Source organism: Leishmania martiniquensis, chromosome 33 (assembly GCF_017916325.1).
Source record: "Leishmania martiniquensis isolate LSCM1 chromosome 33, whole genome shotgun sequence".
Taxonomy (NCBI): domain Eukaryota; phylum Euglenozoa; class Kinetoplastea; order Trypanosomatida; family Trypanosomatidae; genus Leishmania; species Leishmania martiniquensis.
The window spans coordinates 616,143-674,826 of NC_090168.1; the positions used below are offsets into that span (position 1 = coordinate 616,143).

The 58,684-nt window shown below is 56.8% G+C and overlaps 11 protein-coding genes across 11 annotated transcripts in view; all 11 read left to right on the forward strand.

The window, feature by feature from the left end:
* LSCM1_02629 (uncharacterized protein) overlaps nucleotides 1–36 on the forward strand; it is a gene marked incomplete at both ends in the record, with an annotated part of 1,782 nt that extends 1,746 nt beyond the window's left edge. Inside the window, one exon of the mRNA XM_067320209.1 lies at nucleotides 1–36. This exon is cut by the window's left edge and continues 1,746 nt beyond it. Within this exon, the coding sequence (XP_067175584.1) occupies nucleotides 1–36 (36 nt within the window).
* A 1,172-nt stretch (nucleotides 37–1,208) lies between these two features.
* LSCM1_02630 (uncharacterized protein) lies at nucleotides 1,209–1,529 on the forward strand (the record flags this gene model as incomplete). Its single annotated transcript, XM_067320210.1, has 1 exon — nucleotides 1,209–1,529. One exon carries the CDS (start codon nucleotides 1,209–1,211, stop codon nucleotides 1,527–1,529), a length of 321 nt encoding a protein of 106 aa, XP_067175585.1.
* Nucleotides 1,530–9,027: 7,498 nt separating this feature from the next.
* On the forward strand, nucleotides 9,028–10,716 carry LSCM1_02632 (uncharacterized protein; the record flags this gene model as incomplete). The annotated part of the gene is made up of 1 exon (XM_067320211.1): nucleotides 9,028–10,716. One exon carries the CDS (start codon nucleotides 9,028–9,030, stop codon nucleotides 10,714–10,716), a length of 1,689 nt encoding a protein of 562 aa, XP_067175586.1.
* Nucleotides 10,717–11,379: 663 nt separating this feature from the next.
* LSCM1_02633 (uncharacterized protein) lies at nucleotides 11,380–12,627 on the forward strand (the record flags this gene model as incomplete). Its single annotated transcript, XM_067320212.1, has 1 exon — nucleotides 11,380–12,627. The coding sequence occupies one exon, from the start codon at nucleotides 11,380–11,382 to the stop codon at nucleotides 12,625–12,627; it is 1,248 nt and encodes a 415-aa protein (XP_067175587.1).
* A 1,887-nt stretch (nucleotides 12,628–14,514) lies between these two features.
* On the forward strand, nucleotides 14,515–15,741 carry LSCM1_02634 (uncharacterized protein; the record flags this gene model as incomplete). Its single annotated transcript, XM_067320213.1, has 1 exon — nucleotides 14,515–15,741. One exon carries the CDS (start codon nucleotides 14,515–14,517, stop codon nucleotides 15,739–15,741), a length of 1,227 nt encoding a protein of 408 aa, XP_067175588.1.
* Nucleotides 15,742–20,344: 4,603 nt separating this feature from the next.
* LSCM1_02635 (uncharacterized protein) lies at nucleotides 20,345–21,229 on the forward strand (the record flags this gene model as incomplete). Its single annotated transcript, XM_067320214.1, has 1 exon — nucleotides 20,345–21,229. One exon carries the CDS (start codon nucleotides 20,345–20,347, stop codon nucleotides 21,227–21,229), a length of 885 nt encoding a protein of 294 aa, XP_067175589.1.
* A 1,914-nt stretch (nucleotides 21,230–23,143) lies between these two features.
* LSCM1_02636 (uncharacterized protein) lies at nucleotides 23,144–29,107 on the forward strand (the record flags this gene model as incomplete). Its single annotated transcript, XM_067320215.1, has 1 exon — nucleotides 23,144–29,107. One exon carries the CDS (start codon nucleotides 23,144–23,146, stop codon nucleotides 29,105–29,107), a length of 5,964 nt encoding a protein of 1,987 aa, XP_067175590.1.
* A 1,153-nt stretch (nucleotides 29,108–30,260) lies between these two features.
* Nucleotides 30,261–32,030, forward strand: LSCM1_02637 (uncharacterized protein; the record flags this gene model as incomplete). The annotated part of the gene is made up of 1 exon (XM_067320216.1): nucleotides 30,261–32,030. The coding sequence occupies one exon, from the start codon at nucleotides 30,261–30,263 to the stop codon at nucleotides 32,028–32,030; it is 1,770 nt and encodes a 589-aa protein (XP_067175591.1).
* Nucleotides 32,031–33,283: 1,253 nt separating this feature from the next.
* Nucleotides 33,284–34,747, forward strand: LSCM1_02638 (uncharacterized protein; the record flags this gene model as incomplete). The annotated part of the gene is made up of 1 exon (XM_067320217.1): nucleotides 33,284–34,747. One exon carries the CDS (start codon nucleotides 33,284–33,286, stop codon nucleotides 34,745–34,747), a length of 1,464 nt encoding a protein of 487 aa, XP_067175592.1.
* Nucleotides 34,748–39,873: 5,126 nt separating this feature from the next.
* Nucleotides 39,874–41,613, forward strand: LSCM1_02639 (uncharacterized protein; the record flags this gene model as incomplete). Its single annotated transcript, XM_067320218.1, has 1 exon — nucleotides 39,874–41,613. The coding sequence occupies one exon, from the start codon at nucleotides 39,874–39,876 to the stop codon at nucleotides 41,611–41,613; it is 1,740 nt and encodes a 579-aa protein (XP_067175593.1).
* A 4,602-nt stretch (nucleotides 41,614–46,215) lies between these two features.
* On the forward strand, nucleotides 46,216–48,306 carry LSCM1_02640 (uncharacterized protein; the record flags this gene model as incomplete). The annotated part of the gene is made up of 1 exon (XM_067320219.1): nucleotides 46,216–48,306. One exon carries the CDS (start codon nucleotides 46,216–46,218, stop codon nucleotides 48,304–48,306), a length of 2,091 nt encoding a protein of 696 aa, XP_067175594.1.
* Between the last annotated feature and the right edge of the window lie 10,378 nt (nucleotides 48,307–58,684).

Here is a 58,684-nt window from a genome sequence, read left to right on the forward strand (position 1 = left end):
GAAAAAAATGCGGCCTCTCACCGACGAAGAGTCTAAAAAGCTCTTCGGCAAGCTTGCACGGTACATTGGCGCCAACACAACGCATTTACTGGAGAGAACAGGCGAGGAGGAACACGTTTTTCGCCTCCACAAGAGTCGCATCTGGTACATGCCGCGACGCCTCGCAAAGCTTGCGAGCTGTGTATCCAAAAAGAATCTGATGGGCATAGGCGTCTTGTTTGCCAAGGTTACCCACAATGGAAGCGTACGCATCCAAGTGACAGCGCTAGAATACATCGCTCAATACTCTCTCTTCAAAATCTGGGTGAAGCCGAGCCAAGAACAGAGGTTCCTGTACGGTGGAAACGTCAGTCGGGCAGGCCTTGGCCGTATCACCGAGTCGACACCCAAGTACCAGAAGGTGGCGGTGTTCTCAATGGGCGACATCCCCTTAGGCTTCGGAGTTGCTGCTCAAGGCACCCTGGAGTGTCGAAAGTGCGAAATGAATTCACAGGTTCTGTTCCATGAGGCTGATGTTGGTGAATATTTGAGGGATGAGGCGAGTTTGACATGAGAGTCTCTTGTTTATCCCTGCCGCGTCTGTGTTTCATAAAAGGGTGTTTCGTTTGAGTATTTCTAAAGGTGTGGACAGCGTTGTGATAAATTCACCGTTGAAAGTGTGTTTATGCTTGTATATGTGTGTAAGAGGACTTAAACACTCATAACTGGAGTGATAAGTTGTACTAATAGCCTGGTGCACAAAGGAAGGGTAATGATTGCATGTTATACTGCCGCAGATATGGATCTTTTTGTTGGTGGGGAGTCAGGTATCTGGGAGCCGATCGAAATTACGGCAGTGGCTCTGCTTTTTCTGAGAGAACCAGGGAAAGCTAGGGGTTCAGTAGAGGTGGTTGGACGACTCTGCGCCGAGACACTAAGGAGGAACGTTTTGTGATGAACCTTCGAGGCAAATCGAAGAGCTTGATGTTTGCTGTTATTAACTGGCCCTTTATTCTCATTATGAATCCTTACTATATTTCACTCGTTCACGTTTCTCCTGCTAGCGCATAGTTCTCCCGAGATCTTCACCGCATCGCCCCTGCCTCACACAACCGCTTAAAGTGAAAGTCTGTCGCGCACATCGACTTTACAGAGCGTATCTGACCTTCCTAAAAGCTCATCCGCATTAATCGTGTTCGCTACACTGACAGAGCGGCGCCAGAGGCAATATGCCAGCAGCTACAAAAACGATTCAAAGGTCGGTTGACCGTCTTCGCGGGCAGATGATCCGGATGGCCCACGGATTTCGTGACTACAACTTTCGTCAGTACTTTGTGCAGCACGTCAAGGACGACTTTGCTGCCATTAAAAGGCTCTCAGAGGAAGAACAAAAGAAGTTTTTAGCAGCAGAGGGGCGTAATAAGCTACGCCAGCTACAGCGGATGACTTTGGTGAATCGGATGTATGCAAAGCGACCTGTATACTTTGACACCGACGCACGGAAGGCTCATGGCAAACGTAGTGGTGACGCGGGTAAGCCAGTGGAGTGAATGATACGAACCTGCGATGTGAGCCTTGCGCCTTCGGCTTTATCTGAAGCTGCTGTCGCTGGTCTCCTCACATACAGTTGTATATGCATTTCTTTTCTGTTTCGCTTACATGCTTTAATAGCGGGCTCTCTTTTCTTTTTTTTTACCATGATGGGCGCAGTGCCTATTTAGAGCTTGTGATTGCCACCTCTACCTCGCATTCCCGACTCAGCGTCCGTCGTTTTTTCCAGTGAGTAGGAGCTTGAGGAGATAATGGCAAATCTGCTTGTTCGCATACGCGAGTCGTTTCGCACGTGCTTTCTTTGGATATGCGGAGATCTTGTAAGGGGGCAACAGGAATGCCGTATGCTCTATATTCCTATTAATTGCGTATCCGCAGGGTTGCTATATCATGTTAGCTTTTGCCTTCCGCTGGACAGCGGACCCACGTCGGCTAGTGTGTGCGTTTCAGACTGTAATACTGAAATTGAACTAAAGATGGCAAACGTGGCGGTGCCACTCAGCATCACCTGTATTGGTAGCCACTGACTGGAGCGATGGGTGAACACACTCATTGTCGCAAGCACATGGTACCCACGAACAAAAAAAGCTGTCTGCTCCTAAGTCCGTCCTCTCTCTTTGGCATCGAACTGTTCCTATTTCCTTTGGCATCTCCTACTATTCCCTTGCTGCTGTGTGTCTACACCGGAGCTTGCAACTGTACTATGTGCGTGCACCGCGGCTTGAGAGCCACTCCGGACTCATTTTCCTGCTTTTCTCCTCCTCAGTGCTACACCTTACTTGCATGTAAATCAGAACAGAGCTAGCATTCACTGTTGTGTGCGGTAAAGACGTGCAGCCGCGTGCTTCCGTGCGCATTAGCTTTCAACTGGAGAAACTATGGGGTAAAACGGAGGGACTTTTTCTCCCTTTTCACCCTCACAGGAGAGCCACTCAGCCTTCTCGCATTGATGCGTGACATCCATCTTCTTTGCTCCCATAACCGGCGCCTCTTTCGCTCTCTTTTTGATAGTGCCTCTCTTTCTCTCCTCTTTATTGCTCTTCCCCTGGCCCACGTCACATTCTCTCTCGGATTCTTGTCGCTTAAAGACTCTTTCCGATTGCCAGTTGACTATTTGTTTTTGATTATCGATTCTTTCTTTATACGCGCTAGTTGAGAGACAGATCCTTTTTCCAGTTGTTGTGCTCTTTTCCCAGCACCCTCACCGACTCCTGCGCTCCTAGCATACTCTACTGTTCGTGTGTGTGTGTGTGTGTGATGTGAGTGGCGCTACCGAGGTGGCTCCCGCTATTGGGCGGAAGAAAGTCGGCGAGGCGGCATCCGCATTGCACCTGTCACCTCTTTTTTTTTCCGGTGCTTTGCAGCTTTACTTCTCAGCTACTCCACAAGTGCATAGGCATGTTGAAGGACGCTAACACGACGCACCCACTTCGTGGGGCAGCGCCTCCGGATGCCAAACGACGCTGTACTCTTGTCTGAGTACTTCCCAGGTTTCAAGATGTACAAGGGCATAGCTACAGCCCGAGAGAGGCATCAGCGGTATGTCTCTGAAGTGAGTGGGAGGGCGCAGCGTTCTTTCAGGGCTCCAACACTGCGAGGAAGTGAGCTAGGTGTGTACGCCACAGGTGCATGAGGGGAAATGCAAGCGTGTAAGTCTGCACCGCAGTTCCCTAGCACCTCCACTGGGGATCTCAGCGGCTGCCGTTGTTACGGCGCCTTCGGAAAGGTCTCTCCTCCGCGACCGGTTTTGACCCGGTGTTCAAAGCGGCTTCTACCGCGTGCCAGTGCTTGAGGCCTACCGCATTCGAGATGGAGTGACCTTCACTCGAACCCACGACACCGGGTTGCCATGGTGCTGCAGACTTGCGGCAGGTGCTGTCGCTGCAATAGCAATCCTCTGGCATGGATGGCAGCGGTGCTAGCCAAAGCATGGATGCCTCGTACTATAACGCTGCCGATGCAAAGGCGCGCAGCGCTACCTCACACACCATGGCCCGTCGAGGGCGGTGCCGGGAGAATAACTGTGGTCGTGTTGAGTGGCAATGGAGCGCCGTCTTGCCTGAGCTCTCTGATGCTATGGCAGAGGTAGTGACAACGTAGGTGTCTGAGCTTGAGCAGACTTCTTTCTCACGGCTTGCACGCGCTGCACTGATGCACAATGCGAGAGGTTGAGGCCTACATCAGCACCCTGCATGCAGTAGCCAATGCGACCGATATCACAGTTTTATGTTTCGCTGATGCTCGAGATAGAGGTGCCTGGGGCGCCTGTGCTGTGTATAGCGCTGGCCCCAGTTAGCGCCCCGTGGCAGAGGTGAGGCGCAGTAAGGATTGCAGGGCATTTGCTTTTCACATTTTTGGCCCATGCTAGATGCTGAAGCTGATGCGGGAGTTGAACCTGATCGGAGTAGAAAAAGGAGATGCGGCGTCCGGGCTCCTCTCCCGCAGGTAATTCGGCTGAGGAGCGGCAGCGGTAGGCACGCTGGCGGCAGAAATGGGTGCTGCAGAGGCCGAAGGCGTGGGCACGATTCTGGAAGAAGGATCTGTTGGTTTGTCGCTGCCACGTTAGCTGAAGTCCTTACCAGGGGGGAGGGGCAATTAGTATTACGCCGGCGCGGCCTCCGGGCTTGGCTTTCATGCTAGCACTTCACAGAGGCATTCGGTAAGCCCCAGTGGAGTGTGGGGCAGCCGGTGGCCCCTCCCACCCACAGCCATCGACCCGGAAAAAGGATCAGGTGTGGGCGAGGTGCCTGTGGAGGATGGCGTTAGCCGCTGCTCCGCAGCCGTGGACGGGGGTCGCAGCGGAAGGATTGAAGCTTGCGCATCGATGGAGGCAGCAGCTGCGCTCTCCACACCAGGAGCAAGCTTCGTTGTTAACCACAGCTGGCTGCCACAGTGACAGACGCGCATCTGCCTCTGCCACAACAGCCCTAACTGCGGAACTGGGTCGCAGCCCTAACTGAGATTGCGGCGATGCCAAGGATTTAAGGTGTGGTAGTGGGCGAAGAGGGAAGCGAGCAGCTATTCACTGGTGATGGAGCGAGTGCGCAAGGCGATTGGTGCACAATGGTGGCTACATGTGTGATGCGGAGGCACAGTACGGGTGCCGCTTTCGGCCGCTGCTGGGGCGACATCAGCGCACGCTTTGCCACCAGTGAAGTGAGAAGGGAGTCCCTGAAAGCCTGTGCACGCAGCAGCCCCCTAGCCATTACTTTGTCGCGCGGTGGAAGTGACGCCGATGGCGTCGCATGTGGGCAACCGCCGAGGTGCTTTGGATTGGTGTCGGTACTGTTACAAGCGTCTACCTAGCTCTCCGCTACTGCTCTGACCGTTATCGCGAGAGCTGCGGCAGCGGCCACAGGTACTTGGTCTCCTCGACACCCTCCATCGCGTGCTGCACACCTCTTCTATGGTTCGGCAGACGCGAGTACAACACCATTTCATTCAGTTTCACCTGCGTTGCTGCCGCCCGGCTGTGGAGGGGGTGTGGCACGAGCTTGGTGTCCTCCTCGCATTCGCCATGATTCGCCGGCGTCTGCGCATAGAACTGCAGTCGATGGGACGGCTGAAGGGGCTGCACTGCTGATGGGGAGGATCTGGATTTCAAGTCTCGCGGAGAGCCCGGCCGTCCAGTCTCAGGTTAGGAGCGTTGGCGCTTCATTACATGAGCGGCGCACCCTCGACGGGCTTTTCGCAGCGGTCTTAGGCGACAGTGGCGAGCCTTCGCTTTGAGCATGTGCAGTGCGACCAGGTGAAAAAGTGTTGCGAGCTGGTAATCCACAGCCCTCGCCTGTCCCTCACCTTTGACGAGCACAAGCGCCAGCAGACTAGCCCACCCATGGCAGCGGCGGCAGCAGCTGTTATAGTGGCGGCGCGCACGTTCATCACGGTACTAGGTCTAGTGCAGGCTCTGCCACGGCAGAGCCTGCACGGCTCTCTCTAGAATGACGGCAGGCTTCTTTCCATTTGTCCACCCTACACCGGAAAGGCTGAGGCAATGATGCCGTTGACGCTGTCTAAGTGCCTAGTTAGTGTCGTGGCGCAGCTGACCTCACTTACTCGCACAGTGAAGGCAAGCCAGGCTCGGTGAGCGCGTTCTAGTAAAAGGCTTCCTGCAACGATCGATGCTGCTTTGTTAACACGCAAGGCTCCAACTCTAGAGCTCTCACCGCGAGTGCCAGTCACAGCCGTAGCCGCAGTCTCCGCTGTCACCCAGCCTCAGCAGGACACCGTCAGTGCTGCCCCATCCCCCTTAGCCGCAGCACGAGAGCTCACCAAGCCCGAATCGGAACCGCCAGGGGTAGCTGGAACAGCAGAACAGTAGAGTCACCAGTGACGAGGGCAGTGCACGAGGAGCTCCTCCGAGTAGTGCCGTGACGATGCACGGCTCAATATGGTGTGGCAGAGGCTAGTGCAGCGGTCGCTTAACATCAGAGAAGGGAAGGAGGACAGCATCGGGAAGGCGATTTTCTCAGCCGGCTTTGCCGGTAGCACGACGAGTGGCTCAAAGAAGCGCAACGAAAAAGAGTGCGATGAACCGCCTTCAGTCAGTTGCGCAAGCGGGGAAAGGGGCGACATGGCGAATTGCAAGAGGTGGCAGGCGCTGCAGTAGGCGAATGTACGGCGCTGGTGCACGATCCTGACACCGTTCCAGATGCACACTTTGCGTTGCTATTACCACAAGGTTGTGCGCAGCTGATGTGTGTGTGTGTGTGCCGGCAGGCCCAAAGCTGGAGGTGTGGTCTGAATCGCCCTCAGCACTTCACCCCCGATGCCGCGAAGCGAGAGGGGGGGCAGCAAGTCAGCTTCTCGAGTGTCAGACTTCCCAGGTACAGGCCGCTGCGATGAGCTCATTGTTGTTGTCGCATCGCGCGTCCTTGAGGGTCACCTCGATTGCGTTGCTCCGCATCGCAGCGGCCATGGCAGTGATACAGGCTCATCAGCCCCTGCTCCAGCTTTAGTGAAGGGGGATAGCCCTTCGAATCTACGCAGGCACGCCGGTGGAGCTGCATCGCGTTCGTGACGCACTCTGCTTTGAGTCTCACAGCTGCTTGCTAGTAAGCACCACTTCACTCACCGGCGCCCTTGAAGGGCAAAACCGACGGTCTCCGTACAGCTTTGGCAGCTGGAGGCGGCAGAGACTGCACGTTTGAAGGGGGCATCGAGGGCCATTCAGGGTGGCTCCGTTCCTCCGTCTCGGAATGGGAGTGGGCGAAAAGCACTGCTGTTACGGCTGCTGCAGCCAAATTCACGCGGAGCAAGCGACCTGCGTCTGAGGAGACGAGCAACGGCCACCGTCCTGGCAACAGCACCCCTGCAAAGGCGAGATCAGTCAGGTGGTACTCATGGGCTACAACCACGCCTGCAATATGGAATCGGCCTCCATCAGAGGAGCTTCTGTGACAACCCCAGCGATAGCTTCAAGAACCTGAAGGAGTCCAGACGATGCAGCGGCAAAGAGATCTTCGGAGGATGTCTCTTTCTGCGTGCATGCTCGCCCCTTGCCGCTGCAGGCCCCGCCAGACCCGTGGGGCCTGTAGTGCTTATTGGGCCTCGCTGCGACGCTCGTGACGATATCGTTTTCCTTGGGATCAGCTGTCAGGTTTGGAGTACGCATGCGCAGCACCTCTTTTTCTTGTGCGATCACCGTGTCGTTGTGGAGCTGCCGTCACGTGCTGTCCCTGCTAATGGCATCCACTCCCAAAATAGAGCTTCTCGCAGCTACAACCCCACCTTCCCATTCCTCTCCATGCATCCCTCAGCGATCAACTCCTGTTCTCTTTTATCTCGTACCTGCCCTGCCCACTTGTCCTGCCGCTCTCCAAAGCTCGCACGTCTCGCACAGACAGAGAGTGGCATGCGCACGCTAAACCATATCGTCACCTATCTGAGGTAAGCACAACCGCATCTGGCCCATCACGCTGATCCAGGAGCACCGCTATCTTATAATTACGTCTATGCGACTCCTATCTGCCTACCAGGACGCGCAGCACCAAGTGCCTGCAGCCAGACGCTCTCTCATGCACTTCTTGGAAGATGTAGCTGCCTGGTGTATCATCTTCTTTCTACTTGGTGCTCCTGTGCTGCCCATATCGAAAGCGAGCATGACCGTTGTCTCTGCACTTATTGTCGCCCTAACGTGGCCCCTCTCCATTTCAGCGTGGGCTGCGCTCCTCACTACCTCGCTGCAGTGGGATCGTCAGACGCAGCCGGTCATGAGCACAGTGGTGGACCTCTTCACCACTCCAGCCGCAGCGCCGCCACATGACCCATCCCTTGAGCCAGGTGTAAATGAGCGCTGCGGCGGTGTAAGCTTGTGTACTGAGGACCTGCTCACTCTAGAAAAAGTTGACGGTGGGCTTACTGTTCCTGGATTCACGCCTGCGGAAGCTGCGCAGCTGACCCGTTGCTTTGCCCTGGCTGCCGTCTTGCTCATTGGTGGTCTGTTTGGGCAGTTGGACTGGCAAGCCGCGTATCAAATGTGGCCCTACCCTTCCTTGAGCGCGTACGTGGTGGCACGCGCTGGATTAGAGGTGTACGACCGAGTCGGAGGTGGAGGTGGTGCTCTTCACACAAAAGTAGGGCAATGCAAACAAAAGAATCGATTGAAAAGCGGGAAGCAGAGATGTATGAGTGCCTGTTTGTGCATTCGATGAATTCGGCTACAAGTGTTCCTTTCATCATCAGCTTCCCTTCGTTGTCCACCTCCGCCGCACTTCCGCTGCAATGATGTTCGTCTCATGCAGCTTCTCTGCGCTGTGTGCAGGTATCATGTGCGGATGGCGCATGTGCTGCACCGACCACGTTGGTCATGTTTCCTTTTTTCGTCGTTCTTGTGGAATGGGCTATGACGTTTCTTTCTGTGTGTGCGTGTGCGTGTCACGGATCGCTTAATATGGATGCCCTGGAGCTCCTCAGAGGATCGGCGCATTTTCTCTTTTCGAGTGCGCAATACGGGCGAGCATGAGTGCTTCGCTGGAGGGAAGTCACATCCCACCCACCCACCCACACCACCAGAAGCGTAATCTGCTTCGCAGCTTTCTGTGCAGCTCCTTCAAGCTCCTTGCTAGCTCGTTCACAAAGGTGGCGCTTGTCCTGCTGCAGCGCGATGGTGCTGCAGCAGGACTGGCTGGAATACTGCGAGAGAACACCGAATGTGCCTCCTTCACGTGGGAGACGGAAGTGCAAAAGGGAACCTCTGCGCGGCGGTTTTCAGGCCTTCCTATTCTCTCTCTTCACCTCCTCTTCCTGTCTTCCCCCCTAGGCACAAGCGTATAAGCTGCTGCTGCTGCTCTTATCAACGTTTCTCGCTTTCTTCAGCTCTGCGCTTAGCACACCTTCACAAGCCACTCAAGTACCTCTCCTACACGGTGGCACGGCGTGCCGCATTCTCTACGCTTGATTTTGTGTGTAAGGCCTTTGTCTGTTTACCGACGTCACTCGGCCGGCGTACGCGTGGTCACGCGCTTCGTGTGTGTGCGGGCGCAGAGCACCACCGCCATGTGGGAAACTATGGCCGACACTGAGGCGCGGGCACGAGTACAACGCCTACGACAGTCTGCGGCGTCGCTGCAAGATGTCTACGGTGCTTTTGCCCCATGGCAACACCTTCCCACCTCTGTTCGCGAGCTCGACTCGCTCTTAGGCGCGGCTGATGTGTCTGGAGGGGTGTCTGACGACGGCGGCAGGAGAGGCGTCGAGCCGTGTATCGGGGGCCTCCCTGTGGGTGGTCTTCATGAGCTTTACGGGCCGCCTTTATCTGGCAAGTCGTGGATACTTCGGCGTATCGGTGCGGCCTACGTGCGACGCATGACCGCGTACCGGCAGTGGTACCATGACGAACTGGTACGGGTGTCTGCGTGGGGCATGGAGGCAATGCAGCCCACACATACAGATGACGCACATGCGACGAAAGGCAAGGAAGACGTGGCCAGTAAGGAGGATGTTGCCGGCATCAGTGCAGACTTAGCGAGCGCTTCGCCGATGACCGCGGTAGGGGAGTGGGATCTTTATGTGTGCATGGTGAGTGGTGCCGGTGCAGGCGGCACGACAGATCGCCTCACAGCATCGTCAGCGTCGCCCCCACCGTTCTCACCTGATGTGCGAAGCTGGCTGGAGGAGCTTGTCGCCCCTTTTGGCTCATCTTTGGCCCTCGCCGAGCAAGAAGAGGCCTCTTTTGCCGGGCCGGTGCACCAGTATTCATCACTACACCAGCGGCGGCAACAACAGCGGGCTTACGCTGAGCAGCACATTCACTTCTGCGTGGTGCACTCTCCCAATGAGCTTCTTGCCTTTCTCGAACGTCTCAGCGGCGATGCGGCATCAGCGCGATGCACAGGTACAGTCTCCGCAAACTCGGCCCCCTTTATCGGCGTTCCTGCACCTCTCGTAGCATCGCAGCAGCAGACACCGTCACCGCAGTTGCCCTGCGGCTCTTTGACCACTTCAGTGCGAGGCCAGAAGCGGCGCCGCACTCCGGCTACTGCGGTGACCTCTTCACCAGCCTTTCCATTGTCCCGTGGTAACTTTTCCCGGCGCACATGGCGGCTGCAGCGGCAGCGTCTGCTCCTCCTCGACGGCCTCGACGCGCTGTGGCTGCACCCCACACTGGGCAACCACAGCGCCACACACGCAGGTCAGTGGTTCGCCGAAGAACTGCATAGGCAGTTGCGGGCAGTGCTATCACCGAAACTTTGCTGCAGCGCTTCGACTCGCGCCTTTCCGACGACTTCACCTACTACCGCGGCTGCTCCCCCAGCGCCTCACCACTCTCAGCTTACGCTCTATTCTACCGTCATTTGCACAAATGGCTGCAACGGCGGTAATGGCGGTAGTTCGGCTGCGCTTCAACTGGAGACTCGCCTGGTCGGGCCACCCGGAGGCGTCGCAGGCTGGATGGTGACGGTGCCACGACCCTCGGGAAACGCAGTGTGGGTCAAGGCAGCAGACACGCGATGCCTGGTTGAGCCTGCACACGTAGGGCTGGTGTCGATGCCGACACCCGGCTCCTCCTATGGGTCGCCAGCGCATATGCCGCGCGGTGTAGGCGCCATGCGTCACAGTGGCGGTCGCATCGCTGGCTCCTTTGGTCAGCCTACCGGGAAATCTCTCGAGTCTCTCGTCACGGTGGTAAAGGGAGGCTCGCGCGTTGCGGCGACGTGGGTGCTGCGCGACGTTCCAGACGGCTAGCAAGATACTGGAGCTGCACATCCCCCCCCCTTGTGTGTACGCTGGCTACGCGCCTCTTACCGCACTCTCCCTTGAGCGTACATCAGGGGGCGCATCTCGCACTCTGGTAAGTAGCCTGCAAGCGGTGATGGGGTCGTTTTTTCTCCTTTCCCCCCGATCCCCGTTTTTTCCCAATGGCGAGAAAGACCGAGGGGGCTGGGGGGTTGCACGGCCCACGAGCCCCCGGCAAGGAGAGGGCAGCTTAGGAGGCATGTATCTCCTTGTCTGTCTTCCTACGCCTCTCTTTTGTAGTAGACGTGCGCAGCCGACAGAGAGAAAAGCAGATGCGTCCTTCCATCTACATAGTTTTGTGCAGCGTGGCCGTCCGACACGTTCACACGCCCCCGGCGGTGCTCTCTTTCTCTTCCTTTATCGGCACTGTGCTGGAGCTGAGGTTTTCTCCATGACTTTCACGGATGCTCTCTATCACCCCTTCTCCTTCTTTCCGTCCCACTCCTGGTCAATCCTTTACAACTGGTACGTCTGTTTCTTTGCTTTGGCCTGCATGGGCTTGCGCAGGACACAATCACCTGCAGGCCTGCACCTTACAGCGCTGATTCACTTCCCTTTTTTTGCGAAGTAACCTCTCTCTCTGTCTCCCTCTCTCGCTCCTTCTGGATACGCATGTCTATCATTTACGTGGACGAGCTGATAGTACGGCTTCCATCGGATGTGCGCAACACCTTTAACCCATCGTATGCCTTCAGCGGCGGCGGCGGCAGCAACAACCGCGCTTCCGCGCCTGTGATGGGGTTGCGGGAGGTGCAGACCGGCCACGTTCTTCTGCCCATAGACGCCGAGGGCTCGATTGTTGTCACCCCGGGACAGCGGTACAGTGTGGTTCTTATTCGCGAGACCCGCAGCGGCTCTGTTGCGTCAGCTGCTGCACCACCCGCCCGAACCGAATCCTCCTCGGCTGTGAACAACGGCCGCCAAAGCAGCACTGATGATGATGCCACCAAAAAAAAACATCACTTGGCGTTGGCCAAGCTTCAGCAGCAGCAGCAGCCCGTCAAGCAGCCCAGCTTATCACGTGAGGCCGCTGCACCGGCATCAGAAGCGGAGCCACCCATGCGGTTTCCCCAGAAGAGCATGTCCAAACAGGAGCGCAAAGCAACGCGCGAGTCAGCTATCGCAAAAGAGTTTCACGGGTGTGAGGCCTCGATCGCCTCTGCTGTGGCAGAAGCAGAGCAGCCCAGAAAGAAGCAAAAACGCCAGGACAATGACGCAGTGCAGGCGCTGCAGCAACATCCACCACGCCAGCAAAAGATGCCTCCCAATTCGAATTCGATGATCGAGATGAGCACCGACGATGCGCCGTTGGTGGAGGCATACAAGGCCTCCCAGTCGCACACACCCCCTCGCACATCTCCGGTGATGGCGCCATCGAAATCTGGCGAAAGCAGTCGCTACAGCAGCAAGCGTGGCTCACCCCGGAGCAAGGCAGAGACAGTGGTGGGGCCGCCTCCGCCAATGCGCCACAGCCTCAGCAGCAGCGATGGCTACAACGATGAGGAAGGCGCGCCATCGCTGGCGCAGCTATACGGAGTTCAGTCCGCCGCGTCGCATCCCTCTGCCTCTAAGATGGAGCATGCGTGGGAGAGGGAGACGCACCGAACCGTAACTTCCAAGAAGCGCCATTCCCCGTCGAAGAAGACCAAGTCAACACCTGCTGATACTGCTGCACCAACAACTGCGCTGCGAGCCCAGTCCCCGACACAGCCGGCGACATCCGCCACCTTGGCACCAGCAGCTCAGATGCAGCACCAGAAGAGCACCAGCCCAGACAGAGTCCTCGTAACGCTGCCGTCGTCGTCTCGGGCGAGTGCAGTCCGCCGGGTTCCGCTGGACACGTCAAGCGACTCGGATTAGAGTGTCTTTTTTTTCTCCGGATGGGAAAGGGAGAAAAAATCAGCGCGCGAGCGTCGCGCTCTCTCTTCCTCTTCAAGGAAGCTCAAGAGGTGCATTACTCATTGCCACACCGAGTACACGGGACAGGCACGCATGGAGAGCGTCGGTGAGTACTCTTTGATGTGATGGCGGGGCTGATGCTGGTCAGCGCCTGCACGTATGTGTGTCTTTCGCTTGCCGTCGTATGGGGCCGTGTAATCCACTAACGTAAGCAACTCGCCTGAAAATGTGCAGAGTGCACCGATACAGAAGAAAGAAAGAGCGAAAGGAAGATGTGCTTGGCGAGGAGGACATGAAAGACTTGCGGGCTCCGTGGTCCTTCAGGCACGGCTGCTGCGCAGCTACTGCCATTGGAAAATGCGGCGAAGAAGGAGGAGTAGGCGACGCTTTCGGTCTGGGCGCTCCTAGAGGGCGTTGCCATTACCATCGACAGCGGCACTCCGTTGCCGCAGCAAAGCAGGCCACATCTTTCGATATGCGCCATCTTGCTGCTGCATCTTTTGGCACTTACGCAGAGTAAAAGGCATCCTTTTTCTTTTGCCCTTTCCCTCTCTTTCTATCTCTGATATGCTGATTGCCTGGCACTCCCCCCACCCCCCGCACTTCCACTGGGGGGAGGAGGGTGGAGCACTATCGCGGACAACGGCAGCGAACACATATCCATCATAGAAATCATCCTCGTTTCGCCCTCATCTACCTACAGCATCGCCGCCATTACCGCCATTACCACCACCACCACCACCAGCAGCAGCAGCAGCCGCTCATCTACATCATCACAGCCCGTGAGCTGTGGCAATAGGAAGCAAAGAAACAGTTCCTGGAAGAGAAAGAAAGCAGGGAGCGTACAACGCGCAAGCACATCTGCCCTTCCCTGTGCGCCCTCGCTCCTCAGCGTATCGTCCCTACTGGAGGATTACAGGCTTCACCCCTCACCGCTGTCGAGCATCTCCCTCCTTCCCTCACCCGCCCAGCCTGCCCAACCAGCGCACACCCCATCGTCCATTGTTGTGGAGTTTTTTCGTCGTATACACTCTCGAGCTTTCTCTCACACTTTTACTTCGCGCATAAAAGCCTGCAGGCAGGGACGGTGTCATCGCCAAGGCATCAACCGCATCCTTGACAATTCTTCACCCCCCCTCCCATCTCACCCCTTCCCCTCCTCTGCCCCTCTCTTCTTCGTGCTCTCTCTTTGGACGCTGTTGCGCCCCCCTCTCGCAATCCCCACGCCGTTGCTCTGTTCATTTTTTCTGTTTTTGTTATTTCGCAGCTGGCGGTGGTGAGCTCTGCTTCTCCCTCTCTCTCTTTACGGTGCCACGCATTTACTTAGACGGACGCTGACAAGCACAAGTGAGTTCTTCTCCCGCCTCCCTCCCCTTCCCCTTTACCCGACGCAGAAGGAAGCTGCCACGTCGCTTTCCCCCCCCCTTCTTCCACCTTCATCAATTCACCTCTCGTTCTTTCGGTATACACACACACACGCACAGGCTCACCCTGACGCACTGCACTTCACACAAACTCGTCCATAAACCTGCACACCAACATCTGTAGACTTGTTTGCACCCGTACACCTCACCTCCGTCTCCCGCAAACGCCCCCGTTCCCCCATTCCCCTCCATCAGTTCTTCGGTGTCTGATTTCTTTGCCTTTCCACCTTTACTGCTTCGTCTTCTTTTTTTTCGCCCTCTTCTCCCTCACAATCGCGCCGCGAATAGGCCGACTGCCTCGTACTCAGTGCGCGCACACACGCGCACTGCTTACATCTCTCTACCCCCCCTCTCCCCTGTCCCCTTTGGGCTTAGCTGAGTTCTGAGGGAGACGGAGCCAAGCATTGCCTAGCAGACCGCAAAGATGCCGGCGACCAAGTCACTAGCGGAGCTGCAGGAAGAGGTCTGCCGCCTGGATGACCGCTACCGTCTGGAGCGCATCATTGGTGCTGGTTCCTATGGCATTGTAATCCGCGCGCGTGACACCAAGAGCGGGAACCGCCTTGTTGCCATGAAGCGCGTGAACAAGGAGATCTTTGATGAGGTTATTCTGGCAAAGCGCATTCTGCGCGAAATCAAGCTACTGGCTCACTTCAATGACGACAATATCATTGGCCTGCGCAACATCCTTACCCCCGAGGACCCAGAGAACTTCGAGCACTTCTATATCGTAATGGATATTATGGAGACGGACCTGAAGCAGGTGCTGCGCAGCGGACAGGAGCTGACGGAGGCGCACATCCAGTTCTTTATCTACCAAGCACTGCGTGCACTGCACATTATTCACAGCGCCGGGGTCATACATCGCGATATCACGCCCGCGAACATTTTGGTCAACACAAACTGCGACCTCAAGATTTGCGACTTCGGCCTGGCGAAGGAGGAAAACGATCAGGGCGAGTACATGACAGACTATGTGACTATGCGCTGGTACCGTGCGCCAGAGTTAGTGATGGAGGACAAGGACTACTCAACGCAGATTGATGTGTGGGGCATCGGCTGCATCCTCGGCGAGTTACTTGGCTCTCGGCCACTCTTCCAGGGAAAAGATCGCGTCAATCAGTTGGACAAGATCATCGAGGTGATCGGTACGCCGTCAGACGCGGACATCAGTTCTGTGGGCTCGTCCGCTGCACAGAAGTATCTAAAGAAGAAAGGGCACCGTCCCCAGCCTGACTGGCGTCAGCGCTACCCGAAGGCATCTAATGAGGCGCTCGACCTGCTGCGCCAGATGCTGGTCTTTAACCCAAAGCGACGGATCACAGTGCTGCAGGCGATGCGTCACCCGTTCTTGGAGCAGCTGCACGACGACGCGGACGACAACGTGAGCTACGCCACCTTCCGTTTTGACGAGAGTCAGCAAAAAACGGTGGTGGACGTCAAGCGCGCCATCTACAGTGAGAGCATCAAGTTCCACAATGAGCATCCGTCGTCGATGCGGGCAACAAGCATGTACGGTGCCTTTAACCCAGCCAGCGTGGTCGCACCGAGCGTGGCAACGGAAGGTGAGGGCCGATCGGCGCAGCAAACGATTGAGAAGAACGTCCCCGAGAGCGCGGCGGACGGCAACTTCGACCGTGAGCAGGTGTAAAGCGGCACAAGTGCATGCGTAAAGAGAGAGAAAGGAGAGACGTCACGAGTGCCAAAAAAAGTGAGGTGAAGCAGGGGAGGAGGGGAGGGCGGGAGGGAGGCGCGCTATTCTGTTTTGTATACTAATGTCGTAGCGAATCCGTGTCTTCTCCGGCTTCTTTCGTCTCAGTGGGCCTTTCTCTTTCTCTTCCCTTTCTCTTTCTCTTCCCTTTCTCTATCCTTGCGTCGACGGTGCTGTGCTGTGGGAACTCCTCACCTGTTTGCCCTTGTACCTCCTGTTCCTGTGGCCCGTTCATGCAATACATCCACGCCCACGATAAAAAGCGGGTGAGGAGAAGCGAGACATGAAGCGGAGGCGCTGAAGGTTCACTGAGTGGGGGAAGAATTGCTTAGCGCAGAGAGAGCGAAGAAACTGGAAGGCATCACTGGCCTCTGCCATCGGAGGCGTTTTCATTATAAATAAATAAATCTATGGCGTTCCCTCTGCGCTCTGGTGGCGTTGCTGTTTCTGTTTCTGAGCACCGTCGGCCCCCTCCGCTCTTCTCTCCTCTCCCCTGTCAGTGAGTCGCTCTGTCTTTTCTCTTTTTCTTCTCTGCCTTGAGTTTTCATTGCCTTTTCGCCTCCTCAGCCCCTCTGTCCCCCTGCATCACTGTTTTCTACTGGGCATGATGAAAGGTCGCGAGCCCCGCCTTACCGTGTCTTTATTTGCTTTTCTCTCTTGACGCTGGCGGAGGGGAGGAGGAGATGTATGCGTGTGTGTGTGTGTGTCCTCTGCCGAGGAAAAAAAGATGAAGAAAAGTAATGAGGGGACAGAGACAAACAACTTGAATCGCTGCTGCCTTCCCATTTTCCTCTCCGCCCCTTCTCCCCAACAACCCACGAAAACGCGGAGCGGAAGAAAAAGCTGTGCTACCTTTGTGCCCCCAACCAGATTTTGCTGCCGCTGCCCTTGTCCGCATCCTCCCCCTCTTTCTTTGCTTTTAAAATATTCCTCTCCATGTGGATGCCACATGCCCTACGACCACCCCCACCACCGCTCCCTGTATCGTAGGTAGTCATTGTGATGGGTGCTATCTTCGCATCGACTACAAGTCAGCTTTTTTTTCTCATCCCTTCCGTCCTTGTGGGTCTCGAAGGGGAAGGGGGGCGCGCGCGTATGTGTGTGTGTGTGTCTTGTAAGATTGCATTGATGGTGCCTGTGGGCTGGTCGTTTTACTTCTCTTCTGCGACATGTCGGCATCTTGTCAGACTCCCTTTCTCTTTGATCAGTTTGCGCTTTTTCTTTTTCCTTACGTGCCTTCGCCCTCTCCTCTCTCCGTGTTGGCATTACGGCTGTTGTTGTTGTTTTTTACATCTGTGTGTGCGTGTGCGTGTGTTTCATGTTTCCCTCTTTCTCTCTTCGGCTTCCCTCTCTTGTGTTGCTGCTCCTACCTTTTTCGTGCGTGCCGTTATCTCCTCTCGCCGGTGTTGTGTGGACGCGCCCTTCCGCTATCACACTGTAATCATCTTATTCTACTGTCTCTCTCTCTTTCTCTTTGCATCGGCATTACCGCACACTATCTCGACAGAATTTCTGCCCTGACTCGCGCTAATATAAGTGCATTATTACGTGAATCGAGGCGAAGGCTGACGCGGTGAGAAAGATATCATGACCCTCGACACTGCATGCTTTGATGGATCGTGCTTTCCTTATGCGGTGAATCGGCGAAGAGCGGTGTGACAAAATGTCAAGAATTAAGCGAGCAACCAACCAAGGAGCGCTACGCTGCTGCCGCTGCTGTTGTGTTTCCCCCCTCCCCCGACCTTATCTATTTCTTCGCTGCTGCATTGGGCTTGGAGACCTTCTTTTTTGTTATTGTTGCTTTCTGCATGGCTCATCTTCGCTCTTCCTATGCTGCGGCTCCTCCACATCTGTTGGCACCAGTTTCTAGGACTCTCTGTGTGCTTGTAAGTGTAAGTGCGTCGCCCGAAGAATCTCTATGTGGGCCTTTGACGATGCTCTATCGTGTGTGCTCGCATCGCCTATTTGCTGTTTCGCAAGAGCCTTTCGTTTTCCTTGTCTTCCCCTCGCTCCTTCCTTCGGCTGCGCCACTTTTTTCTTGCCCTTTTTGTGCTTCATGTGGCTGCTCCACTGCCCGTGGATTACTCATCGTAGACGCGGATGCTCCTTTTTCTTTTTCCCCCTTTTCACGTCGTGGCGGGGTGGGGGCGGATCGATCGATTGATGTTGCCGTACTCTTTTTTTTGTGTGTGTGTGTGGGTGTCTCTCGCTCTGTTTTTTTTTCGAGCCGAGGGGGGAGAAGGGGAATGGAGGGGAGGAGAAGAGGAATGCTGAACCCCTTACTTCCCCCCTCCCCTCCTCGACTTTCCTTCGTCAAGTGCCTCCTCTTGTATTTAAGTAGCGATTGTACTGATGTTTCCTCCTCTTCTTTTTCGTCGTAAGTGCACCCCTCCCCCTCTCTGTGCGTGTGCTTGTGTGCTGGGTGGAGTGGTGGGGGGGAGGGGGAGGGGGAGGTGGACTGTACACCCGTGTGCTCCTGATGTGATTCTTACACCTCTCACTGTTCAAGTTGCCGCTCCTCTGTCCTTTTCTTTTCCCTGTTTTCTGGTCGCTGCAGCGTAAACCGATAATTGACAGTAGCGCCCTTATGTGGGAGGTATCTTCCTCCAGGACATCTTCCTCGCACGCCTGCTGCCTTCTCTCGCTCCTGCAGTGCATGCCCACCCGACAATAGACGCTTAAAAAATGGTTTATGGGCCTCCGTAGAAAAGAGATGGAGACGGTGGCAGGGGAAGGAGGGTCATTGGTGAAGGGTGGTGGTGGTGATGGTATGTGAGAGAGAGAAGGGAAGCAGCGAATCGTCGCCGCAGATCGTGAACTCCGTGTGCTCTTCTTTCTTCCCTTTATTGCTGTCTGCCTCTGCCTTTCTCTCTTGCAGGTGACAGGCGACGCATCTGTATCGTCGAATCTTCCACCCGCAGAACTATGCTGTTCGAACGTTGCGTCGGTTGAGGCATCTATCGTTGCCGTACTTGCCGTGATGACGAGGGACGCCTCACCGTGACAAAGGGGTGCCGAACCCAACCTCTAGGAAGCCAAGCAGCCCTCTTACCCCTGCCAACGCCGGCCTGCATGTGTTACTGGAGGGCTCAAGTACCCACGGCGCGGTGGGGCCAGGGCGATGCATCGCTGCTGATGTCAGCAGTCGGGTCCCTGGACTGCGCTGCGCAGGAGCGACGTGTGACAGGGATCACGTCTATGCCACCCATATGCTAGGCAGAGTGTTGCAGCGGCACGAGCATAACACATGTAGCCCTCATGGTCTACTGGCCTGGAATGCCTGAGCCACCCCGGGTGGGGGATGCACCAGGTAGTGATTGGCATGATGTGAGCGGCTGCGAGGCGACCTGCGATCCGTGTAGGTGCGCGGGGTCAGGAGAAGGGGTCGTGCTCAGGTGGCCGAGTTGGCGCTGTTTTGCGGCGCGTGTCGACCGCTGCGTCGCGCGAGTCGGAGGGGGGCCTGTGGCTGGGCCGGGAGGAGGGTGACGTTGAACTCACACTCTGTGGCAGAATGGATGCGCTGAATAAAAAAAGTTTGTGTGTCTTTGTCTGTGCCGGTTTGTATGCGTCTCTCCCTTTTCTTCGCTGTACTCAGGATTTTGCGGAAGAAACCAAACACGAAAAAGAAAAAACTCGTGAAAAAAGTGAAGAAGAGGGGGGAGAGGCAATCACAGTGACCTCAGCGTCCTCTTCAGCACTTAGCAGCGCAAGCATGGCTTGTCCAAGACACTCGTGGGCGTTTCTAGCTGCGCTGCTTATCCTTCGTTCTAGCGGTCTCCTCCTGGAGGTCTCCGTATGCTTTGGCGCTCAGTTTCGAGCAAGGCCTGCCCAGTGCAGCACTGCTGGCCCACATGTTGGTGCGATAAGGCTTGAGGGCATGCCCGCTGGTGTGCGTGTGTGTGTGTGAGAGAGCGTCTGCCTCAACCCTTTTGCTCCAGCGAGCTAAACAAGCCTGCATGCCCTCACATCATTCTTCTCACGTGCGCGCAGCCCCACCACGGTTGCACAGGCCTCTTTCTACTCTCCCTCCTCCCTTTGCGTTCTCTCTCGTTTACCCCTTTCATTGCACATTCGCTTACGTATGCGTCTGCACTGACTCTCCTCATCGCTGTCGCCTCCTGTGACCCACTCACTGTCGTAGCAGCTCATGCTGACTTGCGTGAAGGTTCGGCCCTATCATCTTCGTGCCGTGCGTTTCGTGTTGCCTCTCCCTCACCGCCTCCTTTCAGGCAGTGGTTGACTGCGGGTGGTGATCGCCCTGTGCGCAGATTAAGGCACCTTTTCCTCGCATTGCCACGTACATCCCTCGTTGGTATGAGCTGGCGCCTTGCGGCGACGGTGTCATTCACATCGTTTACGCCCTTGAGGCACTTCCTCGCATCGTTTTTTTTCGGTACTGGGCGTGAGTGATACCTCCCGCTCCTCCCCCTCCTTATCTGCTCTCATTTCGCACAGCACCGGAGTTTACGTCCGTCTACCCCCTTTCCCCCCTCCCTCCCTCCCTCCTCCGGCACCCTACGCAGCAGCAGCAGCGGCAGCTGAAATGTGGGCCTGCTCCCGGTCCTGCTTGACGGCGGCGGTGGCGCGCTCAAGGATGCTTGGCCAAAAGAAGCAGACCGCCGCGGGGTACATGGCGAGTGCCGGCAAGGTGGGTAGCGAGGAAAAGTGGGCGCAAGCCGCTATGGAGTACATCCACGAAAAGAATCACGTAAATGACGCGCGGAAGCGACAGCAGGACGTCGACCAAGAGCGCAGCATCGCCAATGCCTACGACCGCTACTCCGCTGTATCAGAGGCAAAGTTCGATGAGCGCCTCTCGCGTCTCATTGCGCGCATGTCTGAAGCACTCGAAGAGATGCGAAAATTAGGCCTGAATGGAGCGCTGGAGGAGGCGGTGTTGCTCAATTCGGAACAGCCGCCAGGCCACTACCGCCGCCCGTCGCTCACTCCTCCCTTGATGGGGTATGAGCCAGGCTTTGGACTGGACGTCCCACAGCTGCGCAGTCAGCAGGCCGAGTACCCGCCACTGCGCCGCCCCACAGACTGGCTGGAATTCGGTGCGGGCGGATCAGAAGACTTCCCGTACGTTGATGCCCACAAGATCGAGGACTTGACAGCAAAGCACGAGGCGCAGCTGGAGGAGCAACACGGTGCGTTGCGGGAGGCTGCGCCACTCACCGGTGTGGAAGGTGAGGGGTGGGAGGCCTACGTAGCGCTGCACCGCAAGGCTCTTGCCCGTCAGCACCTCATCATGGACCTGCATAACGACCCTGAGCTGCGCGAAAGGTACGATGCCGACGAGGCCTTCCGTGCGACGGAGTGGGAACGGCGAGGCATGGGCACCCTGGACATTGAGGCGCCACTGGAGCGCGATATCAAGTTGCACTATGCGCAGGTGCCTGCCTACGAGGCGTTTCGCTCACAGTAAAGATGAAAGAGAGGGGGGAGGGAACAGCGCGAAGGGCACAGTGGGTGTGAGCAGATGGACTTGCCAATCCATTTCTGTGGCCTCTTCAGCACCGTTGGTGGGAAGAAGCAGCCGCGAGTGAAGTGAGTCGCGCAATGCTGCTGCTCCCTCCCTCCCTCCCCTTCCTTTATGGTGCAGGGATGGAAAGGTGTGAGAAAGGGAGTAGAAGGCCACGGCTTCTCCTCCCTCCTTCCCCTTTGATGCGTGGCATACACTGTGTGTATGTGTACCCGGTGCTCCTTTTTCTTTCTCAAAGCAAACCAGCACAGCTGAGTGATAAGCAGCTCTCGTGGAACTGGGAAGCCCGCTGCCGCTGGGCTTCGTCTTTTCTTACTACCAGTGACTGGTGCCACGTGCACTCGCTGAGCGCCAAATCAATGCTGTGCGCGCATCTGCCACGGTATATGCGTGGCTGGATCGCATTAAACTGAGGAGACGTGCTTCATGGCGCTATGGTGAATCTGTTGCGATGCGCGCTCCTCCCTTCGTGCGGTCTCGCTATCTGCGCTCTTTGTTTTTTCTGCCGCTTTCACCGCTCCCTTGCTCCTCCTCCTGTGTTTTTCTTCTGCATCATCTCTGTTGAACCTGCGCATGAATGCATATGCACCGCCTTCACTTTGTACATGGTGGTGGGGCCATCTTGACCTATCGCTCCTTCTTGGTTGTGTCGGTGCACACTTATCGGTGGGCTGAATGCCCGACGTCCGCATCATGAATTCCCTGCTCTCGCTGCGCTACGCAAACGCAGGAGTGACACTGAACAAGCCAGCCCCTCCTACCTCCTCCCACACACTCACACAGAAGAGCTGCGCGCATAGGTACAAGGGTGGGTGGGGCCCTGTACCACCTATCTGCACTCCAGCCGCTGCTGTAAGGCAAACAGAGAAAAGGCTAAGGCTGCGTGTGTGCGCGTGCGCGCGCGGCACGAAGTGGCCACAGCGCTTTCTTAAGGAGAGTGCTCCACTAAGACGCGCCGCTCGGTGGCGGTTTCAAGGCGCACGTGAACGCCCCGACGATTCCCTCTCGACTCTCCTTGACATTTTCCTTCCCTCCCTCATATATATATATACACACACACGCCTGCTTCAACACAGGCCCTTCTGTTGCGTTCCTTCTTTACAAGTTGTGGGGGCTTTGGAACTCTTCGCCTCTGACCCACCGCTTTCACCCCATTGAACAGGCCTCTCCGGCATACCTGCGCAACCAAGGGTAGAACTTCAGAGACGCTTGACAGCAACGCACACCGGTAAAACAGAGAAGGAAATCGATGTGCGGCGGCTTCCTTGCGTGCAACTGAGGCTGCTCTTTCTTCACTCCCCCCACCCCCACCCCTTCTTTCCCCCATTCTTCTGAATTGTGCCCTATCCTCCCCCCTCCCCCTCCCCTTCTATGTGACCCTCCGGCAGTTTGCCATCTCGCCTTGGTCGCTCATCCGAAGAGTAGCAAACGAAAAGAGTGACGGTGCTTCATGCGTCAACTGCGCGGGCGTTATTTTTTTTTTTCGTTTGTGCTTGTTTGCGTATCGCTGGAGGGAGGAGCACCCGGGCCCTTATAGTGGCTACTCCACCCTTCTCACACGATTAGTCTGCCAAGTGCCACCCGCTCCTCTTCCTTTCTCTTTCGCACCACCCAAAATCCTCGATTGTGAAGAACCTTTGCTTTAGTGCAGCAACGCGTCTCTGTCTGCTCTCCAGCGTATCGCTCCACCATCTCCTGCTATAGCTCTCTTTTTTGTTTCCTGCCCCCAATTCGCAAGTGATGTTTTCGCGTGCAGGAGCCTTGCCGATGGATACCGCAGTGGCGAGTGAGCCGCCTCCCTCACCACGACCTCGCACTCCCGGCCCCCCTATTGTCACCTCCGCGTCTCACTCTTCCATGCCCTCGACGGCAGCGACGCAGATCATCAGTCGTGGCGGCTCCTCTCCGCCGCCGCTCGCCACTGACATCCACATCAGCGGTCCGTTCCTGCTCTACGGCCCATCGGGCCGCCTGCTGAGCCGCTATGAGCCCTCCGACCTCTGGGGGCTGCTGATTTCAGAGCACACGACGCTAAACTGCACGTATGCTCAACCAACAGTGCGAGTAGGCCGGGCTTGTGGCTGTGATACAGTCTTGAGTGACCCGCGGGTGAGCAGCACACACTTCACTATCTCGCTGGAGCTAGAACCTTATGGGGGCAGCAGTGTAGACCGCACCGATGCCAGTCATGTCCAAGGAAAGCTCAACAGCCGCAACGCAGACCACAGGGAACGCGACAGTGACGGCAACGGCCAGGCGATACCTTTGCTACCGCGCCCATTACGACAAAGTAACACAGTCTATACTCGAGGCAGTCCCACACTCGCGCGCAGCGCTGTAAGCGCTCCTGAGAACGGTCCGGAGAGTGCTGCCTCCGATGGTTCAACATCCTCGTCGCCCCTGTCCAGCCCCGCCACTGCCAGGCCAGAGCAGCAGCGCATTGCACACGGGGCTATCGCCGCCGCCGAGACGGGCCTGAGCAAGGAAGGCTATTCCGGCGCAAGCGCACTTTCAGGAACGCCGCTTCCTAGTTGGCGAGTGCGTCGCGTCCTCCTCACCGACTGCAGCGCTAACGGTACCTATGTGAACGACGTACTCGTCGGCCGCGGGGAGTACCGTGAGCTGCACTACGGCGATGACATAAGTATTGTGCGGGTGCCGGCAAAGAAGCGGCCGTGTCACGGCTCTGCCACACCGACGAGCCTTAGCAGCGAGGAGAACGATGCAAAACAGGAGGCAGAGGAGGAAGTTGCGTACTTAGTGACGAAAGAGCGCGGTGCCAAGCCGCAGAGCGGGACCGTCGCGTCGTCGTCTTCAACCGCGCAGCACTTCGCCACTTCGCCGTGCGACGCTCTCGCCGGCTGTGGTGGTGGCGCTGGGCGTGTAGGAGGTGAGGCGAGCGAGGAGCACACGTCGCCCAAGAGAGACAACCCCCATGTGACGCAGATGTTCACGGAGCTTCTCTCAACGCTCTCAACGGAGCACATGTATGTAGAGCGCTTTTGCTTCCACCTTTACCATGCCGAGGAGGCGGGGCGAAGCGGCTTGCCTATAATCGAGCCCGAGATGGTTGGTGCCCCGGAAAGGGCGGCGACGGTGGAGTGGGACACAGGTGAGAACGGAGAGAGAGGGGGAGACAAGTCGCAGAACAGGGACGCCCGCGTGCTGCACTGCAAGTCAGTGCGCTTCCCTGATGATCCCGTCACCTCTTTCGACTCTCCAAAGAAAAAGGCCGAAGGTGACTCTTCGGTCTCACCAACAGTCTCGCCCTCGATCGCGCGACGTGGCAATGGACCCCCTTCTCCGTCCAGCTCGCCGCTACCTCCTCTTGCGCCAGTGCAGGGTGAAACTGCCGTCAGCGCTCCCTCGGCCCCGCATGTCAGCGCACTCTCGCGCGCCTCAAGCACCAATTCGTCCAGGGAGCTCTCTAGGGTAGTCACTCCTCACTCCCTTCTCCGGCCGCGCCCGTCCATTCGAGAAAGCTTCATCGCCCCAATCGTTTTTCCCGATCTTGAGGGGTCGATGATGCCGTCGAACGGATCATTTGAGGGAGCCGGCGCCGCCTCCACTGCGGCGATTCGCTTTCATGACAGCATCGGCATCAGCCCTGCGCTGCAGCGTAAGGTGGCTGCGCAGCGTGCGCTTGCCACACGTCACAGAAGCAGCACCGCGCGCAAGCGTGCTAGCGGCAGCCTCGATACCTTTGGGGCAATCATGAAGGACGTGCCTGCGGATATTCCCATTCGCTACGCAGTGCTGCCGCTGCGCCACCTGCAGTGGGGTGGCCGCATCGGCTTTGGCGCAAGCGGGGATGTGTTCATGGGTATCGACGTTTCCACTGCGACCGTGGTCGCCATCAAAGTACTGAAGGGCAGCTCGCTCTTTCAGGCTGCTCCACCGGCCGGTGCAGCGGTGGCTGCCGCACGCAGCGAGGCCTCCTCGGGAAGGCCAACAGCGCTGCCGGTGCCGGACGACGCGACAATTCTCCACTTGTCGAACATCAGCCTCGGTAACGGCACCGTGCCGGCCGGCCGTGTGGCGTCGGAAAGTTTGACCTCCGTTTCTCTCTCCTCCGCCTCTCCCACCACGGCGCTGCCGCAGGCGGCCGGGCGAGCCAATGAAAAAGAAGACGCTGTGGATTGCAAAAACTCGTTGCCGTCGCATTGCACCGCCACACGCGAGGACGACGACGCAAACGAAGAGTCGATCAAGGCGAGCGAGACGCATACCTCGCTGGCCTCGCCGTCTGCCGCCACACCGTGTGCCACCGCGCACAGGGGGTCCTCTACGGCGCTGGTGAGCACCTCGTCCACCTGTCACCACCCCGCGAAGGTCCAGCAGCAGCCACCTCGGCCTCAGCCGCACGATGAGCAATCTGCCTCGCCACTTCTCCGCAAGCACCTGCGGGAGATCATCTTTCTGACAACGCTGCAGCACCACCGCATCGTCCGCTTCCTTGGCTTTCAGTTTAGCGGTGAGGGCCGTCTGTGTCTCCTCATGGAATACGTGGCGGGGGGCACCCTGCAGACTCTGGTCAAGAACTTCGGAGTGTTCGAAGAGAACGTGATTCGTTTGTACACGTTGCAGATCCTAGAGGGCTTGGAGTACCTGCAAAGCAAGGGTGTGGTGCATGGCGACTTGAAGAGTGCGAATATCCTTGCTTCTGAGCAGGGTAGCGTAAAGCTGACCGACTTTGGCACAAGCCGATTCCTACGCGCGTGCACAGCAGAGGATAAGGGAGCCGGGGCAGAGGCCAGAGCAGACACTGAGCAAAGGAAGGCTGAAGTGCGTCGCGCACGTCCCTGGGAAGAGTCTCAAGAAGTCCACCATGCACCCGTGCAGCGAACGCACAAGCGCAATTACCACGGTAACTCTGCCGGCACCGATGCCGCTGCGGAAGAAGAATGTGGAAGAAAGGACGCCAGTAGCGGTAACTTAGAACGATGCACGGACTGGAGCAGCTTCGGAAGCGACAAAGAGCTCTACTCAGACTGCTGCGACAGCGTTGAGGACGAGGAAGAGGTAGAAATTGCCGGCAAGGACGACGGTACGGAGCATCGTGTGCTCTGCGGCACGCCGCTCTACATGAGCCCCGAGCTCATCCGCACACAGGAGCCGTCGTTCGCCTCTGACATGTGGGCTTTGGGATGTGTGGTGTACGAGATGGCCACCGGTGGCGTTTTACCGTGGCGGTCGGTGCACAACCTGAGTGCCCCAGCTGCCATTTGGTATATTGGCCAGAGGAACGAAGAGGACGACAGGCCCTCCATGGACGATGTCTTCACCGAGCGCAGCCGATTGAACCCCGCCAGTAACGACCAGTCGATTCTCGAGGCAGCGGATGACGCGCATGGGGGAGAGGACGGAGGGCGTCGTGGCCACAGCAGCAGAGGCGGCAGTAGCAGCGGAGGTCACTGGGGTCGCACTCCATCTCCTATGCTGTTGGACTTGCTTCAGTCTACGTTAAGTATTAACCCAGCACTGCGGCCCACCCCATCGGAGCTACTTCAGCACCCCTTTATCCGAAACGAAGCCTCGAAGGCGGCGCTTGATCGTTGGCACGCCGTGCTGGCGGCCAACCGCCACACTCCTAGTCAAACTAGGAAGCCGCACGACGAGGCGAAGGAGGATGGGGTGGCCCACCGCAAGATGAAGGCCGAGCTCGGTGCGACCACCAAGAGCACGCCGAGATCGGTGTGTGGAAGCCCAGGCAGCGCCTTTGAGACATCTGTTGTGGTGGCGAACAACAATCGTAGCAGCTCTTCAAGAGATGGCTCGCTGCACGCTCGCGCCTCTCGCTCCCCCCAACGCACGTCACCTTCGCTGCAAAGGACGCACATGGAGGAGCTGAGCGACAGCGCCCCTGCCAAGTTGGGCGGTGAGAATCCGCCAAGCGCGTCGCTGAAGCAGAAGGGTCATCGGCTACACACCCCGCCCCTGCTAGGAGAGCCGGCAACATCGCCATCGACAGGCACACCGCTCTCCGGCTCTGGGGGGCCCTCGGTCAACCTATTGGGCGACTCCTGGGAAGACGTGAAGCCGTCCTCCCTGCTGCCGCTTCCCACGCCAGCCAGCCAGCCCAAGCCGCATTCTTCACAGGCCCCCTCTGTCCTTGGTGTCGGCCACCCCGACTCACAGCCGCTCATCTACGAGCCCCCGCAGTTGCTTCACATGCGAGGGCATCCCATGGGTGCGCCAGGACTCATGTGTGGCGCGCCTTGTAGTGCAGCGGTGGCGCAGTGGTTGGCCCCGCAGAGCTTCTCGGCGCCGACCAACCTGTCGGACCCTCGATCCTGCGCCCCTGCCGCTAATCCTGTGCGTATGCAGCAAGTGCCGTACTCGATGCCAGCGATGCGGCAAGGCTCAAGCAACTCGTACCTGCGCCAGCATCAGCTGTTCCTCAAGCAGAATGAGCTCGAGCGTCGTCGGCTTTTGCTTTTAGTGCCACACGGAAGGCGCCCAATGCGCGGCCGCTTCCGCGCTGAAGGCGCTTCGCCACCGCAGCAGCACGGGCTGCCCGCTTCCTCGGCTCCTGTTCAGGCGGCGGCTGGAATCGTGCCCTTGTGCCCACCCAGCTATCCGTACGCAATGCAGCAACCGGTGCTAGAATACTCGCCTGGCTACAGCGATTACAACCCGCAGGTGAACACGCAAACGGTTGAGATGCGCCTCCCACCTGACTTCACAAGTCAATCGCTCTCAGTCTCACAGCAGCAGGGCGGGCAGCAGAAAGGGAGAAGCGACACCAACCGGTGGGTGGCAGGGGTGCGATTACCGCGTCTCCCCTCGAGCCAGCGGCCGCTCTCGCAGCAGCTGCGAGGCAGCAAGGCAAGGCACAGCAGCCGAAGAGAACGCGCGCGAAGTGCGCTGTCTACGACGGCAGCGGTCAGCCTCTCGCCTTCGCTGCGCCCTGAGGGCCGCAGTCTCGTCACAGAAATGCATCCAAGCCACGTGAGGGGCTGTGTAGCGGCTGCTTCTGTACCCGTGAGCAGTGGTCCTGTACTCTCACACGCATCACAGCAACTTGTGCCGCAGCTACATCTGTCCATTCAGGCACCGCGCCCTGCTGCAGGGGGCTTGACGATTGAGATGGACAATCTTTCGATATCATCACCACTAGTGCCAAGCTTGGCTGCAACAGCCCCACCTCTACCGCTAAAGGACCACGACTACCAACTCGGCTGCAAGCGTGTGCGCGTGCCAGTAGATCAGCCGGCCTCGAAACCTCCGCAGCCGCATTGTGAAGGGCCCGTTCTCCCCTCTCCTCCACATCCATGTCACGACAGCACCATTCAGCCGCAGTCGACCGCGACATGCCGCCTCGGCCCCGGCGGTGGCGACGGCTGTGGCGCCGCTAAGCAGGCTTCGCCAGCCAATGCTGCTGCTGTGGGGGAAGAGGAGGGAGTCGGCGCCGCCCAGCAGAGCGTTCGACGTGGGAGACAAGGCCGTCGGAAGGCCTCGGCCTCCTCCCGTCTACTGCTCCATCAGAGCCGCCTCCGCAATGCGCAGCGCGCGTCTCCGCTACTGAAGCAGCAGCTAAGCTTAAGACGCATCCAAACGCGTGTGGTGGAACATATCAGCAAGCAGCAGCCGCAGGAAGCACCGCGCTTGAGCGAGGAAGCGGCATCTTCCCAGCAGCAGGAGAATCCGTGCAGCACGAAGCAGCTGCTTGCGGCAAGACCGACAAGACAGAGCTCGTCTGCCCACACAAGCAGCAAGAAGCGGCGTATGCGTCCATCCCCGCGTACTTCTATGAGAGCGGTGAGTCGGCGGCGGCAGCAGCGAACGCAGTCTTCCGAAGAGGCAACACGCAAAAAGTGAAGGGGGACGAAGAAGCGAAATTTGAAAAAACAGCAACCACAACGTTGAACTCAGCAAGAAGAGCGGGGTCGGCAACGCGCGCACCCCTTTCTATCTATCTGCTGGAGGGCAGAGCGTCCTTTTTCTTTTTTTGTTGCTCTCCTTTCTGCGGCGGCGTGAAGAAAGACCTGGTGCGAATGCCTCTCTGTGTGGGTGTGTGCGCGCATGTGAGCGTGCTCTGAAATGGGCCAGAGTCCTTCACGCGGTTTGGGGCCTCAAAAGTGAAAAAAGAGGTTGAGGGGAAGGGCAGCAGCGGCGTGCTACTGCGACGCGCGGCACACCCTCTTCGTTGTGTTTCCACTCTCGCGTGCGCTTGTTCCTGCATGGGTGTGAGCGCGGCGTCCGCCTCTTCCCTGTTTCTGTCTTCTCACCAAGCCAAGACGCACGAGTAAGACATGGGCACGCATCCGCTTTTCACCAGCGAGCCTCAGGCGTCTTCTGTGCGTCTCCGCTTCCCCTTTTTCTTCCTCCCTTCCTTCGCGTCTCTCCCTCTGTGACTCTGTCGCTGGTGCTCCTTTAATAGAAGAAGATGTACAGAGCGCGTAGAGGCTCAGATGGCGCATCTCTTGCTGACCGCCCCCCTCCTCCCTCCGTCTTGCAGAATCAGTGAGACGGAGCCCTCCTGTGCTGATGTACGAAGGCGGGAGGGGAGAGGCAGTGCTGCCTCATCGTCTCTCGCGGGCGAGCTCTTGGCGAACCCAGGGATAACGTTGCAGGGCATCCTTGTATGGCCAACTCTGCAGTGCCGCGCTCGGTGGCGTCGGAACAGAACATGGATGCTGCGTTCTCGGGCGCACAGAGTGACCTCTTGCTTCATGCATGCGACTACTGCATGCAAGCACGTAAGCGGCCCTTCCTCACCGACCAACGTCCTCCCCTTTGCTTTCTACCGCCCCCAGAGCGCGTTACTCCTTTGGCGCCGGGCCTCAGCACGTAAACCGCATGCCTATGCACGCTCACACGCCTGCCTGCACATATGCGTACTCGCTGATTGGCAAGTTAGCACGCAGCTGTTTTCTTTTGCCGGAGGGACGAGATCAGCGGCAACAAGCATTGGTGGCGTGCGTGTATATATATATATATACATTTCTCCCATCGCAGCTTTATGTCTGCGATGCAGATTGGCCTCTCTGGCACTGTGCTCTCGCCTGCGGCGACCCCTCAGTGGCTGCGAGATATTGAAAGTCAGCTTCTCATCCGCAATGCAGTGGAGCTGAAGCCCTCACAGTCGCTCTTCCACAGCTACACCACTCTCCACACTTCGGTGCTACGCCTGCAGGCAGTAGAGGATGAGCGGCAGCAACTGCGGATGGAGCATAGCCGGCTCACGGAGCGGATCCGCGAGCTCGAGCGGGCAGCTGCCGACTCGTCTGTGCAAACATCACGCGAGCGTGAGTTGGAGGCGAAGAAAGATGCCCTGCAGGATCAGCTGCAACAGTACACACAGCGAGAAAGCGACTACTACAAGGGGCTGGCGGAGATGAAGGCAGTGAAGGAGGAGAGGGACAAGCTGCAGCTTAGGTCGAACAAGCTGGTCGCCGAGCTGGAGCAGCGCACATCAGAGCTACAGCTGCTGCACAAGGAGTACACGTCCCTTCGAGATGAGTACGACCGTGTGCGGCTGACGGTTAGCGAGGCTGATCGCTACCTACGCGAATCGAAGACCGCGAATGAGAAGATCGTTCAGCTTCAATACCGTATCGCAGCGCTGGAGGCGGAGGTCAACATGCTGCGACGCCGGCTGCAGGCTGCCCTGCAAGGTGAGACGGCCGCCTCTGTGGGCGAAGAAACGCGCGTGAACGCCGACGAAGATGGCGAGGGTGCTGAAGTGACTTCGACCTCCATCTACCAAACCGCCAGCCCGCATGCGGATCCGTGTACAGCACTCTCATCGAATCGACTCGGCGCAGAGCCCAGTCGCGCCTCCATGATCATCCCAGACGCGCACAATGGCAGCACGCTGCACGGGTTGTGTGTGCTGGATGATGGCAAGCACTTTCTGACTTCGGGCACAGACAAGTACATCCGCCTATGGAATCGCCGAAGCGCGCAGGCGGAGAAGTACTTTTCCTCGAACAGCATTGCCCTCGCCTTGGACACCACGTCCCACTACCTGCTCGCGGGATGTGCCGATCATGTCGTGCGCTTTTGGGACGTGAACAGCCTGCGGGTGCTGGAAATGACAGGTCACACAGAAAAGGTTGTCGCGGCATGTCTCTCCTCCAGCGTCCAACACGCCCTCACCGCAAGCTCGGATAGCACCATCAAGCTCTGGGATGTTCGTCGGCGCGAGTCGCTGCGCACGCTACTGTGCGAGAGCACCTGCAACGACGTTACTGTGGCTGGCGACACGGTCTTCTCAGCGCACTACAATGGCAAGATAACCGCGTGGGACCGTCGGACAGCAGTGCGCATCGGTGAGGTAGCCGCCCATCAGCGCGTGGCGACATGCGTGCGGGTGAGCGCGAATGGGCAGCTCTGCGTATCTATGGGCAAAGACAACATCATATCGGTACGCGACGCTCGTGTGTTCACTAAGGCGCTGTTCAGCATTGCTCCGGATCAGCTAACTGTGATGATGAACTGGGCTCGTCTGGCCATCGCCCCCAGTAAGCAGCTGTGTGCCGTGGGCAGCGGGCGTACCTCGGACCTCCTCCTGATACCACTTGACGGAGCAGGGGAGGGTAACGCTGAGGCGACTGGCAGCGCCTCCTCCTCAGCGTCGGTAAAGGTCTTGAAAGCATCTGTGCCAAACTCACCTTCTCGCGGCGATCAGAGTAGCAGCAGCAGCAAGGGACCTATCTTTAGCACTGCATGGGGTACAAGTGAGGGCGGTCCATTAGTGTCCATCAGCAATGATCGCTGTGTGCAGGTGTGGGAGTGAAAGACGTGCTGTTGGATGGGCAGAGAGGATTGAAAAGGGGGAAGAGAAGTGTGTAGCGGAGAGGAAGTGGTGTGCATGCCCTCTCCCAGGCACATTGAATCTTTCCATTTCCTTTCGTCATATTGTTTTCTTTGGATGTTTGCTGTCTTCATGAGAGAGAGGGAGAGGAATTGCGGAGCTTTGAGCTCGCTCTCGCCCTTCTCCGCCACACTCCCTTGCGTATGCGCGCGCGCACACACACGTGCACACAGGAGAAGTGATCATTCGTCGTTCCGTGGCCAGGTATCTCATTCAAGCCTGGGAGAGCAGCAACAAAAGCATGAAGGGGCACGTAGGATGTGCCTTTCACGCTGCCAGCGGCTGTCTTGTCACTTAGCAGCTCTGCGGATGCCCGCTATCGCTTGTGGAACTAGTGGTCAGCCGGCCCGCGAGCCATAGGGCGGGTAGAAATTCAGAACTCGGCGCGCCCCCTCTCGTTTGGCCAAGAGCGAAAACATTCGCATCGAATCTCTTCTCCCTCCCTCGCCCACGCCCACGCACCGCGCCCCCCTCACACGCACAATCACCATCACTCGTCACAGAGCTTTCCTCATTGTTGGGATAAGAGCTTTACAGCTGTTGTATTCGTCCATCGCAGCGTTACTGCCACCACGACGCAGGATCGGCGCTTTTTCTTTTTATACACCATAAATACATAAATATCAGCATTTATCACACTTTCCTCCTTTGGTGTTGCCGGTAGTGTGTATATGTGTGTGTGTCTCAACTTTTAGTGTTGCTCTGAGCATTTTGGACGATTTCGTGATTGCTTCGCATAGATCTGCGCTGGCTCGCCTGCTGGGTGAACTCGGTCTCTGCTTCGAGCGCTCTCTCCCTTTCTCCTGCACCTGTACGCACCCAAGTGCACTTCAGCACGGCTCAAGTCGACGCAGCAAGTCAAGAAGCGAGTGGGGTGGAGCAAGGGACGCTCAGCAGGCAGCTTGAGCGCCCCCTCCTTTTGTTTCGCTCAAGAAAGGCCCTATGATAGGCGAAGGCGAAGATTGGCGCTCCTCGACTCGATTCTTTCACAGCCCCTCCTCTCTCCCCTGCCTGGGTCAAAGTTTGGCTAGCGGCGTGCACGCTCAGGTGCGAGCGCACTTGTCTGTCCCTGTCTGTTTGGGCGAAAGAGCTCCAGTGTCTGACCACGTTCGCATCCGGCTATCGCTTCGCCTCTGCAGTATTCCCTACCAGAGAGCTCGGTCCACGTGAATGCGATGACCGGCTGTACGATGATGAGCTTGAGCAGCGGCAGCGTTCTCGGAGCTGCCCTGAGCATGGCTGTCACCACCATGGGAGCGGGCATCCTTACGCTTCCCTCCGCATACGCCGATGCCGGCATCATTCCCGCGACATTTCTCCTCGCCGGTGTCGGCATTCTCACGGTGTTCTCGATAGACTACATCATCCTGTGTGTGGACAAATTAGGCCGCAACTCGTACGAGGAGCTCACACGCGAGCTGCTGGGTAAGAAGGCGGAAGAAATGGTACGCTGGATGCTAATCATTTACAACACGGGATCTGCTGTTGGCTACCTTGTTGTCTTAGGCGACCTCGTAGCGCCGCTGCAGCCGCTCGTCACCAGCTACGTGCCTGCGCTCACCACACCGAAACGCTCGCTGCTCTCCTTCTGGGCTGTCTTCATACTGCCGCTCTCTTGCGTTCCCACGCTGGGATCTCTGCACATCTCCTCCTTCCTCGCCATCTCGGCGACCAGCTTCATCTGCATCCTGATCATTTTTCGATACTTCGTGCCGGGCCCAACGGAGCCATCCGCTATGACCACAGATGCCATCGCGAACGGCACAGCGGCCGTCTGCTTGTGGTGGGGTAGGTCTCCCCTACTCGCGCTACCAATCATCATGTTCTCCTTCGACTGTCAGTCTCTCGTGTTTCAGATATACGCCGGCCTCGACGACATGCGGCGCAGCGTCATGGTGAAGGTGGCCATCATGAGCCTCATTGTCACGAGCTTAATCCACGCTGCCGTTGGTCTCTTCGGCTACCTCTCGAACCCGGTAGACGTGCGTGACAATATCATCAACAACTACGACCCCAACGTGGACCGCCTGTTTAAGATTGGCTACATGCTGTACGCCGCACCGATAATTCTGGCATTCGTTCTGATGCTGTTCCCTATTCGAGATTCGATCTTTATTTTGTGGTATGGCTTCAGCTCCGCGTCGGTGGCGACGCACGTGCCGCGTAGCAGAGACTTCACGCGACTCGCACACCAAGAAGAAGAGCTGGAGCTGATCGTGAGTGTGGGAAAGGAGCATCAGCACAAGAACTGCAACGGTTTCGCTGGCAAGCACAAGAGCTACGGCAGCGCCAAGGAGGAGCTGGAGCACGTTATCGAGGCGAAAAAGCACCATAATGAAGTCGAACGGATTCCGCTACGTGACCACCTCATCATTAGCGTCACACTCAGTACTCTGTGTGTGGCGGTGGCACTGCTGGCGCCTGGGATCGTGTCAGTAGTCTCGTTACTTGGTGGTCTGTGTTGCTCCACGTTGTGCTTCATCGTGCCTGGTCTGTACCGCTGGCAGCTGCACTCAAAAAATGTTGCCCGCTGTCAGGCCTTTTGGGAGTTGGCGCTGATGGTGTTTATGATAGGTTTTGGCGTCCTTGCCGCAATATTTGGCACCGCCGTATGGATCAAGAGCTTCTTCTTCCTGTAGTGATCACGATGTGGCGATCAGAGGACGTTTGCCCACCACGAAAGCTGCTGGCATATATATATATATATATATGAGTGTATGTGTGAGTGCGTGCTCACTTAGTTGCTCTACTGCTCCGTTCGAAGCCAACTCCGCACCCTTATCGCTTTTCTTTTGTATGTATGTGTGCGTGTGTGTGTGTCTGCATATGCTCGCGCGTGTGTGTATGTGTGTGTTTGTTGTCTGCTTTCCCTTCACCTCCACCCCATTTTTGGCATGCCTTGTCATATATCAACGTTCCCCCACCCCCACCCCCACACCTCCATTTCTACCACGTCCTTTGAGTGTAGGTGTGTGTACCGTTCCCGCATTCGCTAACGACCCACACCATTCCACTGTGAAAGCTGCACACCCATCCATTCATCCATCCACCCACTCATCCATCCATTCAAGCGCCCCACCCCAACAGCAGAAGTCAGCTCATTTTTTTTCTTTCGTTTTTCTCTGTGTGCGCTCTCACTTTGAATGATCGTTTCTTGACGCTCTTCGTTTCGTGTTTAGACGTTTTTTCCCGTTTCGCTTCGCACCTTTTCCCTGCGTGTGCCTCTTCTCCTCATCCCCTATTTCTGCTGTCTTAGTCCACCGCCTCTGATGCTGTCGCTGCCGTCCCTCCTCTCTCTCCCATTAAGCAAGGTACACGTACGTATTTCAGTTGCATATATGCCCCCTCTCTTCTCTTGCCGTGCGCTCGATCGATTCGACTGCTCGACCCTCCTCGTGCCTTTCTCACGCCCCTTTATCTGTCTTCGGCGTGTCCTCCTCCTTTTTCCTTTATTCCGTTCAGCAGGCTCGCATGTCGCACCAGCGTCACTGTCCGGTGCATGAGCAGAGGGGAGGAAATTTTTATTGTTCTCTGTTCTTTTCCCTCCTCACACCACCTCTCTTTTGCGATCGCGGCTTCGCCGGGCGGCGCCGTGTGTGTGTGTCTCCTCTGACCCCCCTTCCTCACAGCTGACGCTGGGTTCCGCGCCCTTTGTGCTCTCGCATTGTTTTATTAGCCTGTGTCTGCCTTTCTATTCCGTGTTGCGCAGAGAGAGCACCGCGCTTCACGGCGGGCCCTCTGGGTGAGAAAGAAAGGGGCGAACGCAAGTCGAAAGGGGAACCGTCGCGCAATGCAACATGTGGTAGCATCGGTGGATGTCACCGCCTTTCTCGCTACTCGCCCACCCCCTCATCCTTCTTTTCTCCTCACGAAACAAGGGTGCGCGTCCTTCTGCGCTTGTCGCTCTAGGCGTGCCCTTCCACCGCGATGCGTTAGTAAGGGGCACTGCAGCAAGCCCAGCCTTGTCTCCTGTCATCTCAAAGCCACAGCGGGAACGGCATTGACCGAACAGGTGCACACCTACATATACGTATCCGTGATTCTCTGCGCGAGGGGGGTGGATGAGAGAGAGGGAGAGAGAGGTCAGTGATAGATACGTCCCGCCGGCGCACTGATGAACGCGTGTGTGCGTGCGCGTGCGTGACAGGTGCAATGATGACATGAGGCGTCTCGGGACACAGAGCGAAGTCAGGTTACGTTCTCCTGTCGCTGCTTCCTCTCTCTCTGTGTGGGACTTTTTTCTTCACATGTTCGCGGATCCCGCTCCCTTTGAGCGCACGCGCCCACGCACCTGAGGCCCTCTAAGTGAGTAGCGAAAGGCGATATAGCCCATTGGAGGAATCGAACGCTGTTGGCACTACAATTTGTTTTTCTCTTCCATTCGTGTGCGCTTGCTAGGGGGGGAGGGCTGCGTGTCTGTGTGTGTGCGGGTGGGGAGGATCCTCTCTGTGTTTGCGTCCAGTGCTGAGAGCTAATTCCTGCTCCCCGCCGCTGTGATGTGGTTGGTTACTTTCGTCCATCACGTCCTTTTCCTGTTCTTCCTCTCGGCGTGTTTGTGTGTGTGCGTGTGTATGCGCAGTGCGTACAGACTCCCTCTCCCCGGATCTTCTCTGACGACCTTTTGTATGCGTGTGCTTTTCGAGTGTTTGTTTTCACCGCGTGCAGGGCACCTGTGACGGCGCTGCTGGCGCGCCACGTGAGCGCCTCTCACACCCGCTTGCCTTCAGCCACTGTGAATTCCTGCGCGAGGGGAAAGCGGGCAGGCCTGCCATTGCGCCGGCATGGCGGCGCCACCGCCTGGTCTTTGTCGCTGGAGCATCCGGCACGGCGCACCGCGCCCGCGCAAGGCGTGCGGTGCTCAGAAGAGAGCCGGAACGGTAGCCGAGAGAAGGCGGGAGGAGGCGCGCAGCACGTGCCCGAGGAAGGGGGCAGGGAGGCTGAGCTGCGCCTGTCGGCGCACAGCTGTGCAGGTGGGGACGGTGGCCGAAGGAGACACTGAATGGGACGACCGAAAAAGAGAAACGGTCAGTGTTGTCGCTTTGGTGTCAGCGTCTGTTCTGCTGCCAAAGGCTTCACGCCTCTTTGTCTCTCTGCGTATCACCGCGTCCTACCCTCCTCCATTTTGGTGCGCACACACCACTACCCAGCTGCGTCTGCTTCCCTCTCCTTTTCTCTTTGCCAAGTGCACAAGTGCCTCTCCCTTCTGTGTCGACGCTCTCCCTTAGGCCGATTACTTCCGCCCTCGCCTCCATCCATGGCGGTCCTCCGGCGGAAAACTGGTCCGTCCGCGGCGGTGTCTCCCTCATGACAGAATCGGCGTCGATGCGGGGTGGACCCGTCCCAAGTCGAGGACCGCTTAAGTCTTCGCTTTCCGTGCAGCCACGAGCGCCCGTGAAACAATAGTATGGTGAGAAATGGATGGAGGGCCTGGGCATCTTCAGCTGTCGCAAAGTTTTGCTAAATGGGCGAGCGTGGAGGAGGTAGAGGTCAGTCGTCGGAGAGCAAGGCGGGCGCGCTTGGAAAGAGAGAAAGGGGTGGGCTGGACAGAGAGAGTGAGAGGGGGAAGCTGCAGCGGCGCACATATATGAGTGGAAGGGGGGAGAAAGGGAAGCGTGCTGGAAAGTCCAGTAGGAGTGAAGCGGGACGTGTGCATATTGTCAGCGGGGGAGCGCTACAGCAGCAACAAGCACGCACCTCTCTCTGCTCTTTGCTTTCTTTATTTCTCTGTGTAGTTGCTCCCTGAACTTTCTCTCTCCCCTATCAAACACTCTCACTTCGCGATGTGCCTGTGAACTTATCCGCCGTAGCTTTTCTTCGCTAGCGCTTTTCGTTGCTGTTTCGCTCTCACGGACGTTTGTCCCGCTCGCTTCTCTGTACGCTGGAAATTCCCTGTCGCGCCCGTGTCTTCTTGTGTAAATGGGGTCCTCCCCCCTTTCCCTCTTTCAGTGGAAATTCGTTGCTTTCGCCACGGTCCCCTCACAGTTTTCTTTTCTTTGAGTTTCAGAGCTGCAGTGTCTGTGCATGCACGCGCACGTGTTCACGTGTGAGTGAGTGTCTCTATGCGTGTCTGCTTGTGTTCCCTTTCGTTTTTGTTGCAGCACAAGCTGGATGCCGGCAGTGGACTTGAGTACGGAGCAGCAGCTGCTTTGGGCCTGTCGTTGTCTTCGTTTCCTTTTTTTCGCGCGCTTCTTCCACACGCACGCGTCCCCCCCCTCCTCTTACGTCTTACGTCCGTTGCTTTGAACGCTGGTGACGTCTCTCCGACATGTACTCGTTGCTCTTTCGTTTTCTTTTGTCTAAAATGCCGTGATTTTTTTTGGTGTGTGCCACGCTTCAGTCTCTATGCACGGGTTAGTTTTTCTGCGCGCTAACCCTGTCTTTGGTGGGAACCGGCACTGAATTGCCATGGTGGTTGAGGCTCTCTCGTGATTATTACGGCCTTTTCCTCTTCTCTCCCTCTCTCCTCATAAATCTCTGTCAGTGGCTGCAGAAGAAGGAATGGAAGGGAAGTTGTGAGACGGCATTTTACACAGCTGACACAGAAGCTTTCTGCTCACCTTTGCGGTCTCGGTCGCACACACACTCTCTCTGCCCCCCTCCGGGCGGCGCTCATCACGCGTTCATCGAAGTTGCTGCTTGTTGGCACGTGTATCCCCTTTCTCTCTCCTTTTTCCTATTCTTCCTCTCCTCTTGCGCGCGTCAATGGCTTAGCGCCTGTCCATCGCTTCCCCTTCTCTGGGGCCTTTTGTCAAACCTGCGGTAGTGCTCGCGTGTGCGCCACCACCGCCAAGCGCCATTCCCTCCCTCCCACTTCCACTCCTTCCATCGCTGGTCGGTGATTGCTGTACGCTCTCGCCTTTGTGTGTGTGTGTGTCTAATGGAGGAGAGCCAACATGTGCGAAGGTGTCTGCCTCAGGTCCGCCTGAATTTCTTCGCTACCTCCCTTGACCTCCTCCCTCCCTCATCACTCTCTTACCACCGCCCGTAATTTTCTCCTTGCCAGTACACCTCAGGTGTATGCGTCTCTTCTGAATTTCGATTCGCCTTATAAGTCTCTGTGTCGACCTCTCACGCTCTCCTTTCGCCATGTCACAAAGTGGCGCGAAGTTTTCTTTGAAGCACTACTTGCTCATCTTCAACAGACGTTGAACACACATACACATATATTTATGTATTGGTATATATATATATACCAAAGCGAACAGGCACTCGCTCTCCCCGCACGTGGCAGGCGAACGATATCCGCTGAGCAGACGGGGGGGGTGTAAACGCACACACCGTACGTGAGGGTCCGTAATAATTTACAAATAAGGGAAAGGGCTAAAAAGATAAATGGAAAAAACACCACAGAGGTGAACAAGGTGCGGTTGGTGCGACCCGCGTCGATGACAGCGGCGAAGGCGCGTCCGACACAAGTACGCGCGCAGCCTTGTCGTATAGGTGCGAGGTCCGTCGCCCGTATTCACCCCATCCATCGACCTCTCTCTCTCTGTTTCCGTTTCCGCCTTCAGACCTTACATCCCACGTCAGCTTCCCTTACATCGCTGACCACTTCTCTCGCTTGTCCGCCCGCTCCCTCATTGCCTCGCCCGTGGCTGCTGCCCTTCGCCTTTTTGCATGCACTTTGGGATCCGCGGTCGGAGTGTGGGTGGCGGCTCTCTCGGCACCAACGCAAGAGAGCCGAACCGAGTGCGGTCAAGGCCTCCGTAACACAACACGCGCACGCACACACGCCTACGAAACTAGACGAAGGGAGGGGGAACCAATGTGGCAGTCACGACGAGTGCAAGTGACTGGCAGCGGCGAGAGTATCCAGCACCTGATCCGCGATGTGCGCCGCCCGTGTGTGCTGTCTATGCTTTCATGCTTCACGGTGGCAGCCCGCACTGCCTGCCGCTGCTGCTGCTGCTCGGGTGACTTCTCTAAATTCTGCGGCACCAAACTGGATCGCATGGCTCAGGTGGAAGATCTCACCTTCAGCGGGAGACCCCGGCGCTCACATGTGTTCAGCCTGCGCTCGCCGGCTTCAGTGAAAGAGGAAGAAGCGGGCATCATTGCGGAATGGGTGCCAGACGTCCTGGGCTACCATCTGCCGCTGGATCAGCGAGAGCAGCCTGAACCTGCGCCAAAGGCCCGTGTGACTGAAGCGGCTGGCTCGGAGGTCTCTGTTACTGCTGAGACGCACGGTACAGTGCAACAAGGGCGTCAGGAGGTATCGAGCGTCGCCAGCGACACGTGCACGGGCAGCCAAGTCGGCGGGGGCGACCATCAGGGCGGCCATTCCGATGGCCCCCCGTTCTACGGTCCTTGGCCAAACTTTGCAACCTCACCGGTGCTGGAATGGAGGGGATGTCTGTGGCAATGGCGTCCTGTACGGCTGTCGTCTGCAGCAGGCGCGTCACACCAGGGGACCCGCACCACTGTCGCATCGACGCGGCTCAATAGGGAGGATCGCCCTTCACAGAGCATGGCACAGTGGCCCCCAGGTGCCGAAAAGGGTCCCACTGGTGATGTGTTGGAGAAAAGCTCACGAGGCTATTACCTCGTACCGTTTTTGCTCTGCCCGACGCTAGAAGTGCTCGCCATGGAGCCCTTCATGCATGATAGTCTGCGCGGTGAACTTGCAGCGGCACAAAGCGCTTGCCTTAAACAGCACCCGCACTGGTCAGAGTACACGAAGTATGGCAGGTCTGGCAGTCGCCACCGCTCAGTATGCCCTGAACTCGAGGCGTCACTGTGGTCTATATTCATGCCTACTCCTGTTGGTAATCTCGGCATTCCCTCCCCCGAGTACTCGAATGGCGATGCTGCGATGAAGCAAAGCACCGTGTTCGAGCTGCCGACCTTCGCAATGATTCAAGGCGAGCCACCGATGAGGGTAGGCGGACGCGTTGGTGCTGGGCTCAACCCTGGAGCAACCCGCCCAACGCCGCCGGAAGAGGAAACATGGGATGCCGTCACGGCGGAGAGGCGGGTAGAGCCAAGCGCCGCAGAAGGCAGCCTGGCCGACCCATACACGCATATATTCTGCTCGAACACGAGCAGCGCATGCGGTCATACTCATTTGCTGCGGACAGGCAACAGGGCGCCAGCAGCCCCCAAACCTTCCGCCTGCGACTCGTCGAGTCCAACGTTCCCCCTCAGGTGCCGCAACGCTGTAGGTGGAGGACTTGCAGAGCTCTTTCTCGCCGTCGACCGCTACGCTGCCTTGATCGCGCGGGGTGAGTTGACGCTGTCCGCCGCCTGCTGGGCCACGCTCTGTGATACGAAGAGTTGGTGGGTCGTGCAGCGTCTACGCGTGTGCTCGCTAGAGGTGGAACGTGAGTTGCTCGCCGCGGCTGAGGCGCACAAGCGCTGGCAGCAATCCGCGCTCTCACGCAACCGCACCCTGGTGGGGAAGAGCAGCCACGGCATATGCTTTCACGACTACCCGTTCTTGGCGCAGTGGCCCAGTGGGGGAGGGCGAGGGAAGCGCGTGCAAGCGTCCGAGCCTGACACATATTGACGGGTTGGGGGGAAGGAGGAGGTGAGGAGGGGGAGACCGGAGGAGATGTTTTGGCAGGGAAGGGGGGAGATGTGAGCACCTTTTCGGAATCGGTCGTGTGCGCGTGCGCATGCGCGATGGTAGTAGGAGGGCATCGAAGGAAAAGAGAAGACATACCTCTAAAGCTGAGACGCCTTGCAGCACGCTTCCCTCTCCATCAAGCGCCCTTTCCCCCTCCCCTCCCCTCCTCCCCCCCCAACCAATGCGGCCGCTTCAGAGAAATTGACCGCCTCTTGTTGCGGCCCCTTCCGATCAAATCTCTTCTTCGGTGGTCCGCCGTGATTGCGTCTATTCTTTATGTTTCTTTTTCGCCTTGCTTTCTTTGGTTTCTCTGCTATTTATTTTTTCGCCCCATCCCCCCCACTCCCGCGAAGCGAGGCAGAGACGAATCTCATCGTCACCACAACCACAACCACCACCGCGGCCCTCCCAGTCGCTTTTATGTGCCCCTTCTCGCCGCTGCGGACCTCCTTTTTTTTCGCGAGGCTCATTCACAGGCGGAATAGGGGATGCTGATCACATCGGCTCTTGTGCCCCTCCCGCACCGCATGTGTATACGTCTAGCGTGGGCGTGCCCATGCGTTCGAGGTGAATGTGCCTCCCATTCCAGTCACCCCTCTTGGCAGGGCGCCGCCCGGCGAGATGAGGGAAGGACGTGATGGCTATCCTTCATCATCCCCTACCCGACCTCTGGTGGGAAACACAGAGCCAAGTGAGCTACACGCAATGCATAGTTGTGTAGGAGGGGGTGATGGGGACCCCTCTGCCTGCCTTGGTAAACGGTACGCACGTGCTTCAGCCGTATCCCCCCTCCCCCTCCACCCTTGAAAGTGTGTTTGGGGTGGAAGGGGGCCTGGTGACGGCGGGCGGCCGCCCTATTTACCCATCAGCCTCTCTCTCCCTTGGACAAGAAGCTTACTCGCCTGTGCTCTCTTCCGCATGCTGTACGCTTCTTTTCCGTGTGTGACGGTGGCGTTGCTGGTGCCTTGCGCCAACTGCTCCGTGGTATGGTCGCATCACCTGTCACGGCCACCAATCCCCCTCCCCTCTGGACTGAGCAAGTCATGTACCTCATGCGTAGAGTGGGTCGTCTGCCCGCATAGAATTCCCATTCCCACCCCATCTACCAGGACTGCTATCCTTTTTGGCTCTCTCTCTCTCGCCCTCCCCCCTCCTCAACAAAACAGTCCGACGACACCACGACCGCTTCGTCACCTCATTTTTCGACGAAAGATCAGCAGCAGACAGCAAAGCAAAAGAGCGTAACGCGGCTAGGCGGCATCACGAAAAGAGGGAGAGACGACGGGCAGAAGATACGAACCGCGATAACGGCGATCGGAAGAGAAACAGGTCGATCGCGCGATTGGAGCACGCACACCTACAAGCCGTCTCTACGGAAAAAAATCGATACAATAGCAGACGTAGTTGTCTCTTCGCTTGCATGAATACTCACACACGCACACACACGCAAACACGCAAACGCACAGCTGAGAGATCGGAAAGACTCTGGCAGCTCTTAAGGAAAAGACACCCGTGGAGGTAAGGCTGATTCTTCAGCTGCCCACCTGTGGCTACCCGTCATCTCTCTCCTCTCTCTTTACCCATCGGTGTCGCATCTAGCTTCTTCGTGTTTCTTGAGCCCGCGGACAGTGGGGTAGCGGAGACTCTAAAAGCCTCTACGCCTCTTCTATCAGCCTCCGACCTTTTGTCCCTTCTGAAACTTCACCACGTGTCCGTGCCTCCTCACTATTCATTAGCGAACGCTCAGCCTCTCTTTCCCGCTGGTGTGCTCCTCTCTCGTTTCTCTGCTCGGGTAGCCCCCCTTACCTTCGTTGTCGTTGTTTGTCCAATCTCCTCCTCTTGTCTCCCCTCTCTCCCCTCCTGTCGATTCCGGTGGAGTGTTTGAATCCTTCCTTTTACCTTTTTTTTCGTTGCGTTGGCTCTTCTCCACTGCGGGGCGTGTATGTGTGGTCCTTTACCTTTTCTCGGCTCTTCTCCGCCTCTATTTCGCAGTTTTAGCGCTGTGGCCTCGCTCCCCCTTCCTCTATTCAACTGCCCTCCTCACTCACAAGCTTCGTTTCCTCTCGTCTCTGCCTCTTTCTCTCCCACTCCCTTCCTCTCTTCCTCTGCTTTACTCCTCCGACAGCGGCCAAACCACCATTGATACTATCAGGAGAGGTTTTGTTGCTATTCAAGGCAGGGGGAAGACTGAAAGAGCGGTAGGGTGGGTCTCTGTTCGAAGCCTCTCTACCCCAGCCTGCCACAGCTGTTGCGCCTTCGATTTTTTGCCTATTCTTTCGTTTGAGTGTATGTGTATGCGTGTGTGTGTTATTTTTTGTGTGTGTGCGTGTGCTCGATCTCGTGTGATTCACTCGTTTTTTTTCATCTCACCCTTTCACTTTCGCTTTCTTCGCACGTGAACAATCTTTACGCTTCGCCCTCCCCCCCAGACCTTTTTTTGCTTGTGCGTTTGTGTGTGTGTGTGTGTCTTTCTTTCCCCCTCCCCCTCTGCGCTCTAATTTCATCACACGATCGGCACACTGTGCTGAGTTCAAATTTATTTTTCAACGCATACGTTTGTAGATCGAACCCATCCCTCAATTTTTCGAATACCCAAACCGGGCACACGCGCGAAACCCACAACCACACACTAACTTCGCTCCGCCTCAAGCCATTCCACTTTCCCTTGCATCTGTTTTTCTTCTCCGTTACCTTCCTTCCCTCCTCGAACCTTCGAATACGAATTAGCCAAACCGCAAGCGCACACGAAGGGTGTGTGCGCGCATTCAAGCATATAGCGGCCTGTGCAGAGCACTCCTGCTCCTTCATTAGGGCCTAATTTCCTCTCTCATCGAACGACCGTCTATTTTTTCTTCTTCAAGTGTGTGTGCGCATACTCTCTCTTTGCGTGTGCCTGTGACTGTGTACGTGCGTGCGTGTGAGTGTGTCTTATTCAGTGTGGCGATCGTCTTTGTTCATTCATCCTCCTCCTGCCACGTCTCCGTGGTTTCTGCAGTCCATTTCCTCAGAGAGAGAGACTCGCTCCTCCCCCCTTCTCCCCTCATCATCATCATTCGTCCTGCATTTATCTTCCGTTTATGCTCTTTTCTCTTTCGCTCGCTCCACCTCTCCGCCTTCTTCGTCCCTTCTCCTTCCCGTTCGCATCTGCTTTTTTTTTTGCTGTTCGTGTTTAAGCACCATTTCCTCTCATTTCGTGCGCGTGCGTGTGGTTTTCGATCCCTCTTCTCAGATTCCTTTGTTGTTGTAATCCTCTTTGCTTCACCCTCGCACCTGACGTTGAGTGACACTCCTCCGCGTCGTCCAGTGCGTGTGTGTACGTCTTCTTTTTTTTGCGCTTCGCACTAATTCCATCCTCCATAGCCCCTCCCCTCCCCCTCCCCCCTCTCTCTCATCGGCTTCCCCCCCCGTCCGCATACACCCTCTCCCTCGACCCCGCAGCCTCTCCAACGCTGCTCTCTCCCGAAGGGTCCACAGTCTCGTTTGTGCATTTCTTCCTCTTCTCCCCCCTCTCCCAACTACCACCGCCGCGCCTTCCGCTCAGCGATTGCCCCCCACCCTGCTGGCTTGGTTGTATCGCATCTTCCCGTTGTTTCGCTCATTTTGTGTCAGCCTCTCCCTCCCTCTCCCTTTCCTTTTTGTTTTTTTAGCTTTCATCACGTTGCTCCGTCACACTCTCTCGCACATCTGAGGCTGGCAAAGCCGCCTTTCCAGAAAAAGAAAAGAATCAAAAATTCACGTATCTGTTGGCTGCGCGTGCGTTTGGTGCTGGTGTCTGCAGTTGAGGCGCATTCAGTCGTGTCTTCCCCCTCCCCTTCCCAGCCTGCAACTGGCTCAGAAATGCAATAGCTGTCACCCACTCATATACCATTCTTGCTCCAAGTGACACGCTCTTCGCTACCGTTTGTCTTTGCGCGCCCGCTCGCTTTATTTAAGTAATTGTGTGCCTCTACAGATCGAAGCAATCACGACTCTTAGCGTGTCTGTGAGAGCTCTTTTTTTTTCTCTTCCCTTCATCCTCCTCCCTCACACCTCCCCCCTTGCCACCGACACACAAGCCACCATCAGACACATATCCACACTCCAGCACTCGTGCGTTCTTTCCCCTCGAAGGCGCACGCGCGTACTCCCTTGCCCGGAAGGAGGAGGAGGGAGGGGGTGCGGGTACTTTTCTTTTCCTTCCTGACGTGTGCCTGTGTATGCGTGTATGTGTCGAAGCACCCTCTCCTCCTTTGTGTATCCTTTCCTGCATTCTCCCCGGGCGTTTTTGTTACTCTCTTTATGTGCAGTGCGTGGGCTGTTCCCCCTCCCCTCCCCTCCCTCAGTTTTTCTCTTCCTCTTCTTCAACTTTCCATTTGGTGCATACTCCTCCTCTCTTTTTTCCCCTTTTTGGATGGTATCACCGTCCTCCGTGCCCTTCTCAGCTACGTAGGGAGTCGACCGCAGGCCTCTCGCATGTGTGTATGTGTGTGTGTCTTCTTTGCGCGCACGCTCTCTCCCTCTCTCTCTCACTTCTGCAGGGCACCGTAAAGCAGTCGACCACCCATGTACAACTTCATGGTTGGCGCGAATGCGCCTTCGACGATGCAGCAGCAGCAGCAGCGGCCAACTGCGCCAGCAGAGCCACCCCCCGTATTCCATCAAGCGACCGCAGGTGCTATCCTTGGTGGCATGACGACACGCGACGCATCCACGTTGCTTATCAATGCTGCACAGCGCCGTCAGCCCTCAAACCTATACAGCAGCTGTGGCCACAGCTTAGCGGCAGCAGCAAAGCAGGAATGGGCAACTGTTTCTGATTCCTACAGCACCTTCCCGGCGCCTGTTGCTCGGCCCTCTAACAGCGGTGTACACAGCCTCAGCGGCATCCGCAAGCAACCAGCACAGCAGCTACACCAGCGCACATACGCCGCTTCCCTGCAATCACACGAGCACCTCGTAAGCACCACCACGCCCGCCCCGGGTCCCTCATTGCCATTGCCGCAGCAGCACCAGCAGTTGTCGTCTGCCGTAATTCTCAGCGGAAAGTCGCTTCGCGGACACTTCGACAGCGCCCCCTTCTCCCCCTTCACGTCGACGGAAGTGAAGGCGACTCGATCAAAGTCTGACGCCAGCCAACAGCACTACGGCAACACGAGTCATCTCCGTCTGTTTCACACGTCCAGCCCGAGTCGCGCGCGGCCTACGCCACAGGCGCCGGCGTTACCGCAGCAAAACCAGCAGCCGCAGTTGCCAGTAAGCAGCAACGCGTGGACAGCCGCCACCGCTGCCGCTATCATGCCGCCCTCTCCCTTTGCATCTCCCTCGATCCAACCTCTTAGAGTCAACACCTCTCCTGGGTACTCGTACTGTGTAAGTGGCAATGCTGTGCCGGTACCTCCAGCTAACGGCCCAGCGCCACGTGTAATGAGTGCGGCGGTGCCCATGCCCAGCCAGCCACAGACCGCCCACTCGGCCGCCTCGAAAACTCCGCCAACGAGACAGACCCGTACATCTACTGCGCGCCCGAACGCACACCCAATCCTGATTGGTCACCCGACCTTGAGCAGGAGCACAGCGGCCCTGCTGCAATCAGCCACAAGCGTGGTGCACATGCGACCCCACTGCTTGACGGACGCCAGTGCGAACGAATTGTTGGGGACGACGTATTACTTTGAAGCCGTCCCACGCGGCGACAGTCTCAGGAATAACTCAGGGGATTCCTACAGGTCACTAATTATCGAAGGGACGCACCCGCCGCCGCCGCACCTTCAACGGCACTACCTGCAGCCTGCCGGCCAACCGCAGCACCGGCCGCAATGGAGCGTGGAGCAGCAGCCAGCGTACTCCCCCCCCATAGCGCATGACGGCAAAATCAATCATTTCGTGACAGACACCGTGGCGGGTGGCGCAGCGACTCAGCAACCGCCTTCGAAGCAGGGCGAAGCGGCGCCCTTGACAGTGGTCCACTCTAGTGCCGCCGGCCCCGAGCAAAGCGTGGCGCTGCAACCGCCACTCGCTATGGATGAGAGCGCCTACATGGGCCAGAGCAGTGGGTACCAGCTACAGCAGCAACATCAGCTTATACATCAGAGTAGCGCTGCGGAGCTGGCTACCGACGCACGTGGCATTGCGCGCCGCAACCGCGGCAGGGCTGTTCTCTTCGTGGGGCAGCTCAATTACGAGGCGACGGAAGCGGATGTGTCGCAGGTGTTCTCTTGCTACGGCAAGCCGCTTAGTGTGGTGGTGCTCAAGGACAAGGGCAAAGCTGCCAAAAAGGGGGGTGCGGGCACCGGCGGCTCTGCATCAGCGCACCGTAAAGTGGGTGGCTCCGCCTTCGTCACATATGGTTCCACGCTGGAGGCTGACACAGCCATTATGGCGCTTCACGGCCGGTATAATGCCAAGGGCGACGACCCCGACAGCATCGACGAGTCGAAGCACCTGCAGGTAAGCTATGGCCAGCAGACAGGCTTGATATCGACATTTGGTATACGACATGCGGAGAGGCTGCATGCCCTGAAGCCAGAGAACCCCATCCCCTTTCTGGTGCGGAACTTACAGAAGGGAAGCCGTGAAGCTCAAGAGGCTCAACACGCGTGCGAGAAGGAGAGAGAGAGAGAGCGCTGTGGTGCGTGGCGAAGGGAAGAAAGGTGAAGCTAGGTGGAAAGAGCGGCAGGCGCCAAGATGGCTCGGCTGAAAAGGCCTATTCGATTACTTGGAAGAGAACAGCGTGCTATGAGCGGGGAGGGGGTGGCGGTACGCAGAGTTGCAACTGAGAGTCCCTCTTTCTCGCGTGTGTATTTGTGTGCGTGTGGACTTCCTCCCCTTTTTCTCCTCATGAAGTCCCTTGACTTGGGGACGGCGCAGCGTGCGGTATCTTGGGATGCCGAACCCAACCTCTAGGAAGCCAAGCAGCCCTCTTACCCCTGCCAACGCCGGCCTGCATGTGTTACTGGAGGGCTCAAGTACCCACGGCGCGGTGGGGCCAGGGCGATGCATCGCTGCTGATGTCAGCAGTCGGGTCCCTGGACTGCGCTGCGCAGGAGCGACGTGTGACAGGGATCACGTCTATGCCACCCATATGCTAGGCAGAGTGTTGCAGCGGCACGAGCATAACACATGTAGCCCTCATGGTCTACTGGCCTGGAATGCCTGAGCCACCCCGGGTGGGGGATGCACCAGGTAGTGATTGGCATGATGTGAGCGGCTGCGAGGCGACCTGCGATCCGTGTAGGTGCGCGGGGTCAGGAGAAGGGGTCGTGCTCAGGTGGCCGAGTTGGCGCTGTTTTGCGGCGCGTGTCGACCGCTGCGTCGCGCGAGTCGGAGGGGGGCCTGTGGCTGGGCCGGGAGGAGGGTGACGTTGAACTCACACTCTGTGGCAGAATGGATGCGCTGAGGCACACCTCTCATAAGGCTACTGATTTTCTCCTCCTACTCACTTCGTTTCAGAGTGCATGCATCCATCATTACTCGACTCTGTTGTTGAGGTGTGTGTGGTGGCATGCAGTTTATGCTCTGTGCAAATCCCCCCGCTGCCCAATTCTTTTTCCCTCAACCCCCCCTCACCCACACAGTTCACAGGTGTTATTTTCTTTACTGTTTGTGTCGCTGGTCGCCTGTTTTCATCACTCCTCTCGCTCGTTGTGTATACTAATGTGTCTATGATGGATCCCCCTTCCCCCCCTCCTCTCACCTCTCACCTTCCGCCCCTCTCCGCCCCCACCTCTTCTGTGTGTGTGTGTGTGTTTTAGGATTCGCTTCCCGCTCACCCGTCGCAGCCGCGTGTGCTGGAGTGGTTGTGTGCACATTTTCAAACCTGACTCAATCGAGGAAGGGAGTCGAGTGCCTCAGCCTGCTCCTCAGGCTGCTTGCGGAAGTCGCTTCGCTTTTCTGGATAAGCGTGTGCCTAGCACGTTCTTGGCAATCAGCACCTGAGAATGAACTGAGAGGAAGCCAAAGGCACGCGCACAGTCATGCAGAGGAGAAGTCATTCGCTTTCAGCCACGACTGTGGTCAGCTGAAAGCGGCAGGTAAATGGGGTAGTGTTGTAGGGGTGTTTGCAGCACGGACCTGTTGCTTTACTTCCCCCTCCCCCCTCCGACGGACACAAGCACACACGCCATCCTAAGCCACGTCAGCTTTTCGCTTACCATGCGCCTGTTTTTGCTCACCTAAGGTGCAACGACCTTCGGGTTGTTTTTATTCCGCCGTGCTCGCTCTTCTCTCTGCTCACCTTTCACACACACATACACACACACACACGTATCAAGCACTCATACTCAAGCCAGGCGCACTCGGCATCGCATTCTCCGCACACATGTTTGTTTGCTGTACATCTTCCTCCTTCTCAGCCCAAGTCCAATTGTGCTACTCCTCCTCATCCTCCTTCCCCTCCCGTAATTGCGCAGCCCTCTCTCTCTCTCTGCCTTGCTCTCTTTTACGTTGTCATTGCTGGTGGCCCTTCTCTCTCTTTTTTGTTAAATCCTTTTTTGCTATTCTGTGTCGCGACACTTGCGAGCATAGCAAGTGTTGGTGCCAACGATGTTTTCTTCGTCCCCTTCCTCCATACCTCTCACCTTCTCATAGGCGCATGCCGTCACGTGTGGTGGGGGGAGAAGGAGAGGGCTCTTCTTGTAGTCTTTCGTACAGGTCGAGCTCAGTGCATTTCGCTCACAGCTTCTCTCTCAGACGCACACGCGCCTTCTCACCCTGAAGGTATTACGTTCGTGCGCGCGCGTCTCGGTACTTTGAAGCGCGGCCACTGCCTCTTATTTTTTTTCCTTCCTCGCCTACTCCTTCAGCTGCCGCTGCGCACCAGCGCATAAGGGTATATGTGCCCACACCATAGACCAGAAAGAGGGTCTGAAGCGAAGCCAAAGACCCCCCAAGGAGAAATAGCCGCAGCTGCTGAGGTGGAAAGAGACGCAGCATTTCCACATGGTGAAGTGCTGCTGTTGCTGCTGCTTTGGGTTTTTTATTTGTTCGTCTTCTCTTGGGTTTCGTTTCTTCGATTCGTAATTGTCGCCGTCCCGCCTCTCTTTTTCGGTTGATTTTGGCGAAAAAAAGTTTGGGGGCTGTTGTTGTGTGACCAGTGACTTGAGGTTGTCGAAGGCATCGATGGTCGTTCTTCCGCCCTGTCTGCCTCGGTACACAGTAACACACACACTTTGCACCTTTGTAAAGGGAAAGCTAAAGAGGGACTGCTGTATCAGGGAGCTCTCAGACCCGTGCCGGGCGTAGGCGCAGACGCACGCGGAGTCATCTGCAACGCCCTACTCCGCACATTCGTGCCTGTAAGCAGAGCCAGTCGTTACCTTCTAGCTCTTCCGATGCCTCCCGCCCGCCCGCCCGCCTATCGGCCCTCCGCTTGGTCACCGCTGTCGTCGCACTATTCTTACCCACATGATATCGTATGTATGAAGCATCCTTTCATTGATCGGCCCCTCAATAAAATTAATATATGTGTAAGTAACTCTATCTATATATATATATTTATATATAGATAGATGGCAGTGAGCAAACGAGAGAGACACACCTGTATAAGCACCCTGTAAAAGGACGAAAGGACAGAGGAGAAGGAAAAGGACGTGTGCGCGTAACAGCCTCTCACCCCTCCTCCCTCTCCCCAATTCCTCCAAGACAAAAACAAGGCAAACCTCCAAAGACAGTATCCCTTGTTTTAGTTGCTGCTTTTTCTTCTTGTCTTCACATCTATATATATATATATATAGATGTATATATAAGGGAAGGAGGGGGGCGCAAGCGCGCTTCATGGCCTTTTCTTATACCACTGAGACACGCCATCTCTCTCTCGCTCTCGCTCGGAGCGTGTGCGCATCGCCCCACTGTTAAGGCGGTGGCTGGGATTATTTTCGTGCACTCGCAGTTTCTGTTCCTCCTTCGATTACCGATCACCTCGCTCGCCCCCCTCCCTCTCTTTCTTCTCTCCCAATTCAGTCTCTTCAAGCCCTGTCTCTGCTACGCTCTCGCGTGCTGCACTTGACCGTCTCATCCTCGGTGTTTCTTCTCGTCTCATGCGCTTCCTCGCTTGCCCCCAGTCCGTAAAGATAAGCTGCCTCCTGAGATAATAGGAGAGCAGCAACGACGCTCCTGGGCAAAGGCTGCACTGCTGCCGCCTCCTTCAAGCCCAGGCAGAGCACTCGGTTTCTCTGCCACCTCCCGAGATGCACCTCAAGCTGTTTCGATGTGGGGACGCTCGACGCTCTTCGTATACATCTGCAAACAGTCATTGATGCGCGCGAGCCTTTGCCAACCGCAATAGGCGCTTTTTTGTATGGAGTAGACGCTCACCGCACAAGCCTCCATCTCCCTTTTATCATCCCTTCCTTTCCCGCGCACAAATCTACCGCCGTCACCACGTCCGCTCTGCTGTTCCCCTCCACACACACACACACGCTCAACAAATAGGCGTCCCCCTCTCCTCCCCCTCTTGCTGGCTGCAAGGCCCGCTTTTGTGCCTGCGCGAATCTTCTGTTGGCCTGACGCACACCTCGCAGGCCGACGTGCGTTGGCCACCGCTCTCGCTCGACGTTAAAAACAGACAGAGCAGCACACAGCCGATGAGCGGTGGCTGCAGCGTCGCTTTCTCGCAATGTATCTCCAGACGCTACAGGCAGAACCTTGCCTTGAAGCCCCTACCCCGCAGCACGACGCGTCGGGTCTGCAAAGGCGCGTGCGGCGGCAGGCGCTCAGGCTCTGGGCTCGGCCTGCGAGCCGGATGGACAGAGAGCGCTGTGATGGCCCATGCGCAACCACACGCGCATAGTAGCCCGGTGCCACGTGAGCCTTCGAAAGGCTCCGGCCGGCAGGCGGTGGCGCGCCGGGTGTTCTCGACGACTGCGCAACGAGCAGAGCGATGGCGCGGATCATGCCGCCTTGCGGCCACAGCGGCGCTACTGCTCCACAGTACGCGGGTGAGGCACGAGCAAGCGACGCTGCCCCGCACGCCGCTCTCCCGTGCGGGTACTTATGACGGTGCACAGCACAGGAACGCGAGTCATCCGCTACAGCAGATACATGAGAACCACAAGCCCTTGTCGCTGCCGAGAGGCAGAGCCCCCTTCCCCCGTAATGGGACACGCTTTACAGTGCGGCTGAGCGGCGCTCGCGCTCGGGGGGGTCTTGGGGTTGGCTTCGAACCGCAGGGAATCGGCGCCGGGGGGGCCGTTTCGTTTTGCCCCGCGGGGGAGCCCGCCACGCCCCAGGGGCGGAGGAAAGCCGCCCGCCCCGCACCGCACCCCCCCGGGCACGCCGCCACCCATACCGAGCGGCACCACCGTGGCGGCCGCATTCTGGAAGCGCGGCATCCGCCTCCGGCATGTGTCACAGCTGGTTTGCTGAGATGGTGACCCCGCAGACGCCGTTTTTTGTCGGCCAGCTACGGGTGCAGGCGGGCATTAGGTAATGGGACTGCACGGGCGAAGGGAATAGCTTGAGGCGGTGTCTCTGGCGACGATGGCCTCGTGAGGGAAACGGCCAGACTGGAGGTCGAACACAAATCATCAAACGGTCGAAGGAGCGCCCCTGAGCATTCGTGTATGTCTGCGTCCCGGTTAGTCTGCCTCGGTGGCCGGGGGGTGGGGGGAAGACTGCCAACACTATGATGACACACACGCACACGTTCCAGTGCGGTAGGGCATGCCTGCACACACACGTTCTCGCTTTGCCGAACGACCTCCTCCGCTCTCTTCCCGGCCCTTTCCTTATGTTGGCTGAGAGCCCGCCGACAAAAGACCCTCTCGCCCACCCTCGTGCGCGCTGCGGTAGCACACACAAACACACATACTTCTCAGCTGCTTCCTTTGTTTTCGTGGGTCCACCTCTTCGCGTACGCATCAGTGCTGTGCGTTCTCTTTAACCCTTGCCCCTCTCTCTCTCTTTCCTTTTCATTACTTAGTCCGTCAAACATCAACACGCTGTACTCCAGAGCCTTTTTCCCCTCCCTCCCCCCATCCCTGACCGCAGGCTCTCACTTAACCAGCTCCTTCCATCGTCACTCTCTTCCTGGCACCAACACTCTCCACCGTTGGCCCGCACATTGCGCCGACGATTCATCTGAGCAGCAGCCCTTCAGGCGGCCAATCGAATCCACGGCAAGTGGGAAAACAAAAAAGAAGCGCCAGTGCCCCTTAAACGCGAAGACATGCACGAGTTCGAGAAGATGTACATGCATGCGATTGGTCAGCCCGGGAGCTACCCGGTCGTGCCCCCAAGTATCATAAACGGCGCCTACCATGTCAATGCAATTCCTTTCATGCAGCAGCCATTTGTGTACACGGCGCCGCCCATATTGACGTCACAGCCCATGATTCAGGCCATTCCTACTGCCACGCCGATGTACCCGGTCGCGCCGCAACGCCGGCAGAAGAATAAGGGCAACGCCGTGCTGTTTGTGGGGCAACTGAACTACGATGTGACAGAGAAAGATGTGCGCGATCTATTTTCCTACTACGGCCACGTGGTGAATGTCGTTTTACTGAAGGACACCAAGCGCAACAGCGGCAAGGGCACGTCCCCACAGCCGAAGAACAACAAGCACGTCGTTGGCAGCTCTGCCTTCGTGACCTACCCGACCACTGCCGAGGCAGACTTAGCCATCATGTCTCTGCACAACCGTTACTGCATGGACAACCGTGACAAGCCCGTTCAGGTGTCGTATTGCCAAAAGACGGACATCATCTCCGACTTTGGCTACCGCCACGCACTCCAGCTGCACTCTGAGAACCCAGCCAACCCGGTCCCTAGCATTACACCTACGCCGACGATCGCCTACGCCATCAAGTTCGCGTAAGGCTCAGGTGGAGGGGATGCACAAAGAGGTGTAGGGCGAGCGTGAGCACGCGCCTCCTGCCTGCAGGTGCCGTATGCGCTGCTGCGCACAAGGCTAAGGATTTGTTTCCTTTTCGTTGCCGCATGCACGAACGGGCATGAGCGCAGTGTGGGCAAGTGGATTGCGTGAGCGCATGCGAAAGGCAGCAGAGGAGCTCGCTCTGAGCGTTCTGCACGCGGCACGGCAATCGTGAGACGTGCGCACGCGCATGGGAAGAAGACGGCTCGGCAGAAGCGCAGGGATGAGGTGGGATTCGCACGCATCCACGCAAACGCACATATGCATAGCTTTCTTTTTTTTATCGTTTCCGCTCGCCTGCTGCACATGGAGGGAGGGGGAAGGGGGAGGACGCCGGGAAGAGGTCGGCGCGCATGACACACGAGCAATGACGAGATGCATATATGTATGTACACACATGCACACGTCTGTGTGAGAGGGAAAGCCGCCCTTTTATCGTTAAAGAAGTCGGCAAAGGTGCAGAGGGGAAAAGAAATGCGGGGCGAGACGGAGAAGAAAAGCGTGCGGGAGAAGAGGGCTGAGGATGCATGGAGTGAGAGGAGACAGCTAGGGGGGACTCTGAAGCGGAATCTGTGCCACTCGGGTGGCGTCTCTCCATCTCGAATGGCCCTGTCCTGCCCCGCTTCTCCCCTTTTCCTCTCTTCTCCTTTGGGGCAACGGCGTAGGCATGCGCGTTCGGTCACCTCGCTCACTCCGTTTGCTTCTCTTCTTTTTTGTTGTTTTCTTTTTCGTTTTACTATCATCCCTCTCTTCTCCAGCGAGCCTCTGCACCTTTACGATTCTGTCTTGGCGTCTTTTCTCCTCTTCTGCAAAGCTCTTCCCCCCCTCTTCTTCCTCCCTCCCCTCTCTCTCCCTCCTTGTCACATTTCTTTCTTTTCTTTTTTTTTGCAATTTGGCTCAGCGTTGTTGCCTGCATTTCTCTCCGTCTGCGAGTTACCGCACAATTATGTGTGTAAAGATATGTTTGGCAGAGATCTGTTTCTGTTGTTCTCTTCCACTGTCGCTCATGTTGTATTGGCCTTTGCTTGCCCCCCTCCCCTCCCCTCCCATCTTTCTCTCTCTCCCTCTTTCTCCTGAGGCATCACCCCTCCCCTCCCCTCTCTAAAGAGCGGAATGTGTGCGGGTATGCGTTCTTCTGCATGCATCAGGGTGAAGAGAGCTGCACGAGACACCGCCAGCGGTGCCAGGAGGTGTAGATGCGCATGTATGCGTACGTGCAGCCTCGTTTGTGTACCCCACCCCACCCCCATTTTACTCTTCTTCCCCGATTTAGTGCCACCTTGTTGTTGCAGTCCCCCTCTCCTCCTCTCCCTCACTTCTATGGATCAAATGCTCAACAACTACTTTCCATGCATCGTGTTTTCTATCCTTTCATCCACCCCTCCTTTCGTGAGAGTTGCGGCTGCCGTTTTTCTCTTCTACTCTCTCCTCTCTCTCCATCAGTGTCGTACTCGCTCTATTGTCTTTTTTTTTTCGCTCTTCCCTGGTTTGGCCCCTCACCCCCCCCACCCTCTCTCTCTCGCTCCTTTTCCTCCTCCCTTTTCCCCACCCCCTCCCCCGGCGCGCCTTCAGACAAACTCATCAAGTAAAACTGAGAGAGGCCCACAGACAGACGCACCTGCGGAATCACAATGTTTTTTTTTCTGCCGGCGCCCTTCCCATTTTTTAAAGCTTTTATCAAAATGTGTGTGTGTGTGTCTTTTCCCTCTTTCTTTCGCCACCCTCCTATTGGGGCAACGTGGCCTGAGAGTGATGCGCACAGACGCCACTTGGACACATGCACGCTTACAGAGAGGCTCGTTTTCCCACCTCTCCCTGTTACGCATACACAGACACAGACACATACACACTTACTATCGGATGTAGCGGAATCGCAAGAAAAGCGGGAGAAGGCTAGAATAGGTGCATCGATCTCTGATTCTCTTCCTCTCCTCCGCTTTCTCCCTCTTTTTTTTTGTTTTCGTCGACCCATTTCTTCTCATCTTGTGTCCGACATTTTCGTGTGTGCTTTTCGCTTCTCTGTCGTTTGTATTTCTCGGCGTCGTTTGTGGTTCAAAAAAGCACGACATACGCACATTGAACAACAACAGCAAAAAAAAAATGTATTGCACACATTAGCGCATGGTCGCATATAGTTTCCTCTTTGGCTGTTTGTTTCTTCTGCTTTCTTTGCGTTTTTTCGTTTCTCCTTCTCTCGCTCTCTCTCGCCACTCCACCTCCCCCTTCCCCTCCCCCATTCTCACCTTTTCTACATGCATGGCAGTATGGGCTCTGACGTCGTCGTCGTCGATGATGATGGTGTGTTTGTTTGCGTAAGTGTGCGTGTGCGGGTGTGTATGGATGCGCGCGCCGCTGATGCGTTTTTTCCTTTCTGCGCTCCGTTTCATTTTCTTTTCGCCTATCGTGGTAACGTTTTTTTTCTGCCGTTCTTTTTTTTCGCGCTCCCTCCCTTCCTCCCCACCCCCTTCCCATCACCTCTTTTAGTTTTTTTTCGCTTGCCTTGTCAGCTTTCTTGGCTTTGATAGATGCATTCATCGACGGAGCCTTTTTGATCCCCCACCCCACCCCACCACCACCCTCTTGCTGCATTCCGTTTTTTTTCTTTGGATTGGATTGGATTGCCTCGCTTGTTTGGCTTTTGTGCGTGTGTTGGCCTCTGTCTTCCACATCGATAGAGAAGGAGGAGGATAAGTGAAACACACACGCACACACTTTACACCTCTACTTGCACGGTGTGTGTGTGTATATGGTCTCTTGTTACCGTGCTCTCCATATTGTTGCCGTTTTGTCGTTGGCGGCTTGTTTTTTTCCCTCCTGTGCGAGCTAGCTTCAGGTGCGTATGCTCTGCCTGTGTGCTCGCATAGGTGCGCGCGTGGTGCCGATGGGGTGCCACTACCCCTCTTCTCTTCTTCAGGTGTGTGCATGGCAGTCGCTAATGCTGCTGAGCGTTTATAGGTGAGAAAGAGGGGGAGGGGGGGCACATTCATGTCTTTTTTTCTTTGTCCCTTTTCTGGCATTGCCTTTTTTATCCACCTACCGAGCACCTTTATTCGCTTATCCCTTGCGGATACCGCTTGTTCTCTCTGTGTCTAGTGCAGATATTGTGATATCGCTCATCTCTTGCCTTCCCTTCCAAGCGTTCTCTGTGCACCACTTCTGTTATTGGTGTGCGTGTGTGTGTGTGTGTATGCTCTGTTCTCATTGCCCCTTATGTTTGTGGTTGTCGCCGCTGTTGTTACTGTTCTCGCACAGCTCGTTTCGCCGCCTTCGTCTTGTTTTTCCTTTACGTGGTTGTTCTCTTCTTAACCCTAACCTTCGTGAGCGTATTCTCTTTTTTTCTCTTCTTCTCTGCTCAGCCGCCAAGGCTCCCTTTGCGGTCTGATTCGCGAGTATGCCCCGCATACATGGAAGGGAACACAGAAGTTAAGCCCCCCTCCCCCACACACACGAGCGCACGAAGGCTGTTCTTTAAAGGCCAAAGAGCTTGCCTCAAGCGATTTCGCAGATGCGCACCATGCGCGCAGACAAACGCCTACACACAGAAGGTTACGATGCACTCATCGAAGAGTGCAGACGACGTTTCTTGCCGAAGAAAAGTGTAAAGAGAGATGAATGAGGATGCGAAGTGAGTTCTACTTGGCCATTTACGGGGTGAAGGGAGAGGCCAGGGGTGCTGTGAGGATGTCTCAGCGTCTCTCCTGCTCTCCTCTCTCCTCCTGAGGCGCATGTGATAGATCCCCTCTTCCGCTATCTCTGTTTTGTTTTGTGTGTGTTCTCTTCTTCTGATTTCTTGTCGCCCATTTCCCTGTCGTTTTTGGTTGGACATGCCGTGTGATCCTCCGCACGTTGATCTCGCTTGCTGGCTTAGTTTTCGTTCTGCGCTCCGTATTCTTCTCAAAGATACCTCTCCAAGATGGCGCTCATTTCGCCCTCTCTTTTTTGTTTGTTTACTTCATCGCTTATCGCCTTGAACCTTTTCTCCCTCCCTCCGCGCTACCCTCTGCCCTCTGCCCTCCCTCCCCAAGGTCGGGTCCAGGTTTCCTCTCGGCCGCTCGCTTTCTTTTTTTCTGTACTTCCGTCTTCACATACAGTTGAGACGTCCATACATATGCGCGTGTGTGTTGGTGCGTAGGTGGATCTTGACGTGTGGAAAAAGTTCTGCGG